At 41.6% G+C, this 72089-nt stretch overlaps 2 protein-coding genes across 20 annotated transcripts in view; both read right to left on the reverse strand.

Annotated features, from left to right (window-relative positions):
- Window positions 1-1305: 1305 nt before the first annotated feature.
- CAPRIN2 (caprin family member 2) lies at window positions 1306-35035 on the reverse strand. Of its 17 annotated transcripts, none has more exons than XM_044434267.1 (22): window positions 34976-35035; window positions 33143-33408; window positions 32187-32249; window positions 31248-31334; window positions 30527-30765; window positions 29747-29829; window positions 27551-27745; window positions 26879-26922; window positions 24397-25116; window positions 22593-22634; window positions 22183-22299; window positions 16168-16299; window positions 15862-15961; window positions 15190-15242; window positions 13411-13506; window positions 11406-11519; window positions 10753-10893; window positions 10013-10196; window positions 8076-8261; window positions 7193-7296; window positions 5830-5893; window positions 1306-2200 (listed from the first exon to the last, which is right to left on the reverse strand). In XM_044434267.1, the coding sequence occupies exons 2-22, from the start codon at window positions 33392-33394 to the stop codon at window positions 1632-1634; spliced, it is 3585 nt and encodes a 1194-aa protein (XP_044290202.1). In that variant the 5' UTR covers window positions 33395-33408; window positions 34976-35035; the 3' UTR covers window positions 1306-1631. The 17 variants fall into 17 exon arrangements, with proteins under 17 accessions (XP_044290202.1, XP_044290201.1, XP_044290200.1 ...); XM_044434266.1 differs by lacking the exon at window positions 34976-35035 and adding an exon at window positions 34739-34845; XM_044434265.1 differs by lacking the exon at window positions 34976-35035 and adding an exon at window positions 34670-34813.
- Window positions 35036-50642: 15607 nt separating this feature from the next.
- Window positions 50643-72089, reverse strand: part of SINHCAF (SIN3-HDAC complex associated factor) — a 30157-nt gene continuing 8710 nt past the window's right edge. For all 3 annotated transcript variants that reach the window (XM_044434198.1, XM_044434199.1, XM_044434200.1), the window contains exons 2-6: window positions 63324-63471; window positions 62416-62515; window positions 59904-60030; window positions 58541-58691; window positions 50643-54404 (exon numbers count right to left, since the gene is read on the reverse strand). In XM_044434198.1, coding sequence (XP_044290133.1) covers window positions 54242-54404; window positions 58541-58691; window positions 59904-60030; window positions 62416-62515; window positions 63324-63451 — 669 coding nt within the window. In that variant the 5' untranslated portion in view covers window positions 63452-63471 and the 3' untranslated portion in view covers window positions 50643-54241. The remainder of the gene's footprint in view (window positions 54405-58540; window positions 58692-59903; window positions 60031-62415; window positions 62516-63323; window positions 63472-72089) is intronic.

The raw sequence follows: 72089 nt of genomic DNA on the forward strand, positions 1-72089 counted from the left end.
AAGTAATAGCTTAAATTTGTGGATCTTACTCACTTACAGATTAATTTGAACTCATGTTGCTAAATCTCAAACATCTGGAACAGTAGCTGTGCAACCAGTATATGTCCCCAAAGACACATTTAAAATGATGGCCACTTTGGTGGATGATTAGAGCATTAAGAAGTTCTCTCATTAGTCTTATCACTCTTCTGTACTGACAAGCTCATTTTCACCTCTAACACCCAAAAGAGCCCACACATGAAAGCATTTTGTTTCAACCACTCTCATTTCTTAACAGCAATGACAACCACCAACATGAAGCCACCCAGATGGTTTTAGCAAATGGATGTGGAAAGACTTAAAGGCACAGGCTTTTCTCTCAAGTCTGCAAAGGTGGATGCTGTCATGGCAAGTGTCATATATGTAAAATGCTTATTTATTTATTTAGGGAACTTAGATGCCGCCCCATTCACCGAAGCCTCGGGGCGGCTCACAACCATAAATAAATAGAATCCTGTAAAACAATATAAATTAAGTTGCCCATAAAAAAAAGATGCCCATGAAGCAGTAAGGAAGTTGCAGCCCCCTAGAAGTTGAACTGCAGCACCCTTATTTTCCAACCACTGGCTGACAGAAAAAGGCCAAAAAAATCTGGAGGGCCACAAGTTCCCCATCTCTGAAGTGCCACTTGTATTGGCTACAAACCGATAAGCACAGCATTAAATCCTGCTCCATGTATCACGGAGCAAGCAGGTACAGGTTTTATTCCATAATCCTCAAAGCAGCATTTCCCCACACACAGTGGGCAGTTGCATGAGCCTAACCAGCATATGCAGTAAACAGCATTTGCTTTGCATGTTGGGACTTGTGTGGAGAGATCAAATGCCAAGAAGAACTAAAACACTTCTAAAACTAATTCCATTAGCTACCAGTCTTCCTTCCAGCACTGGCTTAAGCCCCACATCTTACAATGGGGCTTAAGAAATGAAGGTTTGCAGGCAGGTCTGTAAAAAAATGGGAAACACTTCAGATCTTCACTCTGACTGTTACCAACTGGATTTTTATCAGGGAATATGCAAATGTGTGAGTTGGATCGAAGTGTAGCCTGTGTCACCTTGACTAGCAGCAGCTCTCCAGGACTTCAGGCAGAGATCTCCATCGTCTGCTCTTTCTTCCCTTTACCTGGAGATTCTGGAATGGAGTCTGGGATCTCCTACATTTAAGGCATATGCTCTACCACTGCATTTGCTCCCCTCCCCATTCTCTATGAAGAACATCAGAAGAAATCACATACCCACAGTTATCCCAGTACTATAGACACTGATACTAAGGCATATTAACGTTTTTATTTAGGCACAAGGCATTGTGGATAGCCTAGGCTTGAGGCAAATTTTGAAGAGCATAGAAGCTGATAATTACAGTTCAAGAGTAAGTGCAAACGTAACATTCACAGCTTTCCTATCAAGGCTACATCATAACCGATAAAGTGCCACATCAGTGCTGACCCACCTCCATCTCTTAGCAAGATAGATTTCCATACCCCCATTTCAGACGTGTGTATTTAAATAGTCAGTATGCAGTGCAAAACTAGACCCCAGCTTTCACCTTCTTTCACTACATGGTTTGGAGCAGATTTACTGTAAACATAATAGTCAGTCTTGATACAGGAGGTATCCGGAGAATGTGGAGTATTTCCAACTACTTCCATAAATAGCTCCTCTATGGAGACGTAGCCAAATCTGGTCTCCTTGGAAAAGCTGGAGGACTGCGTGGTTACTGGCAGTCTCATGATCTGGAGCACCATCATTGGCATATGCAGACACTAAAACCTCTTCGTTTTTCATGAGATTCACATACAGGGGAACATTCACAGCGAGCTTCAGCATATGAAAAATGAACACATAGGTGCCATTGACAGGACAGTTAAACCTACCCAGCTGGATATCAAAGGTTTCACCAAGGTTGTTTAACAGGAGGTCAAACACGATGGGTTGATCTAGAGTTCCAGGAGCCAAGTTAGATGTTCGAGCAGCAGAAAAGGCAACTCTCATCTGCTGTGGGAGGGGATAGACGTGCACAGGTAGTATGGTTGCCGCTTGGCTTGTCACTGGCATGTCAACAGGAGTGATGCTGCGGGAGTCACCCTGCCCAGAGTCCCCACTGTTAAAGGTCTCACTGTCACGTTCTGGGCTGCTCACCTGAGAAGAATCACTCCATCCTGCTGTTGAAGATCATGAGCAATGGTTAGTTCTGAAGTAACCTTAAAATCAGAATTCAGGATTCTTCACGATCAATTTTCAGGCAAATGGTTCCAAGTACTTTTAAAATGAATTCTCAGTGTTTATGTACTAGACAGATTCCATTTCCAGACTTGCCCCAAATTCATTATCTATTTTTCTTCAAACTGAGGATGGAGACACTTTTATTCAAAGAATGACACATACAATCAAAGATGGTGGGGGTTTTGAGCTGCAAGACAAACTCTGCTTTACCTCAGCTTGTACTGCCTATTAAATGAGAGTAACCATCACAATTCAAGAAGCCTCTGTTTTGCTCATTTTTCCAGGCCCCCATCAGACTTGTCTACTCCAACATCTGTTCAATATTTTTAAAAATTTCTCTGCTTTTTAAAATGGTGAAGTCAGCAAGGTAACTTGCTGACCAAAAAGAGCCAGCCAATCAGTTCTATTTGCAGTCCAGCTTTAAGAGCAGAGTAGCTAATCACCCAATCAGCACTGTACAACTCCACTTTTGCTTTAAACTAAAACTCCTTCCTTTCTGAAGGCAGAACATGTATAGGATATGCAGTAAGTATGCTTCTACAAAAAGCTTAGCACTGGAATGAGCCGAGTCTGCCTTGATCTAGAAAGAGTGGGAGAGGTTGGATGCAAATAGCTAATTCATTATTTATCAGTAATACTTATATACTGATTATAATAAAATTCCTAAGCTGGATGTCATACAGAGTAGTACACATCCACCATTGAGGGATTTTTGTTCATTGTATGATTTCAGAGCCAAAGTATCTAGTTGAATATCCACTAGTTTGTATTGCTGGATTTCCAGAATATATTCCAGATACTTACATATATATGCCCTTCAAATTAATTCTCACATTTTAAACTATAAATGCAACAGAAACCCAACGTTTATTTGCAAAACAAACTTACGCCCTATTGACTTCAAGTACTTCAAGCATGTTTGCACAGGGTAGCACTGTTGCATGTGCGCATTTGTATTCAAGGGTGAAATGTGCAGTGGCCCAGTGCCCACACTGATAAATAAGATGACCTCTTAAGTGCCTACCCTCAGCACAGAAAATATACCCCATTGTGCACTATTCTTGCTATTAAGAAAGGACAAATCTTAAAAATGTGTGTTTATTTAGTGTAGAAAATCAAGTTACCAATATGAACTGTACTGTTTATAAATGCTAACGGAACTGGTGCATATTGGCAGCTACAAGACTGCTTTTGGACTCTCTGCTTCTTTCCCATTTCTCTCAGTTTTTCTCAGCTCCCTTCTTCTGAAGTATTCTCTACCACGAGTTCTACCTTGAGCTCTACCTGATGAGCAATTCTCTTCCTGTCTGTTTCCTTGCCTGCAACCTAAAACATAGAAACTTTAAGGATTATGTAAAGTCTGCACAGAGCTGCTGCAATGGCTACACTGAATTAGTAATGGCAGTTTTTGGTAGACTGAAATTAGATTATATCCATGTTATCTCCCAAACATATACTAATGGTTTAATGAAAAGGTGACAGTAAAAGATTCCTCATAAATGAAAGTGCTATTCTTAAAATGTATTATGTAAGCTGGTTTTGGTCTCTAAAAGATTTTCTAGTTTATGACACATGCTTCTTCTCAGAGTAGGACATCAAATGATAGACAGGTCCCTCCTGTCCCACCAATGGAGTTGGGAATTTGCAGAATTATCAAACATTCTGATCTAAGAGGGTGACTCCCCCAGTAAAGTGGTAGAACCAAGGGAATCTATCCCAACTAAAAACCTGGGTCTAAAAGCTGACTGAAACTGGGACAGAAATAGGAAACTGTAGTGAACGAAAAAGAGGTCCTGTAGGTTAGAGGAAAAAAATTGAAATTTGTGCGTCCTAAGGACAACCAGAATGGAATTTGATGTTCTGCTCCAATCAAGTAGCAGGTTTCAACATAACCTCAGCAAACTCAAGGCAAAGGTTTATAAAATGCCTAACAAAGGCAGTTGCAATCTATGTAGCAACTTGGCAAAACATCCAATATTGATTGATTGGAATATTGATAGAAAAGAGCATTTCCTGCCTTGACTGTGGTTTCTCTGAGAATAAACCAGAGTACCTGAAGGAATACAAGCTGCTGAGGGCCATTCTAGAAGCAAGAACAGATCTATGATTAGCCATTCCCCACCATTTTTCGGTGATGGCCATCACTACCTGCAAAGGCATGTGGATCCAGATCAGTATCCTTAAAACCACTCCTTAAAACCCTCCTTCTACACTAGTAGACAAAATTTAAAGGGGGGGGGAGGGGACAACCCGCCATGGGATTGTTTTCTTCTAGTCTGACCTTCAGATGGGTGTTGCAAAGTCTACTTTTCCTAGCCACCAACCCTGTGCAATAGAAAACTATGTACTTATGAAAGAGGAGCAGAGAATCCCTAGCCTACTGGCCTCCCTGCTCTAGCCTGCAGAGTCGGCAGTTCCTTCAGGTGGTGGAACTTGGCCCCTCTTGAGAAATCTTTGCTGTGATCTCCAAACTCAGATTTACTGTATTAGTGGGAATTCCCCTGCATGCACTCGCCCTCCCAATGGGGTCATGGACTCCCAAAGGACCCATGCCAGACACACAGCTCATAGGAAGATGCCAGGCAAAGCTCCTTCCACTGCTGGCAAAGTCCCTTTCTCTGTGCTAAGAGAAACCCTGACATGCGCAGGGTCAGGCCATTCTACTGGGGATGGTCACAGTCACTCGTCATTCAGGCTGCAGATGTTCTGGTGGTGGTGAGAATCTCTGTTCTTACCAGAAAAGCTACTGTATTCCTGTCATAAATGAAAGAAGGGTAACAGACTACATAGCATCCTTGAGTCCTGTAATATCAACTCTACAAGCGCTTTGCCATTGTAAAGTATGTCGCATTTTTGTTTGAAATATGATTGGGTCAACAGGGCAGAATTCACTCCTGTTGAATGCTGAAAACAACTAGCTTATGGAATAAAGGCAAGTCTGTTTTAAGAATGATGATCTTCAGTAGAAGCCCCTATCCCAAATTCTGAAATAATCCTGGCAAGGCTTTCTAGCTATCAAAAATTAGATTGAGAAACTTGAAATTTCACTCCCCTCCCTTTTTACCAGTACGGTAGCCTAGTTTAAATCAGGCAAAAGGCACTTTGAACTTGCCCTAAATTAAACTAGGACATGTACTGTGCCTCCATTATATGAAGCCAGCAACTACAAGCCCCATCATCTTCAGCTGCAACAGGATGACATTCTGCAGGTTTTTGTGTCAGTTGCCAGGCCCCACAAACCCCACCTGCCAAGAACAGAAGTCCTGTTCAGGTTGAGTCAAATATTTCCTTGCACACTCACAAGTTGTGAATGTGATCAGGACACCCAAGTCAGTTGTATTGGATTTGGGGGTGGTCAGATTGTGCAGTTTACCCCTACTGAGAGTAAAACCTTTGAACTAAAGAAACTAAAGAGCACAGCGTTTGGTATTCCAAGCAAAAACACATGCGGTGTGAGGCATACTGAAACATCCCGTCACTATAGAAGGCAGTCCAAATGCTGTATCATGGCTCGAAATAAATATAGAAGACGGAAATGCATTTTAAGCAATATTAGATGTAGCCTTACCTCTTGAGTTGGCTCGACCACTATTAATACCTCCTCGCTTATAGTTCTGCTGGTAACTCATATCCTGGAGGAACAAAAACATTGGTTTCAATTTAATTAAGAGCAACCAGGTAATATCTAGAGCCAGCCGGCTGTCAACATTTAAGGTATTAGACAGGTGGCAAGAAGTGAGCTATTCCTGTCCATAAAGCGCACTGCTGCTCTTAGAGGTCTAGACTTGGCTTTGGGACCGACTCAACCTTGGTTGTTCTGCTGGATGATCTTTATCAGGGAAGGAAAAGGGGGAATGGAGACCTGTTGCCCCAAGACTGCAAAGTACCTTCTGATACTATCAACCAAGGTATCCTCCTGCACTGCCTCCCTGGGTTGGTGGTCCTCAGTTATCTGAGGACCAGAACAAAGACTTTACAGTAATCACATCTATTTTTCAGAAAAGCCTCCCCTTGGATGTCATGCACTGAATAATATTATTCCATCATGTGCTGAAAAATTGTTTCAACAGCTGTTTCATGACCATTGATACTGTCACATTTAATATCCATTCTGACAGCAGTGTATTACAGCCTGCTCTGGGGTTTATTTTTCACTGCAGGTTTCTTTGGGGGTGGGGGAATCTTTTTATGCTTTGGATCTTTAAAAAAACAAAGTGCATAGAAATGCTTTAAATAAAATGTCATTCACAGTCCAATATAATTAATGCTCACTGAAATCAGTGGGATGCATTTTAAGTATGTGTCCTTTAAATCACAGTTGATTCTTGTCACAGTATTATTAGTGCAATGGATTTATTCCCTGCATCAAGACCAAGTCAGGAGATCACCTTTGCAGGATTCTTAAAGCCAAAGTGCAAAACTCTGGTTACTTAATGACACGCATGCATGTGGTGTGTGGTACAATTATGAATTCGGGCAACCTCAAATATTGCTTCTCGACTAAGTACCAGGGCTGACTTCTGAGAAATCCTACGTGATGATCTGAGGTGCTACAGAAGGGCTGCTTCTTTTTGTTGTCAAGCTACAGACAGGCTGCTTTGTGACCTTCCCTGTTAGTTGGGTACTTAGACTAACTTTGTTGGACTTGGGAACAAACTGGACTTATGAATGCACTTTTGAAACGGAACTCGTTTGTATGTAGGGGACTTCCTGTATATTGTTTTAGCTTTTTCTAGATGGCATTCAATTAGGATTAGCCCCAAATCAACAGTCCATTACAATAGCATGATGTCAGATTTGTGAAGCATCCCAAATCGGATTATTTACAAGCCAGTGCTTGCTTTTGGCTTCTGAGCTGGGCCCAAGACTCCACCACCAATGTTAAGCCTCCTTTTATAAGGGTGTAGTGCAAAGCTTGCCAAAGTCATTACCCTCTGAGGATACTGCATTGGAGCATAGTCTCTGCCAGGAAGCTGCAATTGACCATAGGTGCCATTAGGGATTGAAGGTGAACCCCTGTAAGCTTCAAAACCTGCTGGGATAGAAGATGAAGCCATTTTATCCTACCAAGACGACATTTCCTTTTAGAACCAATGCTAACAAAAAAAAAAAAAAAACCCAATTTATTCTTTTGGACATCAAGTAGCATACTGGAGAATCCCCACCACCACCACAATGGCAGGAAAATAACCCAATATATTGTTCTGGAAAGAGATGCCCAGGGAGGGACTCTTCGACATGACCAACAGTTTGGTCTGTAGAAAGTAACCAGGAACCATGTTGAGAAGAGTGTTATCCCTAACACTCCTAGTGTGCAAGTCAAGGAGTGTGCTACTCCCTTCAGGATCCCAAACAGAGGGACAATCCTTAGTATAAACATAATACTTCAGATTAAGCACAGGCGGAATTCTTTAGGGCACGTAACCTTTGTACAAATATTTATTCAAGTGCTTGAAATACTAAATGGCATAATATATTAATCAAGGAATTGCCACATTTCCAGTAGACACTGTAAGCTCCAGAAAATGGTTGGGATATCCGAAGTGCATCTTGTCGTACAAACTGAACCTTCACAAATGAACAGTATTCACAGCTGGTTGGGGGACCAGGGGAACTGCAGTTCAATATTTCTGGAGGCACCGGGAGGGGGAGGGCTGCTGTTAACTGTTGCCAAAAAATGAACTAATTGAGCCATAGGTCATTCTTTTGGTTTATTACAACACTCCTGGATTGCTGCAGCTACTTCTGACTGAGTAGAACTATACTTGGATATAGCCTTTCCTAAGCATTTCCACAGAAGCTGCCTGTACATACCTTTATAGCCACCAGGAGAACGGTAAGAATTGCTCACTGATCTTGCACCTCTGAGAGATCCTCTGACTGAGCCACGACCTGTGACAAAAGGCTGAGGTGGTCTAGGGAATGTAGTTGTCTGTGCAGCATAAAAGGTGAGACTACTGTTGCTTACAGGAACAGATGTCTCAGCCTGGTAGTTACCTGCTTAAGATGAGAAGGAAAATATTTAAATAAATAAATGTTTAAACATTCCTAAAACCTCCTGCACAGAAGCAGGATGAGTTTTTAATTTTCCAGGATAATTGTTGTGTAATGCTTTGCTTGCAACACCTAAGGGTATCTTCCCTGTTAATACAACCCACCTTCTAGAACTCCCTAAATATAATGTGGGACTTACCATAGTAAGTTTATTTTCTATATTGAATGAAAAAAATTGTGGAATAGGCTATTCTTCCCAGACTAGTGCATGCCTTCCTGTGTGAGAGAGGCCTGCTCTCCATTTCAGGGCTGAAATAGGATCAAGGCAACCATGATAACTCGAAAGTTATCCAACTTCCACTGCTTTGCAACTTAACAAGTTGAATAGTGAAAGGTGTCTCTAGGACCCAGGACATGAACTGCAAAACCACTGCCCCCCCTTGACAGTGAATTGGAGTCAAGCACTTAGAGCATGAGAGCTGAAATCACACCTGTTTTGACCAATGCAATGCTGACATTATATCCACTCTGACTGAACCTCTTTAGCAGAGGAGAGAAGGCATGATACACAGACAGAACTGGAGTCATTGTGCCTTGTGCATCAATTATTTCTGTTTATTCACATAGAAAGATGCAGAGCATCTACATACCTTGTTGCTGAATTAACAGCTAGAGGGATTTGCTAAGAGAAGGCAAAACCTGGTGATGAGTGACCACCCTGCTTTGCCAGGGCTCAGTGCTATATTGGCATATTGGCTGCATGTCTACAGGTTATGAAGACATAGTCACCCAATATGAATGGCACTTGTCCCTCGAGAATTGGGCTTCTGGGGGACCTAATCCTTCTTGCCATCTGCACCGGATTTTTTTCTGGGGGGGGGGAGATAAATCTGTCCCTTGAAATATCCATCAAAGGACTGAGGGAGAACGCTACAGAAGAACAGGGCAAAGAACCTGCCATGAGCCTGATCATTTGTGTAACAACCAACCCACCATATGCCAGGATGGCGCGGCTTAATGTACCAATGTCTCCCACATGTAAGGAAGGAAGATGACCCTGCTCTTCATCTGAACACGTGGTCTGTAGGGGACTGACATAGAATCAGAGTGCTAGCACTCATAGTATTACAACATCTAGAAAAGGCAGACATCTAAAAGTGATGGAAAGGAAAAGTTCTGGCATTTTCCACAAATTACCATATAAAGGGAGATAAACGTTTTGCTATACCTTTGATTACGTTCATTTCCATGATTCAGTAGTGTCTTGTGAGACCAAGGAAGAGGTAGCTAGTAATTTTCTATTTCAGTTAGATGTAGGTGAAAAAGGTAATGAATGAGAGGTGTAATAAAAAGCAGGGTCTGGGCTAAATGCAAAAATGCAGTTCCCAAGGAGTAAAGTACCCTGTATTACACAGTCAAATGAAAGTAGTTAGGTCTGTGATACAATAAAAGAAAAAGAGAGAGGGAGGGAGGGGAGGAAGAGCAAGCACATGCCAAAAATGACAGCGTTATAGCTCAGCATCAGATAAGCCTAGCTGCTTTCTTACTTTGCCTTGGAGGCGAGCAATTTGGCAATGGTAAGCTGCCATTCTTAACGGTCCTTGATGACGGTTCTTTAGCCATTAACAAGTTCCTTTAAATAATTTGCATTCAATATTCTTTAACACTCATTCCTGGGGTGTAATTTAAGTTGCACTCCAGTCTCCTCATGAGATTCATCTCCTCAGTTACCATCCTCATGCTGAAATTCTCCTTACCATTTGGCAGAGGCTCTTGAGAAAAAGTGGATTGCTCAGAATTTTGAGTAGACTGTAGTTTACATGGGGGTGGAGTCTGTGTACTTGCTGTAGAAAAATTCTGATTATATCCTGCAGAATGCAGAGAATTCTCTTTGATATCCTGTTCCTTGCGAGGTGGCAAAGGTGCATTCACTTTGAACACCTGCAACACAGCAAATAATTATTCAAAATATGCCTATTTACTTCTGAGTTTCTATAGTCCACAAGCAGAAGTTTTCGTGCTTCTGCTAGCATATAGCCCACAAAGCAGAAATTGAAGTATTTCCGCATTTCACTGGGTTGGGGAGAAGAGACCTACACTTTCCCAGGAACTCCAGTGCTTTATCCATTCTCTCAGCAACATGCACTGACTTTCATTCAGAGATAAAAGTTAAGCCCCTAATTTACTGCAGTTCTAGTCTCATCTCCATAACTTCAAGCAGGAACTATAGAGCAGCAATTCAATAGCGTGGTCTAAATATATGTATAAAGAAGTCAAGAGGGATTCTGTACAGATTGCTTCTTTTCCAACTTGTGGTAAATCAATTTATATCTATCATGCAAAGTGAGTTTACCTTGGCACAAATCCTCAATTTGCAGGCACCTGTGCACTATGCAGGGCTGTTCCCCATTTGTGAGGGGAAGTATATTCTGCCTCTTCAGGTACAGGTTTTGCCCTCCCATCTAATTATGTTTGCCTCAACAACCAAGGTACTCACAGTCTGCATAGCCTGAAAGGGAGGTGCTTTCATGCTAACAGCACTGCTACTTGGAGGAGACTGGAAAACTTTTCCTTGGAGTATTGGCGATGCAGTACTGGTTCTTGATGGTGTCTGGGATTCACTTGAAAGAGCAGGAGCCTTGAAGGAAAACAAAAGCAAACCTTTATGTGTTACCCAGTCTTCCTAGTGGGAAGGAATATAAGTTGGTAAACCCTGGCTGTCAAACATCAGCAGTTTCTGCAAGCCAACAATCAGGCATAGCAAAGAATAGAATAGCTTCTGCTTACAATTTGAATCTTGCTGCGCATTCAGTATTTCCATCGGTCTCTGCTGACTATGTCAAACGTGTTTGAACTAGACACGTAAATATTTAAAGAGGCATTTATGTGTGCAGAAGTTAATGTGAACTTCGTTCCTTATGCAACTGGACTTTTGTCATACAAAAGCTGTCATTATTTCTATGTTTAATACGTTTAATACCTGCATCAGAGCAATGTTACCTTTTCCCAAATGACAGTTGAACATTTGCTAGGAGTTTTCCAGAGAATCTATATTATAGCAGTAGCAGCACATAGATTTTTATACAAACTCACCCATAAGAACTTCTATTTAATGCATTTTTCCTAGGTTTGAGGCATTATTATACTTACCGGAGCCATTTCACTCTTTGGGGGGACTAATGGCTCAGAAATCCCTTGGTTTGCCTGATACAAAGACTGAGGTGAACTGAAGTTCTCAGACTCTTGAGAATGTGGAGCAGATGTCTGGAGACACAGACACATGAACTGTTAAACAGGACATATATGAAAATGGCCAGACTAAACTTGTCATTTTGTAAGATACTGATGGAGGCTGGTAGTAGAGAAAGCTCATTGCACAGCATGCCATCTTTGTTACCTGGCTTGAAAGTTTAATATTGAACCTTGGAGGTTCTTTCGAATCCAAGGCTCTATCCTGTTATCAGGCTGCAGGATGATAAGCACAGAATGAGGACATTCTAAATTCAATAACCCATATCTAGCAGTTTTCCTACATCATTGTTCAAAACTGCATGTAATGGTACTCTGAATTTCTATTTCCACGCAGCAGAGTACAACTAGGCCTACATTTTAGTAACACAGGAAGCTGTCTTGTACCAAGTCAGCCCACAGGGCCATCCAGTCTATTATTGTTGATCCTGACTGGCAGGAGCTCCCTGGGGTTGAAATCCTTAGCCCTATGCAGAGATTTAACCTGGCACCTTTTACTGCATGCAAAACCTGTGTTCTGACACTGAGCTACAGCACCAATCAAGTGACAATTGCAAGATCACATGACAATTTCTGCTACTGCAATCATTTAGTTGTCATGTAATATAGCTATATTACTCAAATATGTAACAATTCTTTCAGAATAAAAGCAAAACACCCAAAGGTGAGTGCAAAAAAGCTTAAAACTGGGTTAACTGAATTTTAATTATTGCATTTTGAATTTCAGTTGAATTTTATTTAACCAATCACAATTAAATGTCATCAAAATGCCAGCAAATGCAGTAATAAACTGTAAAGTTAAAAACCTTTCACTCATTTTAGAAGAGCAATTTGTATTGTAAGAGAACACAAGAAATCAGTTCAAGAAAGCTAGTCTTCATGTTAGTCTCTTTTACAATGCATGAAGTATCGTGGCACCTTACAGATTAAAGCCTTTATGGCTTTTTATGGACATAAGTCCATTTTATTAGAAACATAAAAATATAAAGCTGACTATTGCCACACGGAGTCCTCTGAGTCACTTATAAAAGTTACAAATCAAAATGCACAGGCAAAACAGCAACACATATACATAAACATATGCAGTTTAAAGGAACCTACTACTCAGAACTGGAACCCCAGAAACTAGACTGCTAACATAATATGTAGTAGGATAAGATGCCCTGTTGTACCTTAGGTGTAACTTCTGTAAAACAGAGGAGTGCTGTTGTCTGAAAGCCAAACTATTCAAAACTGATAATTAGGCTTTTGCAAACTGTCTTATGATTGTCAGCTAACACCTTATTATCCAACAGGAGTGAATCACATACAGACAAAGTTGGATTAGCAGTCACTCCCTGGGAACGAGTGCAGGTAAACTATCTAGCCCAGCCACAACCTGGATCGGCCTACAGCTGAAAAACAGCAGAGGAATGGCGATATTTGCAACGGAGAAGCAGGCTGGGTTCTGCTTCTTTCCATGGTTTTATCTCTGTTGCTGGCTGCCTTATGAGTTCCTCCTTTAAGGATAAAGGGTAGAGATACAAGATACATTCTTTCTCTGCTTTTGTCCTTCAATTTCCTCTCCATTGAGGCTTTCCTCAGAAGTATAGCCAAAACTACTGACTCCCTCCCACCACTCTAGTTCTGTGATTTTTAAAAGGATAAGCTTCAAGGCATTATCAACAATGCTATATTTCCCCTTCATGTTCAATGACAGTACATTATGGGATGGGAGTCTGAAAGAAATCATAATACACTTGTGCAAAATTGTCTGTATTACTCCACAAGCATTGTTGCACAGTAACCTTGCTCAGCCTTCCCCTTCCTCTATTCCCTTCTTCGATTTGTTTTTCAAGTATTAAGACATTAAATCTGGGTTCAGTTAAGAGAAAAGCAGAGAGAAAAATTAGTATGTTTATTTTACCTGTGGCGAACCAAGTTCAGTTTCAGATCCAGACAACATGTTATCAGAAGCTAAGGAGGTGTTTGAGCCATGCAAGGTCATGGGAGAAGCAGCAGCCTGATAACAGAAGTTTATAGAATTGGTATCTCCTAGAAATAAGGAGGATTTTAAAAACTGTTTTCATAGTTAGAAACTACTGGAAAGGCTTTTATTTCAGTTTGTCAAGTGAGATGAAAAATCCTCCACTCCTTTATTTTCCATAGAAAACTTTCAGACTCATAATGTTGTTGGTAAAAAAAAAAAAAAAGAATGTATACCAAAGGTAAAAATAATGTTAAGACAAGATTGGCAGTTTCAAAGTTGGACTCAATATTTCCAGGTGATTATTCTGAGTGAGAAAATATCCATGTACAACACATCCCAGAGTGAGATGGGAACTAATAGTGACACCAAAACAGAAGGAGGTGCTTTAACAGCCTTAATGGAAGAGAGTTGAACTCTGATCTGAGACAGATGAACTCTCATCTATTCTATACAAATTTCTTTGAGGCTGCTAAAATTAAGCGTGTCAACAGTTTAATATCACTGGATTTTTTCTTAAATGTGAATATGGCTTTACATTGTCATATTTTCACAAGCTCACAATAAGAACATTCTAGATAATGAAACATTTAAATCTCATTAAGCCCCCAAACTGGAAGGTTATGTGCATCCTATAGAGGCAGATTTTTTTTTCCATTCTCCTGCCCTGCAATTTTACTAGGCAGGCCCATTTGCCCATCTGGTAAAGGCATTTCAGAGGGGAAGCATGTCTTGGCTTCTCTGGTCTCTCTGTCCACCAGAAGGCTCCCTTTGAAACTCCAAAATTATCTGTTTCCTGTTCTAAACTATAGTTGCCATGGTGTCCAAATTTGGCACCAAGTACAATCAGAAACCACAGTTTACCTTTTACGGCAAACATTTTGTGAAGTAGGGAGTGGGTCTTAACATATGAAGATCACATCAGCCTGAAGCCAATGATGTCTGAAATCAGATCCTCTCCATATTGGAAGAATCATAACATGTCTATGGGACCAGAGTCTTGCTGGCTGTACACCAATCAAGCACTATCCTAGAAGATGACTGTTAAGTGTCCACAGAAGTTTTCAGCCCCAGTGCTGATACTTGCTTCTGTCACAGTCTGATGTAAAGGGATATGCATGTTGCTACTGATTTTTGGACAGTCTGGGTGTTATTTAAGACAATATACAGTGAGTCCAATTGATGACTGGACACAAAAGGAATTATAAGGAGCTACTTAGGCAAGGTACAATGGCTGTGTCCTCACAAAGACTGACACGGGACAGAGCCCAATGCCTTATCAAAGCTGCTTTGAAGACATCCTTATAATTAAGCAGTTGTTTCTATCCAGGCTGCATGGCAGACAAGTCCAAATCTCCACTGTGCACACACAAAGCCAGTTCTGTGGTTCTTTATCAAGGTCAGGCAACCCACTGCCTTATGGTTGTTTTGATCTACAGCTCCCATCATTTCTGACCATAGGCCATGTTTGATGGTAATGATGCAAAGCTGCAGTTCAAAATACCTTAACTGGCTCCCTGTCTGCTTTAGACCCCAACTACCATGCCTCCCAATTATTTAAACTCAAATTCTAAGTTATTTACATCCCACTTTGTAATATGGCAGATTACTAAAATACTGATGTAAAGCCTACAAAAAACATCAAATTTACAATTACAACTTTACTATTTAATAATGGTATTTAATATTTACTTGACAAATATTATCATTAATTCTTACCTGTGCTGGTTGCTCAACAAAATTGTTCTGGCTTGAAAGTTGTTCATTAGAAGCTACGAAACAGAAGAATACAGTCACCCCTTTTCATACTGTAAACAACTGAAGAAAAGTTTCACAGCTGATCTACTACTATGCAGTATAATGGGGTATGTCATCTTCTGATAATCTATTGTTAGGATGTTTAGCCCTTACATTTGCAAGAATTATTTTGCATCTTAGTAGCTAGCTGTGTGAAGACCACAGTCCAAAGTCTTCAAAGTATCAATTCAAAAGTAGAGATCTTTTCAGACTTTCACTGTAGTACAGTTTATTTATAAATCCATAATTCTTTCTTCAAATTTTCATCAGTGTGGGATTTTAGATGTAATTTAATTTAAAAGAGTAAATCATCTAGTTTTAATGCCTGCCCCAATTTAATAGAAACAGTGGTTTAAAACCAGTCTAGTGCCCTGCAGATGCAGTGGACCACAATCCCCATCATCCCCAGACAGCATGGCCTATTGACTGCTAGCCTTTCATCACCCAATTTAATTTTAGTTGGGTAGAACTAACTAGTTAGGTAGTTTCCAGACAAGCTTTTCTAGTCATTTTACTTACAAAAATGATCAAGAGGTTTACAAGACTTCAAAAACATAGTCTATCTTGTTCACAGTTAACCATCACTGGATTTACCTGTAGAATCAACAGAAGCTGCTTGTGATGAGCAAATGGAACTTTGTGAAGGTTTATCAAAATCCAGGAGGGACTCCTTAGACACAAAAGGATAATACAGCTTTTGAAAAAAGCAAGATTTTACTCAGAAAAAAACTGTAAGAATATATAGCAGTTCAGAATAATTGAGCAATCCATTATCTACTCCTCAAAATCTTGACCCAGCACGAAGTCCTCTATACCTCCCGACCTCAATCATATTCAACGTGAAGCATCAAGTCTGCTCTTGACTGGTCTTGTGTTACCTTGTTAAACAGGGAAATATACCTGTATGAAATTGTATGTTCCTTGTATCTGAGTCATCAAATCCTGTAGTTTTTCCCTTCTTAGTACTGGATCTTTTGGAAGACTAGAAGTAGAGCAAAACTCTGCAGCTGGCTGATGTACAGATTTGGGAACCTAACAGAATGAGAAAATATCAATGAAGGCTCAGAAAAATAACTGGGAATTTTCCATTTTCTTTCTGAAACCCTTTTTCCCCCTGGAAAAAAATGGAACAGTGGATTATACAATATTGTCTTTTGGAACAATGAGTAAAATATTTTAGACAAGGTGTTCATACATTTACTCCCATTTTCCCTCTAAAATCTGTAATAAATGCTTATGTAAGACTATGTACAGTATCATTAAAATTCTTTTCGACTACGGACAAAGAAATCCTACACTGTAAACTGAGACATCCCTCAACCCCAAGTAGTATATTTCTGCCTGTGGAAGGTATTCCCATTGTCACAAAAATGATTTCTATTTCTTCTTTGGTACAGTTGATGGATCTGTTTCTGACTTACTAGACCTCAGTGAACTGGAATATAGTACAGAGTAACAAGAAGGAGCTGCTAGTATACTTGTTTGAATTGTTTAAAGTAACTGAAATTGAACCGTATTTTGACTTCATTACTCTTATAAATTATAATGTATTTCCTATTAATCTTATGCTTGGTTGCAACTCCTCACTCTGCCATAGCCTAGTATTCACCAGCAAACTACTATTTTTTCTCTCCCCCTCTGCTTAGCATAATGGTGGAACCAACATATAGTCTATGGTGGCATTTCCACACTGCTTGACAGTATCCACTGTTTGACAGTATTGGCAAATCACATCTTCTCAATAACACCAGCATATAACAACCAGTTCCTCCATCACAGCATGTTCAACTGAACAAATATTACAGTTATATTCCTCCACCACAAAAAAAAACAAAACAACCCCCCCGCCCAAAACCTCAGTTTCACTTTTAGACAAAATGACATCTGAAAAGCAGGTAAACACAGTTCATGCTTCTTCTGGAATCCCATTGTCAATATCTGAAAATGCATATTGGCAGGAAGCTTTTAACGTATTAAGACTATCTTACAATTTGTCCAGAACACATTCTTTATGCAAGCATCTTTTAAAGTCAGAATATGAATGTATAATGGAATCTGTGCAAGGAAAAAAATCAACCAAGTGCTGCATTTAGAAGTAGTTACAGATGAATGGACAAAATGTGAAGGGAGAAAGATAATGCCACAAACATTGTTATTACAGAAGCATTGAAAAAGGGAGAATGGACATTCTGCAGATTAAAACAACTTTAAAATATGTGAAGTCCTCCAGAGTGGTAAAGTTTGCTCACAGCCTATGCAAGTAACAGGAAAGCAGCATGGGAGATCATACTAGATAGCCAACCACATTACTACAACAGAATGTGTATGCCATGGGATGAAGTTACTTCTTAATTACATAAAACTGGTCAGCCTCCAAAAGATCTAAAGATGATCTCAAAAATGTTGCAGCCTTCTAGCAGAAGTGAGAAAAAATGTAAAGGATAAAATACGAGTAGTGATTACTACATGCTAAATCTCTGCAGTAAATCTTGATGGGCTAGAGAAGCGATCTCTTTTGCAAGTTTATTCAAAAAAAAAAAAAACAGAAAAACAAGCTCTTCCAAGAAACAGTGATAGATCTTCAAGTCCCCATTAGTGTAAGGAACACTGTACTTGCTAGATCTTCTGAGCACTGCTGCAGGACTCTGAAGTTACTATAGCCAACATCTTCAGCCATCACTGCATCTGAACCAGACAGTGAAATTGTTTCAGACATTCCTTAATAGTCAAGATAAAAACACTTGTTTTTGGGAATTAAGGGTATCTCCACTTACAGGTTCAGAAGAAAGCAAATGGAAAAGTTTTTTTTTTTTTTAAACAGGAAGAATTTGGTTGTCATCCAATTCATACTATTGCAAATCTGTTGGCCCAAAGATTCAAAAGCAGATATGATAGTCTTCATATTGCATTTGACTGGGTAGAAAACAAACAGCACTTAAAACTTGATATTGGAAAGGTGCTTCCAAATGTTGGAGAATACAGAGCATCTTCGGGGCTTTGGTCCAGAAATGCAGGTGGGATTCCAAACATATTCCTCCTGCAACATGGGAGCAAGGTCTTTGCAAGACACAGCCACTGCCTTCTTTTGCTTTCTCCCTACTTCAGATTCTTCCATCTTCTCAGCATGTGAAAAAGCTGTGGAAATACTCACACTGAATCAAGAAATAAATTTATGTATGAGAGAAGCTTGTTTCTGTCTCAACAAACTTTGTTTTTAGAAGGCCATGGTAAGTATCAGCAAGATGAAGTAGAAGTAGAAACTGGAACTGGAAGCAACACATCATATTATATCTCGATTCAGCCCCTTCCTTTTCCCCCTTCAGTTCTTTTTATGGGAATGGGTGCTTTGACACACTGGAGGAGAGGGACAGAAGAAATGGTTTTTCCTTCCTTCCTTTGGTATTAACACTTCTGGAAAATTGATGTCTGTACAAATAAAGATGCCTATAACTGTGCTGCATATATACATCACAAATAAGATCAGTCTCTACAATGAAGTCCTTCAAATGCCATTTTCAGAATTATTCTCTATTAGATAAGTTCTTTTACAAGTGATGTTTTAAACAGGATATCATGCATTCACTCACTTTTCTAGTTGAGGTTAATTTTTAGATTATGGTAGTTTCAAATTTGTCAAGATATGGCAACTACTGAGCTCATAAACTTCTCAGTTGCCTAGAAAGTGAGCAGCTCTTTGCTTTAGTCTCATCCATGGAACATAATATACTACAAGGTTTAAAATCAGAGATGTATGGTGACATGAAAGTCAGGGTGGTGTAGTGGTTAAGAGTGCAGGACTGGGACTCAGGCAATCAGATTTCACGTCCCCACTCAGCTGTGCAGCCAATGGGTGACTTTGGGACAGTCACAGACTCTCAGCCCAACCTACCTCACAGGGATGTTGTTGTGGGGATAAGACTGAGAGGAGGGGGAGAATTATGTAAGTTATAAGAAAAAATGGTGAGCTATAAATCAAATAAGGAAACAGAAATAGCAGCTGTTCAATGTTTCTTTGACCTGCTTCCATTTTGATATTGCAGGAATTTAATTTCAAGAAAATCAATGCTGTAACAAACAATACTATTTCTATCAGTATGGGTAAGCACGGCCTGACTGCTCCCAATTGTTCATGGGTTTAGTAGTAAGCAATGAAATTAGCAATACCATATTTAACTTATTTTTCTGCTATAAGATCTAAGCAAGTGTTGGATCCAGTGCTGAATCATTATAGCAAATATAGGACTAGACTATAATACCATGATCAAGCAAAGTATATACTTGGAAAACAATTTGTTTTAAAAGATATTTAGTATGGGCCTAGCTAAATTTGTCAAATATAAACTAGAAACAAGTTCAGCAGAAAATAAGAACCTTCAGTGTTACTGAAACATGTAATGTATAATTTGGAAGGCCACTTTTGGTTTAGGCTTTCCTTTTACAAGCCATATATTCAAGGACATGCTTCATATTTCTTAGAATGTATCTTGCCCTATTATAACCCCTTAACATGTTTATCATGTATCCAAGCCTACACCTGCAAATGAATGAACAGATATAGATGTGCCAAACATGAGGCAGCTTTATTGAACCAAGTGATGTGTGAAGTACTGTTTACTGGTAAAAATTTACTCTGAAAACTTCCCTCTGCCCTAAATCAATTGAGATCTTATTCAACTTATGTTAGTAAAAGGCACTCCAGGCCAGAATACACAATTAGCATTGCACCAGGGGCAACTTAGGCTAGTGGTGCACAGTGGCACTCGCAAAGCATCAGCCCCGGAAGCTCTTTTAGTGGAATACCTGCAAGCATGTTAACATTACACATCAATAGCACTTGGTGTACATTGAGATTACACTGGGCAACTTTTGACCCTCCCCATTTTTCCATGCATCTTCCACCAGCTCATAGCCACTGGTGAAGACCAACAAAAGATGTAGGTCAAAACATATGGAGGGACATCTTGAAAACAACGGCTCTGAGAACCGTTATACTAACTTTGGTATGACTGGAAAGCTGTACATAAATTACAGCTTTGATTTTAGATCTGACTTGGACTGTATCCATTAAAACAAAAAGTATTTGTCCAACTTGATTCATATTATGTTCATTCCTTGTAGCAAGTTTTTTGTAATAAGGCATTTTTAAAAAATGATCTTTGTGCAGAAAAAATGTAGTTGCAGAACATTTTTCACCTAATACCACTGTATTTAAGTAGTTAATCCTTCAGTCCTTGGGTATGATTAACCAAAGTTCAAAGACAAGAATCGAGCAAGTTTATATCAAACAAGATCACTCCCACTAACATTTGTTCTACTATTGATATTAAGGAACTGTAGCATTAGAGAAAGCCAGCAACTTATCACACCATTCACCAAACTGTGTATTATGTCATTCAGTAAGTGTATTTGGTATTATATAGCCGCCTTTTTTTCTTTCAAGGAACTCAAGGCAGCTCACAAAATTCTCCTTCTCCTCTTAATCTTATCCTCACAATACCCTCCCGTGAGGTAGGTTGGGCTGACAGAGTGTGACTGACCCCAAGTCACCTAATGAGCTCCATAGCAGAGTGGAGACCAGAACCCAGATTTCCCAAATCCCAATCTAACAACCTAACCACTATTCCACCTGGGCTATCTGAACCTTTCAGGAAAGATGTAACCAAAACAAGATGTAAAAGGTACTCATTAATTTGATTAGGTAGCCCTAGTAAAAGCAAGGGTCTCAACACAGTACAGGCATATAACTTCATTCACAGGAGGCAGCTTCTACACATCACTAGAGAACATGTTTTTAAAGTACAAGTCACTGGAAGTGAATACTGTGTCCAGTATTTTAAGTTTGATTGAAGACACTTAAAGAGCAAGACTCCACATTTTTACTTAAGCCCAACTTTCAGGCTGTAAAATCATCCAGGAGGAATGTGACAGCCATCCAAACTTCATTTCTGATTGAAATCCCGAGGAATAAAGGGTTAATAAACAAAGCAACAAGGCAGATTTGCTCTTGCAAATTATGAGCCAAAACAACCGAGTGATTAAGTCCACATTCCTAATTCTCACAAGTATTCTTATGAGTGTCAGCCTGAAACAATTGTGTATAACAATTTGACACTTGAAGTTTCATGGTGTTGACTCAGATTCCATTCACTGTGACCTATACATTAAGTTGCACTGAATGATGTGCACAGAAATGAAACTTTATAGCAGGACACCCCCTCCCAATAAGGTATTATGGGCTCATGGCAGATTACATATAAATCACCAAGCCTATAGATGTAAATTAACCTATAAATCCAGACTTGACAATAGGTGCGTTTGAATTAAATGATTTGATTGTAGAATGCCTGCTCTGCCATCAATGGGGTTCTGCTCTCCAAAATATTCTAAGTCCAGAAGAAATTGGAAGCTGCTTTGAGCTGACTAGGATCTATCTAATCTATTTTAACTTGGTCCTTTGCTTAGCCATGGGATTTGGGGCTGTCAGTAGCACAGAAGCAACAAGCAGACAAAGTAATAGCCATACTTTTCCACTGTAACATTTTAGGCTTCAAAATGCAATTGGAGTTAGCATGCAGCTTTGGATCCAAAGGTGCCTTTGTGTGAGCAGAGTGCCTTCCAGTTCCACAAGGAGCAAGAATTTTATGCACTCCATTTTCCCGAAGCATATCCTTATACCATTCCCCAATCTGTTCTAGACTGCCTTGCTCTGGGGACACAGCAGGAAAGGCAAGGCAGAAAAGACCCATTCTGCAAGCAGATGTCCAAGTTAGGATCCAAGCTTTTATGATACAGCTTACTCTCCCTGAAAAGACTGACATAAGATACTTCAGAGAAAGTATTCCAGCTTCGGGACTCTTAATTCAAGTACCCCAAAACATTTTCAGTGCCCACTTCAGTAAGATCTGGCTAGCACACCTGCATGATGTTTTGGAGACTCCTAGGTAGTTTACAGGATTCTCCAAGTGTCTGAAGGCTCTCTTTTTTCGTTACAGCATCAGTGCCTTGTCCACTTACTCCATCTGTCTTTCCACCCTATGTAAAATAATTATGAAATTTGTTAGAACACAACAGCAAACTTTAGAAGCTATTGCTACCCAAGGTATGCCAGTGCTAAAGACAAACATATAAAACATGATAGGATTATTTTGTAAATCAGTAATCATGCCACACAAATATCAATTTAATGTAATTTCTAAACCTACTCCAAAGAACCAGATCAGTAAATGCACAACTTGCATGCAAATGCACTAGAAGAGAGTGTTATGAACACAGTCTATGTTTGCTTTGCTTTAGGAAACTCATAACCCAGTGGTATTTTTACCTACTTGTTTCACATCAGAGTCAAGCTTCAGTCTGCGCTCCCGTCTCTAGATTAAAAAGCATTTAGAAAAATAATTTTGCCAAACTATCTTTTCAGTCCAGGCTGGTCATGCAGGGGGGATCCAATCTCAACTGCCACATATCAGCAGGCATGCGGTTCCATTTGATCAGGGCAGAGTAAGCCTTAAGTAAGACTTTACATCTCCCACTCCATCAATAAGGAAGCATTTAAAGATAGGAAACCAATACAATTTCTGTGAAGCTATTGCTGCAGAATATAACCTTCTTAACAGAAGCTTTGCAAAGTATTACAGAGTGCCCTGTATTACTCCCCATTTTTGAACATCAAAAATTTGTGAAGGTTTCTAGTTAGCAATGCTGCATCTTCTCCATGAAAAGACAGCTTTAATTTAATAAGATTCATACACTTAAGATTTCTTTAATCAAATTTCAAGGTATGCGTTTATCATCACACCTTTTTGTGGTTCCACAATGTCTACAACTACCAAGATCCAGCTTACATCCACCATATATGGAGGCAAAAATACCTCAAAGTTATAGCATTTAGTTATATCCCAAAATCCTGGACCAGTTTGGATGTAAAGGGAAAGCAGAGTTTTATACTATAGGGTTGTTACTATGTGCGAACCACACGAGTTGCTTAATCCATGAGTTAGCAGGATTGCAAGGGTGCAAGCAAGCAAGCTGATCCTGACCACTCCCTGCTTCCACTGTTTCCAGATTGTAACACACTCCATGTACAGCCCATTCCTGGGCTGTGCTCCATGACCTGTGAACCTGGAACTTCGGCTTGAGAAAACAAACCAGAATTTTAATCCAGCAACAAACCAATAACTAAAAATCTGCATTGTTCCTTCCTATATATCCCAGAGGCCCAGGTTTCCACATCAAAGAATACAACCCAGGAACAGGGCATTCTTGAATTGTTTTGTAACCTAGAAACAAAGCGGGAGATGGCTGGGAGACCCTGCTTCCATGTGAACCCAGTAACATAGGCTGTTATGTGCAAATTATATGTGTGAGCTTTGGGCTCAGTTGCTCCCTGCTCCTCCTGTGAATCAGAAATGTTTACTTCTTTTTGAACTAAACATAATTCCTAGTTATGCCTGAATTCTGGCTTCTTAAAGCCAGGATCTGAAGTTAACATTTGATGCTAGCTTGTTCCAAGGAACGTATTAAACAAGCCAGTTTTGAGTTTGGCTGTAAAAGGGGATTTTTGGTTAAGCAGAAGTGAAAGCTTCTGATATCCATTATACAAGATGAAAGTGGAAAGCACACAAACAGGCTTCCCAGTGTGTTACGAGTGCCTTTTAGAGTCTGCCATTATGTTCTGTAAACATATGTTGCCTTCTTTTCAGCAAAGTTTCTGTGCATCAATTGAAAATACATTTTGGATTATGTTCCAAAAAGCACTGGCTCTCAACCAGGTTTAAAACTAAGCTATTTCTTTAGGTTCCAGTAGGCATTGATAAAAAGAGGGACATGCTATAAAGCCAGTGTCCTTCTAGTAAGCAGAAGGATCTAGTCAAACTCATTTCACACCTATTCCTGCAGTTGAAAGAATGGATGTATCCAGGTCACTACCAAACCCAGAAAACCCTTAGTACTACCCTGTCAAGTCAACTAAGGCCTATGATGCAAGAATAATGGTTTCATACACACTGTAGCAATGAAAGCTGTGCATTGACCAAGGTCAAACTTTTAATTGATAGCTACACCAGAACGTTAGCCTGCAGTTTAAGGACCATAAATTTGATATAACCAATAGTATTGCCCTATACAACTCACTTCTTTTGGTTCCAAATCAGGCTTCTTTGACTCAGTTTGCTCCTTTGGCACGAGATTTCCAGCTCCCCAGATCTTTGGCGGATTCTGTAATGGCTGTTGAATTGTTTGGCGTGCCCCCTCAGATGTTGCCCAAGCCTTTGGGGATGGAGTTTTTTGTTCCACCTCTTCCCCAACATGTGCTACCCATGGCTTTGCAGGTTCCTGTTTCTTCTGCTCTGTGTCCTCTCTAATACACGTACCCCAAGGCTTCACAGATTCTGGTTTCTGCACAGTTTCCACCCTGATTTGAGCAACCCAGGTTTTTGCTGCTCCCTGCTTTTGTTCTGCCTCTTCCTTAGCTTTGGTTACCCAAGGCTTTGGAACATCTTGCCTTGGCTCCTGCTCTTCCTTAAGTTTGGTTATCCAGGGTTTGGGAGAGCTCTGCTGTTCCCTAACCTGTGTCACCCAAGGCTTTGGGACTTCTTGGCTGCAATCATCATCTTCTTTAAGGTGAGCTTCCCAAGGCCTCGAAAGTTCCAGCTTCTTTCCCTGCTGTCTTATAGGTTCCAAAGCCTTTACAGATTCCTGTTCCCGCTTTTTCTGCTCTGGCTCCTCCATGTCAGCAAGCATTTCCCAGGACTTTAGTGGTTCACTCTTTTTAGTATGCTCCATTTCCCAAGGTTTGGATTCCTCAGACTTGATAGTATAATCAGCTTCAGGCAAATAGCGCCTATTAAGAAACTATACAGACCAAATAAACTTAATACCTCATCAGCAATAATCTACTGTATTAACTGGTGAGCTGTGTTAACTTGCAGTCATACTAACAAGTTTCAGTGAACAACTGAGGTTAACCGCAATTCAGTAGTCTTAATGTGTGGTCCGAAGGAAATGCCACTCAAAGAATTCAGACTAGAACATTCTTTAGACCCTATGGTTCTCCTGGCAGGAGCCAGGGAGGACAAGAGAGGGAGGGAGATAAGAATGCATCATGTTCCTTATTTTCTTTACATTTACAACTAGGTACACCTCTTAGTACATATAGCTGACTTACCTCTTGTAGGCAACTTGGGTGATGAAGAGGCTTTAAAGATTGTGCAGATTCTGGTCTCTCCTGCTCCATCCTCATATCACGCCCGCCCACCTCTTCTCCCTCTGACTTATCCTACAGAGTTGCAGTTGCAAAGAGCAGCTTTCTGCAGCTGTAGTGGGACAATGGGATCTCCTCCTCCACAGTTGTAGTTTGGTTTATGCCTGTGAAGGAAGAGATCTGCACCATCCTATTGCTCCCTGGAAGCTGTAGGATTGCTGTGTTAGAGCGTCAGATCATGTGCTTATCCAGACTATGCCTACTCAACAGTGTTGAAAGTGAATGCTTGACATATTCTGCTTGCCCTGTTCTAAGCTAGAACAGGTAAAGTTTTTCAGTTTTTAACTCATTACTGTTTCATCCTTACTTCCTATGTTCAAAATTTCACATAGGGAGATTTACTTTACCTTCTTAGCTAGCTTATATGTAAATGTCTTACAAAAGAGAATTCAGCCTGGTTGAGGCTGCGGAGGTCACCAAGTTCAAGAACTATAGCAACATCACAGAAAATGCACATTGTCCTTCATAGGCATTTCCCCATACAGCCTAGCAAAAAGCCATTTGTTACACTCTACCTCACTGCATCCTTCACAAAGTCCAAAGTTTTAGGTCATATTTGGCAGTTGCCTTTCCTAGAGACTAGCTATAAACACTTCAAGTGAAGGCTTCTGAAGAGATCCGTCTTATACCAACTTTGTAACTCTGGCATTATTACAATGACATAACAGTTCCTCTGCAGATGTTTAATATCACACCTGGCATCCCAGGTAGTATAACAATTCAATATAACCAAGTGCCCCTAGTGCTTCATCAGCTGCACTGGCTACTAGTCCATTCCTGGGGTTAACTGAAAGGCCAAGTTTATATAAGCAAGCAGCACATGTTATTAACTATGGATTATTTGTGTGTGTGAATGAACAGGAACCCAAAAATTGAGTTAATTGAAGCAGAAGAGTGAGCAGACAGGAGACAGCACAGTTGCTAGCACCTGTGTCCTCCTTCAGGAATTGGCCAAAAGGTGCCAAATGGGGTCAAGTTAATCACATTAACCTTTAAGCTTCTAAATAACTTGAGGTTGGGGGATGTAAAATAATGCCATCTCCCTTATGGGTAGTAGTTGGACCCCTAAGTCCTTTGGAAGCCATCTGCTGGGGGCTCATGCCAATAATTTTAGGGTGATAAGAAAGCCTTCCCACTAAGGTGCCCTATTTACAGAATTCCCACCCACTGCTGGGCTGACCAAGAAGGCTTACCTGACACATCAACACTCTATTTTTGAGGCCAAGCAAATCTTTTTCTCCCTGGCATGTTTATTTGAATTGCCATGAAAGCTTATACATCTTTATTGCATTATTTGTGTTTTCAACCTGTTTTACATTGTAGGGTAACATATGAACTTGAATAGTAACTTACCTCTTGGGGCTGAATTTCAGACTGAATGCGTTCTACTTGAGGTTCTAGGGGAAAGGAATTAATAACTTGAATTCGTGAAACTGAGTGCTTTTAATTCTTAAGCAGAATGAATGTTAGACAAGTACTGTAGTCTATCAATAGTGCTAAGCATTCAACAGAACACTTTTACAGAGAGCCCTATTATGTTTTACTGTTCAGACTGATCCAGCAACTACTTCTTTGGACATTTGTCAACCAGGTGTCTACACCGTTACCTTCTTTTGACTCTTAACAGAAAGGTTCACAATTCTCCCCAAACAGCTAATTGTTTAGGCAAAAACTGTAAGCTACATTGGTCTAGTTTAGATGATCATCTCTCTGCTTAATAAGCCAAGATCCAATGTTTTGCCTATGCATGCAGCCCTTCTGCATCCTGACAAACTAGGTAGCCTCTAACATCATGGTGGTGTTATCCTGTTTTACTGTTAAGTCACAATTTCTGATTTCATCTGCATCAGGAGACGATAGTATGAACAGTAAATGATAGTTTTACACTTGGTCTGAAATGGATAGCTATGTTTAGAGTCCCTGGTTTGATTGTTTGTGTTGTCAAGGTTTTTTTCAACATGGGAGAGTGTAACAGTCCTGTTCATATTTTGCCTTAGTAACCCAAGATTTTAATGTATACACTACCTAGTTGATCAATGGGTTCTGCTTTTGGTATTTGCTTTGTTTGTTCAGGTCTTCCAGGCAATTCATCTTTGAATTCAGGTCTTATTGACATTTCCTCTTTCAGTTCCTCTTTGTGTGGTATGTTGCAAGAAGCAGGAATATTTTCAAAATAACCAGAATGTAACAGCTTAGATAACAAATCCTTTAGGTGCTTATCTAAAGGGCAAGGAATTGAATGTTAAAGATATCAAATAATTACAAATTTTAAGATTGTTAGACTGGCAAAAACAATTAAATACAATGCATTTCAGAAAGATTATTGAACTGCAAAATTAAGCACTAGTTTGCAAGAGTTCATGTAGTTTAGAACTTTCAGTTAAGCAGAGACAAAGTTAAGTCACAAACCAACCAGTAAGAGTATTATTGGTAGCTCATGAAAGTTTGACAAATCAGGGTAACCTACAGTGGTAGCCAAACAATCCACAAGTATGCATGATTGCAAGAGCTTTTTAGGTAACTAACAAGAGACTTTGATTTTAAAGGTTCAGAACTGTAGGCTATGGAAGGTATCCTGAAACAATGTTCAAGAAATGTAGTCTAGCACAATTGGTTAGAAAGCCAAATTTCCTACAGAGTGGATACCCTGTGGACACCTCCTCAGAGATGTCAGTCTACCTCCATTACTAAAATACAGGTGTTAGAAGTGACTCCTGAATCCTCAACAGGCAGTATTACAAATTGCCTACAGGGAATGATTGACAGCAAAAGGAGAAGGGGATAGCAGAGTATGAGGTGGCTAGATGGAGTCAGTGGAGCAGTGGGTGTGGGCTTGGGGGGACTCCGAGGGATGGTGGAGGGCAGGAGAGCCTGGAAAAATGTTGACTGTGTGACTAAACAGAACAGAACAGGGAACTTAAGATTCTCTGGCCTTATGTTTGATATCCTTGCCCTAAGCAGTCAGCAGGAGTTATTAGACTGATACAGCATAGTTGCTATCCCAGTGCTTTTGCACCTATCTTCAACAATGCTTCAAAAGACAATGCTTGTGGGTTGTTTATAACTCTGGATTCTCCACGATGTACTCCACAGGGGTAAGTTTTATCCCACATAGCATCTAATATCTACATGAAACAGTTGAGTGGGGTCATCTGGGCATTTGAGTTTTAGGTATCAGTGTGCTGACAAGAAATTATTTTATACTTTATCAGGTGAGGCTATAGATGATGCAGCCAGGCACCAGTCTAGCACAACAGATGGGATTAGGACGAAAACAGAAACTTAATCCAGACAAGACTGAGTTCTGTTAAAGCTTTTTGTAACTGGATGGATGCTGCTCAACTTATTTATGGACAGGGTTGCATTACCCCAAAGAAGCAGATTCATAGCTTGGGAAATGTTCTGGACTTGCCATTGTCACTTGAGGCTCAGGTGCTATAAGTGACAGAGTGCCTTTGTCTAAATAGTAATATAGTTGGGCATCAACCAGTTGCCTGACTTCAGTTGCTTATGGCTCTGGTGACCTCCATGTAAAATTACTGCAATGTGTTCTATATGGGATTGTCTTTAATGATGGTACAGAAACTACACCTTTTGCAAAATGCTACAACCAAATTGATAGTTGGGGAACAGAAGATTTGAGCATGATGCAAAGATCTTGGACTACTTGCACTGGCTGTATATTTCTGAGACCTATAAAACATACTGGTTAAACTACAGAGCCTTAGATGGCTCAGAACTACAATACCTGACAAAACACCTTTCCTGGTATTACCTGTACTATTATGACCAATATCTGAGGCCTTCCTACAACTGTCACCTGCAAGGAGCATAGAGGATGGCAGCAAGAAATAGAGAAATGTTGGTGGTGGCCCACTGATGGCAAAATCAGGGAAATCCAACTGGTGTTAACATTGCCATCCTTTGAATGCTAGCGTCTTTTCTCTGGTCCCTAGCAATTCATAGCGTATGATGGACTTAGCTTAGTTTATCATGTCCTGGTATTTCATCTCTAATTGTGCTTAGCCATTTAAAATTGTTTAAATTTCTTTGTTTTAATCCCTGTAGTTAGACACATAGACTCTTTTTCAGGAAAAGAGTCTAAGAAATTTAGTAGTAGCAGCAGGATTAATAGTCATCGATATTTTGCTCTGTAATATTTTACATTAAGAGTGGTGTAAGCTATATAACTAGCAGGACAATTTATTAAAAGCTACTCACAAGTTGTCCCAACCACTGTTTTTTCACTGCCTTCTAGCAGGTCCCAGAAGTAGAGTGATGATTGTTCCATTTGGTCTTCAACACTTAAAGCAAAAGGAAAAAAAAGTCTGTTCCTCCTCAAACTTAGTACTACCTCAATAAAGCAATTAACTTCCTGCATCTGCTGCACATCATACAAGTATGCCAATGTCCTTTCCCCAACTTTAAAATGTTAGTCCCATTTCAATAAGAAATGCAGCTATTTGGCCTACTTCAGGTGTGTGCATGTTTAGGAGGTCATGAAGGTGCGTTACCTCCCCCTAAACTGTCCAGTGAGCACAGCCAAAAGTGGCTGCCGCTTCAGAACTGAGCTTCCTATAGCCTGCTATTATGCAGAGAAGCAGGGAGCACAATCCTTGCAGATCTCCCTTCTCTGCAGAATCAACAAAAGAGCATTTTTGGAGTGCGTGCCTTCTTTCTTCAAAGAACTCCTGCAGCATGTTAGCAAAGGGGGGCACAACCAATTTTGGTGGGTCACACGCAGCCCATATGTTGTTCTCCCATGCCTACATATTTCAACTTATGTAAAACATTTTCCTACCATGCCTATAGCCAGTTGGTTCTCTGGATGGTATAACAAACATTAAAATATTAAAAAATCCAACCATCACAGTTAAGATAAAACTAAGAACAATTTCACCATTTCTGAAACCATTTCCAGAAAACCTAGACATAATAGATTCAGCCTGAAGGTAATACAATTTGAGTTTGTTTTCTTTATGGTAAGAACAAGTTACTTACGTAACCATCTTATTTCTTCCCGAACAGGTCAATTTTGCAAATTTAGTGAGGTAGTCTAGTTCTTTAGAAGGCAAGTATATTGCACCATTCATGCCAGCTTTGAAGTCTTTCTGCACATGCTCTTGAATGAAATTCTGCAGCACATACTGGACCTGCAGTACTGTGCAGAGCTTTTTCTTCTCTGCTTCAAGCTTCATTATGGTTTCCCTCCTCTGTGCTTTCCTCTGTGCTTTCAGCAGCTGTATCAATACAATTAGCATACTATACATGGTCACAACAGATGCAATCAGCAAGTTGACCATAACCCAAAGTCCATTCTAAGTCTTTGATGCATAGTTACAATCATTCTGATAGTACTAGAACACTTTATTGACATTGAATGTGCTTAAGATACTCAATTAGGCCTTTCAAATATGTCCTGTCAGAATCATCTAACATTGCAACAAATTTGAACAGAGCTTAATTATGAACAGAGCCCATATCAGGACATGGAAAAGGAGCATACTCTATCAGCAACATAAGCCTTTATGCACAAAAAACTAACATACCAGAGTTGAGGCCCAAACTCAGCATTTTAGAAACTAGAGGCAGCAGAGGGATTCAGATAGAAATTATAGTGAATATCACAGCAGCCTATCCAAGTACTGCCACCTGTCCACATGTATTTGTTCTTAAGCAAAAATTAGTACAAATCCTTTTCTAGATAATATGGTATACTTACATCTTGACTAAGCCCAGAAAATGTCTTCTGAAGTTCTTTAGCAAATTCCAAGTTATGTATCACTTCATCATATTTTTCAACTGCTTCCTGTAATTAGCCATACATCATGATCATCATCTATATAGCACCTAAAATAAACTGAGTGCTGTTTAGAGGTTAAAAGTAACATGAGAACCTATGAACAGAAACAATATAGGAGATATGGCACAAAAGGGAAAAGGGATAGAAAAGAGGAAAACAAACAGATTCAGGCCCCAATTCTTAAAGTTAAGAACTTTATAAAGCTCTTGTAATGACTAAGTTGAATGGGACCTGTTCAAGAAAAGCAGCAAAATAGCAGTTTGTCTCTTCACCAAGCTGATGGAATGGATATCTGGTCAATATTTGTCTGCTTAACTCTGTTGCTTATAATTACTAGATTTGATTTGTTGCCGAAGCTGTATCTATACAGTCTGCAAAATAGCAACTTCACGGTATCTCTAAGCACACCAATATCAAGGTAGGTATCATTTGGAACAAACAGCAAAAATTGTGCTATCCAATGAAAATATTCAATGAACAAGTAATAGTTCAACAGATACTGGACATTTCTAACAAGTATTAAAAGATAGGAGTGAAAAAGCACACATTGAAATGGTAAGCACTGCATTATAGGTGGAGTATTCAAGTGAAACCATATGATGCAGAATCCTGCTTATCTACTCAAGTCAGCATACCAATTTTTAAAGACTAATTCAACCATTTTCAAATTTTAGACAATTCTTTAAAAGAAACTGACTTTCCAGATCTCAGGTAACTACTTAAAGACAAGAGGTACAACTGTTTCTAGAACTAGCAGTTGGCTGTGAAACCACCTGGGAATCTCACTAAGTACTACTCAGCTCTTCAAGCAAAGGGTGAATGCAAGTAAATGTATGAAAGCAAGAACAGAAAACTTACCAACTGATCCTGATTGAGTGACTCCCCCTTTTTCAGACGATCCTTGTAATCTTCTAGTTTGAGCTGGGAATATATATAAAGCATGTATAAGATTACACAGGCACGAGTGGCTTTTTTTTATCGGAGAGGGAGAGACACTGAGACTGAGACTCCTCTTCTAAATGTATAATTGACCATCTGAGTCCTTTGGATTAGAAGCCAGGCATTTAACTGGAATTAAGATTTGAGGAATGAGTTTAAATGAGAAGCCCAAAGCACATTCTTTACAAGTATGAAACAATGCTGCAGCCCAAGTTGCATAAAGATGATGGCAAAACAGAGCTAATATGACCTGGCATTTCCCTCAGCCAGGCAATAGAGTTTCAGAATTTCCAGTGTGTAAGAATTTTATAAAACTGAAATCACTCTCATGATTTAGAGGTTATTTGTTTACAGTTATCAGACAAGCAAAGTTTTTTATGACATCCTCTTTATGACATTCACACTCAGGTAACTACTGCAGCCAAACTGCAAAGCCACCTTTCTGCAGAAGGCTGACTTAATCAAGCCTGAAGCTACTTCTAGTCATGCAGGTTTCTTTATACCAACAGCACTGAAAGATTACATAGAAATGTAAATTACTGTAAAGCCTAAGCAGCATAATACAGTAGTCTCAATAATACATGGGAACTATGTGCCACATCTTATTTTTCTCATGACACAAACTTATTACATTATATGAACCACATTTTAAAGGCTGGCAGGTAGCTAGAGCAAAACACAAAATTATATATACTTTGATGGTTTTAGAAATATATAACATTTTATGGTTTTGCAAGCAATACGTACACCTCTCTGCCCTCAAGAAACTTGCAAACTAAATATGCAGCAGAAGGACAGAAGAGTAAATGGCACATAGCAGCCAGGCTGCTTCAGTACCATTTTTCTTATTTTGTTAGTCTAAGCAATGTACATACCTTTTTTTTCTCAATGTTCCTGATCTTGTGTTTTAAGCAGATAAGCCCATTGTCGATGTATGTCTCATACGCCTGGGATGCTGTGGTGGCAGAATTCAAGGCTGCCTGCAGGGGGCTCAAAGGAGGCTGGTTATCCCCTCGAGGACCCTGAGTCACCTGCTGCTTAGCTGGTTTCATATTCTTCTCCTTCCCTTCCTCAGAGTGACATGAAGGTGAAGGGCGACGAAGCGGGGACTGTGAAAGCTGAACCATTGAAACGGCTAGGGCTGCAAAGGAATTACTAGCCTTTAGTGTTTCCCTTAGAACAACTTCAGCATTCATGGCTATAGCATATAGGTAATTAAAAGACTGAAATCAGACACTAAATATCTGTTATGCATTTGAAGTAGATGATGTACATCATGCTTCCACAAACCAGAACTTTTAAGAACTAAGCTGCACCCCTACATAGGTTCTTGCACTTCCCTACTGCACTTTACGCATGCTCGAAGAATACTCACCATAGAGATAGAAAACCTGTTATAAACTACATTAACTCCAACCACAGACCTGGCAACGCCTACATCAACAGTACACCTAAACTGCACAATTAGGAGTCTGAGGAAACAACATTCACACAACTCCACGTGCTGAAACAACTCCTTTCTCTCTCCATGAGGAGCCACCTGATATTAATCACCAACTTGCAACTCAATTTGCATATCAGGAAATATCCAATACCACTTATATACGCCAACCTCAACATTCATGTCTGTTTTAAAAACAAAATAACTGAAATTGCATTAAATTCCTCTCACTACTCCTCAAATGTACTAGAAACAAAGTCATATCAGCAACCCCCACGGTAGAGCATCAGAAAGCAACTCCAGCTATTTCTATCCTAACTGGCCTGGGACATAGTTGAATGAATTAGTAAAGTGATCTCCTTCCAAGTCTTTAAGAAGGATGCAGGACCACACAGCCCCCAAAATCGAAAGATCAAGTAGACAGAGGTAACTTCCAGAAGGGCAGTCCTGCTAGCTTGTTTCAGCAAAATCAGCAAAGCTTTGCAGCATCTTCAAGACGAATACATGCTTTATAGCATAAGCTTTCGTGGGCTGCAGCCCAATTCATTAGATGCTACAGAGAAAAGATGCTCTGGTACTAGCACGGCGGGGCGGGGGAGGGAGAGCGATGAGCAAGGCATTTTCTTCTAGCCATTTCTTCTAGCCATTTTCTTCTAGTTTCCTCCAAAGAAAGCGCCAAGTAGGCTCAGAAAGGGGCTTCCCGATAAGCGTGCCTAAGATTGCAACCCAACAGCCCAACCTTGGGAGTGCTTCCTCGGAAGCAAGCCTTCAGTCAATGCGCTCAGGAGGACCGCCCGGAGCTGCCCCTTCCTCCCGAGGAGGCGATTCAGAGGAGGAGCGTCGCTGCCAGGAGGCGGCCAAGGCGACGCGGTTGCAGCCCCGAAGGGCGACTTTGGCTACATGGTTGGTTCATGGAGAACCCTGGAAAATTCTATCCACGGAAAAGGGGCGGGGAAGAAACCTAAACGTTGGCCGTCGCCTCCTTCTCCAGCGCAGCAGGGACAAGTGACGAGACAGCGATTCTCCCAACCTCCAGATCTCCCGAGCCGGGCGAAGAATCACTCGCGAAGCATCCTTGACGCAGCCCGAACAAGGACGGGAACCATCTCTCCTGCCTGCCTCATCCCCGGCCCTCAACAGGCTCCATCCCAGCGGCCCTCAGCCGCCCCCTTGGCACAGGGCGCCGAAAACTAGGAGGCGGCTGCTGCCGTGGTGATAATGATGCCGCCCACCGGCCAGGCCGGCCCGCCCCCACCCGCCGACTCACCTCAGCAGCCTAACAAGCTCAAGCCCACCCGCCGGCCTGCCTCCCCCTTTATAAACCCTCCCTGCCCCGTAACGGGGGGAAGGGGCGGAGCCCAGGCGGAAGGTCACTCGCTGACTCGCCAATCGCGGGGCCCGCCTCGACTGCCCAGTCCCGCCCCGCCCTTCTTTCTCTCGCGTTCGGCCCGTCCCACGTGACTTGCTGGACCGTTAACTGGGGAAGGGAGAGGGATGCGGGCCGTGTTCGGTGATTCCGCGGCAGTCAGGCGGTGGGTTCTAATCCTGCCTGGGATGGCTGGCTGCGTCTGGATGGTAAACTACATGTAGACAGGGCGGGGGGAAAGTGCTGCCGCTGCGTGCAATAAAGATCGTTCCGGTGTGCACATTGCAAGGAGAAGCTTACGAGGCTAAGTTCTAAAGATGATGTCCTCTGAGAATTAAGGCTTACCGATGGGTCAGTCTGTGCCGGACCAGCTTTTGGAGGGCCCTTGGGTAGGGATTCCCACTGGGCCCTTCCCGCAGAGAGTCGGAGCCTTCAAACCGCCATGGCATTCATCTACATGAGAAGTAGTGATAGCCACCACTAACAACAACAAAAAGGGTTGGGGCAAATGCATAGAGGGGACTATCAGTGGTCACTGATCTTCTGCAATACCTCCAGTAGCAGAATGCTTATGTTGCTGGGGTACATGGGTAGGAGGATGCTGGTGCCCTCTTATCCTACTTAGGGTTTTCCTGTGGGCAGCTGGTTAGCTTCTGCATGAACAGACTGCTGCACTGGCTGGACCATTCGTCTGATCCAGCATTCCTCCTATGTTCTTAGGTCAACGGCTGCTCTTGCTTTTCCTTCTCTTCCTCATCACTTACTTGGAAGATTAAGAGCCAGTGGCATCTACTGGTCCTTTTCCGAATTCCCATGACAGCACCACTGACCAAGTCAGAGCAAGAGACCAGTGAACAAGCAGGTGGGCATGCAGCAATTCTAAGGGACTCTTGCTAGTGGGTCTCTGAACAGGTACCCAGCCATGTCTCCCCTTGACGTCATGGGTCCTGAGTTTAGTGGTAGGTGCAATTAAATTTAGTGGAAGCTGTTCCCAGGTCAGTGTTCAACAGAAGTTGCTTCTTTTTATCAGTAATGATTTTAGGAAGTATGTTATATGACAAACAGAACATAGTGTAAATTTCTTTAAGAATGAGTTCCTGTGGTAATGGTGAGGTTCGGTCATGGATGTAAACAGAACAATCAGATCTTCATTTAGCATGATCCAAAAAGTCATTTCAGGCATACAATGTATACCAGCCTCTTTTCTCCCAAGAACTCTTTCCATAAGGTCCTGTGTACAGGAGGTGAATAAATTTCATTTTTATTTGTTTGCATGGTCAATAAATGCATTCCATATCTCATGTTCCTGTTTTATTCCTATCTTACATGTCTAACATGCTTTGCTAATTTTTTCCAGTATGCTATATACTGAAGTCTGTTTCTCCAATAGCAGCTGTGTTCTGAGAAGTCATAAGTCGGCTTGTTCTATAAATTAGATTCAGCCTAGTGCACGCCATATGTTTCGGTCTGCAGCTATCAGCCCCAGCTAGTATGGCCAAGACTTATGAATGTTGGAAGTTGTGATCCAAATCATTAGGAGAGTACCCAGTTGGCAAGAACTGGTGCCCATCTACATTGAGCCCATTTTAATTACCTAAATGTAGCTTTTTTAAAAAAAAACTTAGCATCCTTCTGCCATTTTTGTGGAGGATTTGTGCGTTATCTTTTTTGTAGATTACCATCATTAATGTGCAATCCTGTAATTTTGTTTGAACTGTCCAGAGAGCTTTAGCTATATGGAGGTATAAAAATATATGTCAACCTCCCTTTTAGGTCGGGCATATTCCTATGTGAGAATATGTAGGATTGCAAAAGACAAAAGAGTTACATACTTGCATGTTTTAGCTTAAAGCTTTTGTAGCCACTAAGCCTTAGGAGAGACATTTCAACCTATTTAGAACAGGGTGGGGTGAATTCCACAAAAGCTGGAAAATCAGCAGATGTTAAGAGTAGGGCATAGTCAGCTGGGGAATCCCAGGGGCTGGATTGGGCCCTGGAGGTGAGGTTTTGCACTCTTGCTCTAAACAGATTGGAACACATCCCTGCCAGAGAATATATTGACAACTATATGCATCATTTGCAATAGTTTTTTACAAATTAAGAAACTACTCTTCCAGCAGAACAAGTGGACCCTTTGTGTGTTTTTTGTTTGCTTGTTTGTTTAGTTGCAAAGTTGTGCCCAACCCATCACAACCCCATGGCAATATATGTGTGTATCTGTGATAACATAAATGGACCATCTGTTTAAGCAGCATATAGTATTTGGATCATATCTGATAAGAATACTGGTCCTACCAATACTTAGAGTCATAAGCCACCAGGAATTGAAATTAATTGTAGGTAAGTTTCTTTCTTTCTAAACTAATAGGTGTCTTGCTTTCCAGGCTCAGAATGCATTTGGCATTCTAGCCATGCTATCCAACTTATTTCTGTAGCCATAACTAGACATTCAGGATTCATTCCAGAGCTAGACCATTGACCCCCTCAGTCATCACATGGTGTCATGAATAAATGAGTAGGGATGCTCAAAACATTGAGTGTTTCTCAATTGCTGTGAGAAGAACTGAGACAGGAAGCACAACTTAGATGCCTACCTCAACTGCTCTTGTGTGCTCCAGCCCATCCCTGAAGGGACAAAAGCAACAACAGTGACTCCAGCAGATGGTGGCTCTTCAGAAGGGAAATGCCCACTTTTGAACAAAGCATGAGGGAAACAAAGTAGGCCTCTTCCATCCAAGGAGCACCTGCCTGTCCAGTCCCTAAAGTAAGTTTTCATGCTTCAGAGATGTGTGATGGGTTGTCAGGGCAAAATGATGAAGGAATTGGCCTGGGGGAAAACTGAAGGAAGAGAGGCTATTTGGTGCTCAACAAGGCCCAATCAATTTTGCTCAGCCTTTCTGAGTTCTCAAACTGTGTTCCAGAGGAATACATGGTTCCTCAGAAGCACAACAAAGATTTCTCAGTGAGCTATACATTTTGTAAATAAAATTTGATCAATAGTGGTGCACAGTCTTCCTTAAAAGCCAGGTAAATCTTTCCCTTATAATAAGCAGTTTCAAGGGAGCGTAAGGTATGTTTTTTGCTATGGGCGAGAGACCTCTTCCAGCACAAGGGCCAATTTCTACTTGGTAGAAACTCAGGCTGCATTCCAGTGGCAAGTAGGGTTGAAGGCAAAAGGAGCAAGGCTGGAAAAACAGGAGCAGCAGTACTTAAGTGTTGGACCTCTAACTCTGAGAGGCCATTGCCAGTAGTTAGAAATGCTGGAAGCTGATGTCCAAAACATCTGGAGATTATTTTCTATCCATCCCTGTGTTAGATGAATAACCTGAAGTTCTGGATATCATTGGGATCATTTCCCCATAGGACACAGCAAAAACACAGTCCTATTGTGATGATTGTAAGCCACTGAACTCAGGTTTATGCTCATCCTATGCAGAGTAAGAGGAGTGGCAAAGGTGATCTTTGCCTCCCTGATGTCATACTCCATATTTTTAGAGGTATACTGCTTCTGAATCTGGAGGCTTTGCATAACTGTGATGCCTAGTAGCCATTGGAATTCATTTACTCATTATTTACATACAGTATCAGGCAGCTTACAATAAAATAGTATACCATGAAGTAACTGGTCCTACTTTAGGGTAGTCATAATTACATCTTGTGACAGTGAATTCCATAAATCAAGTATGTGTTGTCTGAAGCAGTAGTTTTGTGGTTTTTGAATCTACCACCAATCAACTTTATTGACAGAAGAATTAAAAGGGACCCAAACTCTTCACACCATGCATAATTTCATAAACCTCTTGTATCTGTTTAGTTTTTCAGGGAGGCGGCTAAACTGCATAAAGCCAAGGTCCACTGACTCTGAAAGTACCTGGTGAAGCTTAAAAGGCCAGAATTAACACCTGAAAATTATGTCTGAAAATTAAGCAGCAGCCACCTCAGTTCCATCAAAGCAGGTGGTATGTATTTGTAGTACTCTGTGCCCATCAAGAATGGGTGGCTGTATTGTTATACCCCAGCTGCAATTTCTGACACTTCTGAGAGGAATTCCTAGCTTTTAAAGAGCAACAGAACCTGTTATAATAGTCAGTAGGGATTTCCACTTTACAAACTAGTCCCTGCTGCCGGTGGTTTGAGCTCTAGAAATTTGCAAGTAACAATGTCTATTTCCATGTTGCACACCGAATCAACTGCTGATCACACTTCTTTTACAGACATAAGAACAGACCAGTCATTGTTTTTTTGACAACCCTAAATCAGTCAATATATGTGAAGGATATAGCATCCAAATCCATTACTTATGTGGGGAAAGGTGGTGGTACCTTCATGAAATCCAAACCATATACTGCCCAGCATCCTGCAGTTTGCCAAATCTTCCCTCACATCACATAAAAGTATTTTTTTAAATAATGGCTAAGTGGAAAGGTATCACATAAGGCAAATATATCCTGATTCCTCTGCAATGTGAGCACTGGTTTGGCATTCGTATACTTAGAATTGCTGGAGAAGACTCCTGAGAGTCCCTTGTGAGATCAACCCTGACTGCTCTTTAGAAGGCCATATACTGAAGATGAAACTCAAATACTTTGGCCACCTAATGAGAAGGAAGGACTCACAGGAGAAGAGCCTAATGCTGGGAACAATAGATGGCAAAAGAAGAAGGGGATGGCAGAGGGATGAGGTGGCTAGATGGAGTCACTGAAACAGTCAGCATGAGCTTAAGTGGACTTCAGGGGATGGTGGAGGACAGGAAGGCCTGGAGGAATGTTGTCCATGGGATCGTGATGGGTCGGACACGACTTCACAACTAGCAACAACAACATACTTAGAATGTGATCCTATGGTCTTACATGATTGTTCATTGTCCCAGCTCCAAGATCTCCCCAACCCACATAGTAGAACTAGTATTGAAAGTAATGTGTTGGCTGCCCACCCCTTTGCAACTGGGCCTCTGAGAAGGCAAAAGGGGAGTAGGGTGGAGCTGAAGGCTGTCAGTTCCTATCAGCACCCCAGCTTCCTTCCCTCTACAGTGGATTATCTAGAGGGCCACAAACAGCTGCCTAAATAAAATGCAGGCCATACGTTGCAGCACAGATGTTGCTACCGTGTGCTCCTTCTGCCATTGGTCTCTTATAAGCCTCATTCAGAGGCTTACGTACATGGGCTATACCCTTAAAGAGACACAACAATTAACTACTTTATGCAGATCGGCAAAACAAATTAAATGTTCCTCAGAAGAAGAGCGGCTAACTATCTTCCATTTGGATAAAAGATACTTGGGCTTGGATAGGGTATAGATGTCATTGACTGGACTAAAATTAGTGAACATTTGTTTTCTGCATCAGACACTAGTAAAGTTATAACCATGATCTTTGGACTCTTAATAGAGGAATCAGTGCTAGTTTGCATGTACACTGTCTCTATTAGACAAATTGCTAATCTATGTGAGCCATCACTTTCAACTGGTGATATGACTAATTGCTTTTAGGGACAGTTTGACCTCTGAATATTTATTATCATTATTTGAATATTCAGGATTGTATGATTTCAGAGTTCAAGGTTGTATTTAATTTAAAGCCTATTTGTGTCAGTCAGTTTACATTAAGTAGCCTAACTTTGGAGACTATCCTCTGTCTAAGTATGGATACAGCCGTGCAAAGCAGGATTGGTGCCAAGAGCAGGCATGTTTGAGTCCCTGTCCAGGGCCCAATCCCAGCAGGGGCCCACCAACAGGAGCTCCCTGGAGTTGCTTCTCTTCTTCAGCCTTGCAGTCTGTTCACCTGCCTCTTGCTCTGGCCCAGAAAATGGTAGTGAGTGGGAGATACAGCACATCTTGTTCTCTACATCTCAAGCAAACAAGTGGTAGGTAGCAGCAATGAAGAAGAGGAGCAAGAGCAAGGGAGGATAGCAGTCAGGCAGCCAGCTACCTAATTGGACTAACTGAGGATGCTTTGCTCAAAGACACTAAAAAGCTGGAAAGGGCACCTATGGAAAGCTTCTAAGTGAATGACAAATTGTCAACACTTCAAAACAGGGAGGGTGGGGTTTCATTGCATTGACTCTATTCTTTCATACCAGGAACTGGAGATGTTTGGTGGGAAATTATTGCAGTCCTTAGCAACCTCTGTCTTTTCTCCTGCCATTTATCCTAATCAGCAGCACTTGAGATACTGGGAACCAAAGGCCGAGAAATTTAGGTCCAATGAAGTCCCAAAATAAACTGATGTTTTAGAATGTATGTAAAAACCCATTGACTTCAATGCCACATGAAGCTTGGTTGAGCTTAACTGATGGGCTGTTTAATTTTCAGAAATTGTCTGGTGAAACTGTTTGACAAGTGATCAATGTGGCCATCTTCTTATGCTAACACACCAAGCTGCTTGTAAGGTTCAGCAACCAAACTGGAGTGAAAAACAGCCAATTCTAGAACCTCTGTATGTTTATTCAGAAGTAAGCCCACTGGATTAAATGGAACTTGCTTCTCTTAAGTATGTATAGGAGTGCAGTTTTAGGATTACTTTTCTCTGAATTTGTCTTTTGGTTCTCTTCTCTAGTTGCCAAAATCAAGTTTTATGTCATACGGTGTTCAAGGTAGTATTATATGAAACTCATATACTTTTGACCTGTGTTAGCATTACTTTTAACCCAGAGTAAATAATGAAGATGTAGCAAAATAGATTAAAATATGTTGGTTCGTGAGAAGTTTCAAAAAATGTTGGGCAGTGCTTTTATTAGAATCAACCAAAAATACCCAACTGCTTTGCCAGGCTAGAGCAGGGATAGGCAACTCTAGATGTTTTGACCTCCAGCTTACATTAGCATAAACCAGCAAGGTGAAGGATAATGGGAGCTATCTAAAGGGTTGTAAATTGCTGAAGCCTGGGCTGGACACAGGACAGAAAGGATGAAGGTTGACAACACAGACATCAAAAACTTTTAAAATGTATGTACAAAGGATTTACAAACGTATTTAAATGTATGTATTTAAAAGGATTAGGCTCCACTACACTGAGCATTATAGGTTATGCCTTGAGGCCGCTGCAAATGCATTTTTTAAAGGCAACAGTCAGTAAGTATACCAAAGAAGCCCAATTAAAGGCAGCTTTCTGAACAAAAGTATGCTCTTGGCTTATTACTGGCTCAGTGTAATTTCTGAGAAAAAGGCTATGAGTTTGTGCAAACCAAATTTCTTTCCCATCCTTAACTTCATGACAGCTTTATGAAATTGACAATAGAGATTTGGGGGTTTATATGGCATTTGATTCACAGCAGCAGTTGTTAAGACTTTGTATGGAATTTGGTGTCCAATTAAGATTATTTGAAAGGGCCAGAATGACCTATCAGCTGTAAACTTCTTATAGAGCTATGAATTGATCTCTGGGCTTCAAACAGTCATAACCTATTTCACATTTCAGCAACCTCACGGAATGAGTCAGCTATGTATGTGTTACAGAGCCATGAAATGATTTCTATTAAATTTTATATTATAGCCTTATAGTTCAGTGCTCTAGAACTATTCCTTGTGTAAATGTGATTCCAGAATGTCCTTACCATGGATCTCTATTATGTTTAACATCTTAGATGTGTGCACAATATCTGTGTTATTACCACCTCTTCTGTTATTCTTTTAGACAATTTATTTATCTATGGTGTACTGGGCTAATGGAAGACACTCTAATGGATTTCTTTGAACTTCACTTGAAAATCAAATGTCACGTTTGAACATTTGATAGCAAAAATAAATGTAGAAGTGACATTTAGTTCAGCCTTGCTTTGGTCTATGTCTTTTCATCAGTCTGATCAAAGAATTATATTTCCAGCTTTAACCTGTGAAGTCCAAACACAGCTAGAAATGAATACTATGTGTTGGTTTATCAATGAAATGTCAGTGAACAGAGTTGGCAGTGGCAATGAGTGTCTGACACACATATGCCAAACAGTAAGAAAGTTGTCCTGCAGGCAGTATGTTTGTAGGTGCTTTGGTGACCATTTCCTCTGTTGCTGTATAATGGAGGCCTGCCAAAATGGAATGCTGCTGTATTTGCAAAACTGTCCAGCAGCCGCTTACTCAGAACAAAAGTGACAGGGGCCTGTATTGTCTAGAGCACAAAGAACAACTCTAACATCATTTACAGAGCTCTCCAAGAGGAATTAGAAAATGCAACTGTGAGTATCCCTGTGCTAATCTTCTTTGCCTTATAAAAGTTCCTGCCACCATTCATAACCATGTCAGCATCTCCAAATAGGCCAAACCCTCACTTATGAGTTGGCATGTCTTTATATGTGAAGATCAGCCAGATGAGAAAATTTGCACAGTACTATGATAACAAAAATTACTCCTTCTAACATAATGCACCTATACTTTATGGATCCTCTGGGACCTGTCTGCAGAAGCTTGGTGGAATCAGACCTGAGGCCCCATAGACTTAATAAAGAACAAGGAGAGGACCGATGGCTATTTCTCTCTGCCCTGTTGCTGTAAAACACTTAGCAATTAGCACTTTGTGCAACAAGTTAACTGTCAATGCTTTCTAAGTATATAAATTCTCTCTCTGCTTTTAGGAATGAAGAGAATCCCTTCCTGTTCACCCATCTGCTTCTGCTTTTAGAAATTAGGTTGCCACTGAGTGTCACCACAGCTCAGGAGCGCTTTCTCATGACATGTTTATTTATTTACTGCATTTGCATGTCACCCGATAGCCAGAGGCTACCGTTTGCCTGGTACCTTTGCCTGCTACCTGAAAGATAGAGGTATTTAGGATCTTTTAAACATTACAGATGTTCTCTATCTTGCTGCTCCTTTTCTGTTTCATCCCTGTAGTTTTTAATCAAATATATTATACTTACTATATGGATCTTTTTGTGTATCAAATAAGGTACCTTGAGGTATTTTTTTAAGTGGTGGCCTATAACTGTGTCAAAAAATTCAGTAAAGTAAAAATGAACAGCCCTGCAAGTTGCTCTATTGCAAGAAAGAACAAACAAAAGAAAATAAATTCAAACCTGTACTGATCAATGAGATTTCTGAAGCTATTTAATTTCTGAGCCGAACTGTCAAAGAGCTTTTGCATTTGGTTCTGTGAAAGCTGAACCACATTCTAATATAAAGTCAGTGTGATCTGGTTCATGCAATGTGACAGTCTGCTGTGATTTAATTTACCCCCTTCTATTAGGATAATTTACAGTTTCTTCAACCCTCAGACAACCACTGCTGCCAGTATTTGCATGCAATAGCAAGCCAGGTGCCTAGCACAACCTGACAGACACGTTGGGTAAATTAAGCTGTCATGATATGCAGACAGAATCATTCGCTTTCCTGATAGGTCTTTTGTTTGAGAGAGAATCTTTTGAGGAGGGCTGTGAACTTCAGCTTCTCTATTTTTTATGGAATTGTCTTTGTGCGGACTCAGCATTTTTTAATTATCAGGTTACTAATGGACACCAACTGATCTAGTTTTTATATTTTAAAATCCCCCTGAGACAATGTACTTAAATAGATAGGTAATGCAGTTGTGATCTCTTTAACACAATGGAGATTCAATTCATTGGCACTTGTTGAGTGAAAGAAAGGAGAGGCATGTTTTTTTTTTCTTGTTTTCTAAAATGTGGAAAGGAGAATTCCCCACACCAGCTATTTTGTGCCTGTGGGAAACTGGGGAATTCTGCTGAAGCCTTAAGAGCAAATGAGCAAGTATCTAGAAAGGATAACATCATGATGGCAATAATTTCATTCCCTAAATAACCCATTTGTGCTTCAGATGGAAGTGTGAGAGTGTTCCTGGACTGTCTACTTTCCTCCCTTACTTGTTCCAGTAAAAAAAAAAAATGACTAAGAAGAGGTATTCATTCTATGAACTTCAGTGGAGTGGTAACACTGTGTTCTGAACAAATGTTGGAAGTAAAGTACAGCTGGTAATACCTAGGGAAGACCATGAGTTGCCAAAACTAGCAGGGCTCAAAGCTGGGTGTTAAAAATGGGCTGCCCTATAATACTCATATACTTCTGCCATGGTAAGGCATTTTGGGGGAGGAGGAAGCTATCGCTTGGTGATTTCCTAGCAACCGCAGACAGATTTCTCAAACACTTCATGGACTGGGAAAGACTCTCCCCCACCCCCCCCAGCTTAGACTTTTCAAAGTGGCTTGCTGAACAAATGCAATCCGCAGTGTGTGTGTGCGCCAGAGAGAGGCAACAGGGCCTTCCCTGATACTCTTATGCAGGCAAAGGGAAGCTAATCTAGATCTTTAAAGCCCCACTCCCTATGCTAGGATCCCAGTTGAGATCAGGGGTCCCATACCTACCACTGTACCTGGTCTACAGTAGAAATGCAGGGAAAGAGAAGCATAGCTGCTAGACCCGGGGTGGTTCAGATGTTCGGGTGGTTCAGATGGTAGAATTTCAGTGACCAGGAGGAAGCTAAAACAGGGCAAGTGCAACCCTGTTGATTCTGGTGGACCTCTCAGCAGCTTTCAATACCATCAACCATAGTATTCTTCTTGAGAGGATGGCCAGGCTGGAAATTGGTGGCACCACTTTGATGGCTCCAGCCTTACGTGGATGACCATCTCCAGTTGGTGGAGCTGAGGGATTGTTGCAAGCCATGTAGTCCCGCAGGGCTCCATTTTGTCCCCCATGCTCTTTAACATCTACACGAAACTGCTGGGAGAGGTCATCTGGAGGTTTGGGCTGGGGTGTCACCAATATGCTGATGATACTCAACTCTGATTCTTGCTTTCATCTAATCCAGCTGAGGCAGTGACTGTTCTAAACTGGTGTCTTGGCTTGGTAATGGACTGGATGAGGGTAAGTTTAAACGCAATCCAGACAAGATGGAGGTGCTGCTGGTGGGCAGTCCATCTGTCCAAAAGGGGAATTTTCAGCCTGTCCTGGATGGGGTTGCACTTCCCCTAAAGGACAAGGTTTATAGCTTGGGGTGCTCCCTGAGCCCGAGTTGTCATTTGTCTCACAGATGATCTCAGTGGCCAGGAGCACTTTCTATCAGCTTAGGTTGATTTTTCAGCTACATTCCTATTTGAATGAATGGAGCCTAGCCACAGTTATCCATGCACTGGTAACCTTTTGCCTGGATTAGCACAATGCACTCTATGTGGGGCTGCCTTTGAAAATGGGCCAAGTGCTCCAGCTAATTCAAAACAGAGCAGTGTGGCTGTTAACAAGGACCAGTCCTAGAGAGCACATCATGCCGGTTCTGTGCCAACAGGATTGGCTGCCTGTTGTTGCCCAGTCACAATTCAAAGTGCTTATGCTAACATACAAAGCCCTAAAGGGCTTGTGGCCAGGATATCGAAAGGAACATCTGTCTTTGTATATCCCTACCAGACTTTTAGAATTTTGAATTATCTATTATCTTGGATTTTTTATTGAAAACCCTCCAATATCTAAACTGCAGACCAACATTCATGGAATAGATACATGCAATTTATACAAAACGGTATGCAGAGTTTTTAATAAATGGAGTATTAACCAATGGTTTAAAATGGATAAAGGAACATGCCAATGAGATCCATTATCACCACTTTTATTCATTCTTAAATTGGAAAGTCTTAGCTACAAAAATAAGGCAAGGCCCAAAATTAAAGGCTTGAAAGACAGGAAGATAAAATGAAAAGTTATGCCAACAATATAATATTGATGATTTTAAATCCACATCTATCCTTGCAGTATATAATTACTTCCAAATCATGAGTAGTAGTAGTTCTTCTATACTCCTCACTAGTCAGACCTCATCTGGAATACTGTGCCCAGTTTAATAGTTTTCAACTATTAAAATACAACAAAGTGGAATAATGATAACAGTGACCACAACAGTCTTGTATTTTGGTTTGGAAAATTTCTAAGGAAGCATTGCTGTTGACTCTGAATAAACTTTTGATAAGAATGCAGGCTGCAGTACTATACACTTACCTTGGATTGAATTTGGTGGAAGTTACTTCTGAATGCAGAACACTGTGCTGTGGCAATTCAATAATTACAGTAAACCTGAGACTTTGGGGATGTCCTATACAAGTAACTTCTTCTTGTGGCCCCTAGCAATTCTGCTCAGGTACAAAGAGACACTATTAAAGGTTCTATACAAAGAAGTTGACAAGGCAAGACTGCACATATGAGACAGCTCTAAGTAGGCACTTGGAAAGACAAAATACTCTGGCAGAATGGCTTATTGGAGGGGTAAACAATGCTCCTTCAACAGCCTGATGGTGGCTAGTTTTGATTGTGCAAAACACTACCCAGGTCTCCTTGGAAGGCCAGGGCTGAGCTGTAATTCCTCCAGCCAGGGCTTATGACAAGGGCTCTATCAAAGCAGCTAAAGAGCCATTCAATTATCTGTCTGCATTTATTTTGAAATAAATCTTTTTACCTGTTTTGATGTCTGTGCACGTTTTTCCAGACTTGAGAAACACACCTGGGTAAATTAAATAATACCACAGTTTGAAAAGGAATACTCTGGAATGTTTTAAATTAAGTGCAAAATAACGAAGAAACAGAGTCATGAGCACAACAGCTTGTGCAAAGGCAATCCAGATTTTGGGGGCAGCACAAAAATTTCTGGAAGGAGGCGAGTTTGTTGGAGTACCCTATCACTCAGGTACACACAATGAGGAAAAACCCAACATTCACTACCATTCTACCAGGACAGTTAACAGCAGTGACTAGAAAGGGCATTTAAAAACTATTTTAAAAAGCTGTTATGGGGCATAACATTAATACTTCTAAATGTTATTCTTGAAAAATGGTGGGAACGAGCCCTTTCTCTGGTCACCACCATTAACCACCTTGCTAAAATGGCAATGCCTGAAAGGGGTTTCTCCACCATCATTAAAGAAGTAGATCCTTCATTAGAGAGATACAGCTCTTTCATTTAAGTGACACTTCACTATTTTTAAAAATGGAGAAGCATGCTACTTGTCTTTTTTAAATAAGTGATTAAGCATTGCACTGGTTGCAACAGTTATGCAGAATGTGTGCTGCACTATAATTCATGTCCCTGTTAGGTTAGTGATCATGTCAAAACTGCATCTCTTAAAAAGGGGGAAGGAGTAGCAGTAGAGTTTGTCTGTTTGCATGACAAAACAATCCACATTGTGAAACTGTGGTGTGTACAGCTGCCCATTCAGAATATTCAGCCTCCACTCAGGTTGGTTTTTTTGTGCAAACCCAGTAAGCACAGATTATGCAGGAGCTAAACAACCCTTGTCCAACCCATGGTGGATTTTATAGTTATGTTTAATACTTTCATAACCCATGCTTGCTAAGTTTGCACAAAATGACAATGCCCAACGGTTGTATATACAACCTGGCACTGCAACTTGTCATGTGTTATTTAAACCCATGAGAAGCTGTAGCATGTTGGGCCAACCCCAAACTTTATTATTACCCTTCCATACTTAGGGGAAAAAAGGGGAAACATTCTCTAGTAAGAAAAATTTTCTAGTAAATATCACTGTAAACATTGGATTACATGGTGTGGCTCCCCCATAAAATGTGAGTGAATGAGCCAAAGCAACTCCACAATAAATTCATGAATGCCTTACATGTACTTCAATACATATAATGTCCTATTCATATTGTTGTATTTATATTGTATTTTAATTTTACTGTTTTATGGTTTGTTATTGTTATTTATTTTTATCTGTAATTTTTACACACACATGAGGGGGAGGGAGGGAGGCGCACTGTGAACCACCCAGAGCCTTTGCCTGTGGGGTGCATACAAATGTGATAAAATAGATAAGTAAGTAATACCAAATCATTTTAAACTATTTGCATAAAATATTTTGAAGGGATAAGTCATGTTTTCAAACTGGATAGTAAATATGTCAAAATACATTTGCAGAATTCAACCTAAGCAGCTACGTATATACTAAATTATTTTACATGCAGTGAAGTGGGTGTGACCTTCCAACTCATGTTTCTCCCATATATGTGTATGACTTTTGCTCATTCCCGATACGACTGAACAGTCAAGCACCTAAAAGTACCAAGAAAAGTACCTAGTTTAGGACACAGTTCCTAAGGGTAGGGATGGCTCTAAAACAGCCTCAAGGCAATGGTGGGTGTTGAGAGGACACTGAATGCAGAGTGCCTGTTGGGGTCATGAGAATCTGGGGGGGGGGGTTTAGGGTTAGAGGAAATGCATTGGAGCTTCTTAAAGTGGCACCCCAGCTCACTAAACTGGTGTATTCTACACTGCAGAATTTTGCTCCAGGTCCAACTGGCCTCTTTGAATGCAAGTTGCTGAGGGCAAACAGCACCCCAGTAGCATAAAGAGAAGCTACACTTGGGAACAGAACATTGCGACCAGATGGATTTTAGATCTGGTCATTTTCATACGATCTTATGCATCAACCAATATAAATCTGTGGCAAAACTGTTAAGCCAGGTTGTAATTAATCCCAATAGATCATGGGTAAGCAATATTTACCACTGATCTATTGGGGTAAGCCTCAGATGTTTTGGTCTACAACTCCCATCAGCCCTAACCAACATAAAAAAGCAAGGGCACTGGATTGCTTATCCATTTACTAAAGTATTCCTTCCACAATTCTCCTTTGCTATTCTACCCTTTTCTCCTAGTCCAGTTCTCTTGGTTTGCAACAGAGACTCATTTCCCCCACAAAAAATCTGCATCATTGATTCTTTCTGTTATTAGTTAATTCCCAGGTAACAGTGTGAAGGAGACACTTCACTGGTGAAACTGTGGACTAGGATGTAGCATATCAAGTACTTTAGAACTGAGCTGAAATGAAGGAATGGTTCACAGAACATGAAATGTCTCCCCCATTCTGCAACAAGCTGAAAATGTAGGTCTACAGAAATAGGCAGAAACTGTTTTCCCATTCAGAAAGTATCCCTGCCCCCCGGCATTCAGCTTCATGTCGTCATCTCACAGCTAAATACGACTGGTTGACACTATGATGCCATTGCACTGACTGGAATGTGATTGCAAAAGCAGTGAAAAATAATGCTGGAAGATATGCTTAAGCAGCTGCCAAAAGTGCTAGTGAACAGGAGTGACGTTGTGCATGAATAAAGGCAAAGAGATGCTGGAGATGCATCTTATGGAGAACATTTTGTGGTTTCCAAATCTACCTTCTTCAAAGTTTGCCAGTGAGCCCTACGCTATTAGGTAACGGTGCAGGCCCAGTGAGTTGAATAGGTCAGTCTTTCAGGTAAGTGGGCTTATGAACGTCTACTTGGAAATAGGTCCCATACTGTTGAATGGGACTTCCTGCCAGGTAAGTATGTTTTGGACTGCATTTAATTATATTAGCAGTTACATTCTCACCCTATTTTTCTCCATAAGAAAATATGTAGACTCATTTCACAAGATTGCTGTGTGGTTAACCTTGTGCTATTGTTACTTGAAGGTTGTTGCTCCCCCACCAAACAAGCCTGATTACTTGGTTCAGACAGCCACTAGGCCCAGGAGGAGAAAGAAACAGTCCCACTTTGGCTTTCTTGCAATTGCCACTCCTCTGTAGCTGACGCCCACACAGAGGTCAGCTCAAGAAAGCCAAAAGATGTTTAGAAACAAAAGAAAGAGTGCTTATTTTTCTAAATAAGTCTAAACTTTTATTCATTACCCTAGTAAAAAATGCTTGGATTACAAGTGTATGAACAATATAAAAAGTATAAAAACAGGTTTCATAGATTTCTACTACATTAATACAAAGTGCATAACTACATACAATTCGTCTTGCGTTACTAGTCAGGAAGGAGGAGGAGAAGGCAGGCAAAGGAAAAAACCAGTCTGCTGTTGTAGTAGTAGTAATAAATAAATAAATACAGAAATAGAAGAGATGATCCATATTAAAGAACATTGTTTCATACTGTAGCTGTAAAAGCATAGAACCATTGACCCCTTAAAAAGGAGGGTACAATCTTAAGGTCTCCTGGCATTATCTGAAAGAGCAACGGATTATTTGGAGTCTCCTGCTCAAAGGTCTTGCTACTTGGGAGCTGGGGCTCCAAATGCAGAGCCTCAGCCCAACCCAGCACTTCCGGCTGCCTCTCCAAGGTGCAAAACCTGCTTTGGAGAGGGTAAAGGAATGTGCTGAGAGGCAGGGAGGGGAGGAGGCCGGATCTTACAGTCACAGCCAAAGAGCACCTCTGCCTCTTTCCCTCTCCCTTGGTGGTGTTTTGGTCTGGGTGAAATGGACGCTTAAATGCTTTGAGTATGATGGACATTGGATTGTTCCCTAAAGCAAGAGTAAGCTGTAAGGACACAGAAAAGTTGCCAGGACTGCTGGATGCAACCTTTGGAGATTACCAAACGAGCAAAATTCCACGTGGCTAGTCAGTATCAAATAAAGACCTATCTTATCCTCCCTTTAGAATATTTCTCCTATTTACAAATGGGGGTGGGGTTGAAGGTAGGAGAACAATTAAAGGAAATCCTAAAAAGTAACGTAGGAAGACAGTGTTTCAGATTTATTTTGTCCTGTCACATCTCCTATCATTGGACAAAATGTGTAAAAAAGGAAAAGAAAGAAACCAGTCATGTTTGTAGTAATGCACTGCAGAACACAGGTCGAAATTCTCATGCAATTTGAATGAAGTGATAAAAGTCATACAAACTAAAGCAGCAACATACTCACTGACTTCCTTAGGCCTCTGAAAGCAGGCACACACTTGCTTCATCCAACAGAAATTTTTCCTTGGGCAATGACAGACTCAATTTGAAAACAAATATTTTAGGTTTATGTTTGGCAAGATTCTGCAAAGCCTTGACTTCAGCAAAAAGCCTTACCAAAACTGACAGTGGCAATGCCCCAGAAAGCACATCCTCTCTTGCAGCCTAGACTGAAAAACATGGTAAGAAACTTGGAACAGTAGGAGAGGCCCAATTTGTCATGGGTGCTAGGGAGAAAGTAGCAGACCCCTTCTTCAAGAAAGCTTGTCAAGTTTAGGGTGCCCAGGGCTGCATCCATCCGTGTCATTCCATTAGCACAAAGGATATAATGGTTGTACAGGTGGATGTGCAACGGGCTACAAATGATGCTCCCACACCAGCTGCTCCCCCGGCTCTTCTGTGGCACAAGTGGCCGGCCCTGCTGCATTGGTTGCACCAGTGGCATCCGTCCCTTGTAGAATGAAGATTCAGCACGACAGGGGCAAGCCCCAAAATAAGCAAAAATGTTCATCTGCAGACCAGGGCTGGCCGACGGAGCTGCTTTATGCAGTGGGCACCTCTTGTGAATGGAAATGGGTAGAACTGGCCATTTGCGGCGGTTTTTTGGATACTGGCCCTAACACCTAACTACAACAAAAACCATCTGTGGAGCTTGGCTTTCTCTGAATTTGTGGAATGATACTGTTGAGTACATCTAATTAAGTACAAAAAGGGACACTGATTAGGAGGAAGGGAAGACGTCATTTTATCAGAGAATGGGAGAGAGAACTGGGCAGCTCTGTGCTGAAAGCTGGGTATATGAGAAGTAAGTACAGGGAGATTCAAGGCACTTCTGGGAGACACAAAAAGAGCTACTGGAGGGGCTTTGTGAACTGCAGCTGCTCGGATCAAGGACCAGCAAAAGTGATTCAGTAACTACTTGGTAAACATGGGCCACCGTATGCATCTAGCTAATTTAGCAAACCATCTTGTTTACAAGGCAACCATAAAAGTTGGTGCTATAACTATTGTTATTAATTATATTTCTATTTTAAAATTTGGAAGGAGGTAAAGAGAAAAAGAGAATGCTGCCACTCTGTATGCATACATTTACAGAAATAAAAACGATAGCTTTTGCCAACAGAGGCAACGCTAACCTAGAGCACTTTCTCTTGAGATTACAACTTAAAAATGAAGGTGGGAAGGGGGCAGCTGCTATTGTGATCGTCCTTCCTTAGATGCATAACCATATTATCAGAACAGTGTGAAGATGCAGAATCCAATGGAAAGAGGAGGAACCATAACCCTGAGCTTTGTTAGTATGGCTTCCATCATGGCTTTCTGTCAACATGTTAATCTCGTGCAACAGCTGGATTGGGAGTGCAAGCTGGGCTACTCTGAACCTAAAATCTAACCAACATTGGACAGACTGCCATTCCCACTCTGTGCTGCAGTTTTTCAGTTTCAATACTTAATTTTTATTCCATTTTTATCTGAGAGACTGTACAACTGGATGAGATTAGTGAAAAATCACACACACAGGCTATCTTTGACATAATTACCCAGGAGTAAGGCCCATTAAATTCAATGGGTCTTACTTCTTGACTAGTATGAACAGGAAGGCAATGTTAAACTGCCCTCCTATACATACCTATTTAGACATAACCTTCAGTGGGGCTTACAGGTGAAGTGGTATGGGATTGCAGCCGATGGCACAAGGATTTCTCCTAGTATTGTGTGTTCACCACAACCCAATATAACTCAACACAAGCAGCCAACAATACATTTGAAAAGGTTGTTTTACAATACCATGAAGTCCACCAAATTCGTAACTCAAGCATGGGCTGCACAGTGGAAAAATAAAGATCACTTGGTCCATTGGGAAGTCTTCCCTCTTAGTATGGCCAGCCTCAGAACTTAACTTTGCCCGAGGCTGGTTGTGTTCTCTGTCCCTTCACCCATGTAATTCTGTGAGGCCAGTCCCTCAGTCCTTGACCTCATGGTCCAAAACAGGCAAAAGCAAAACAACTTATTGTGGTTGAACCATCAGTAGTAAGAACTAAGAGCCCCCACACTTTACAACATATACATAGCAGGGACCCCGTGTACAAAACGTAACTACCCAAGTCCATGCCTTAGATAATAACTGCTATTTTCCTCAGGAGGAGGAGAAAACTAACTGGCTTTTGGGTGGTGGGGGGGTTGTTGTCCTAATGCCAAACATAGCACTTTACCAACCTCCTTGGTCTGCTTGAGGAAAAGTGGCATGGGCAGAAGGGGCTGAACAGCAGCTTTCAGCTCAGCTACATAGTTTAGAGCCTCTTAAATATTATTTACAGTAATTTTCTGAAGAGATACAAACAGGTTTCTGAATTAGTGGAACTGAAGCAGTAAAAAAATCCTTTAAAAGTTCAAGGGAAAAAAAGTCTTTTGGCAGCATAATAGGCTTCCAAAGTGAGGAAAAGTTACTTTCAAGCCATTTGAGAGAGACAGAAAAGGTTCCATTTACACTTTCTGCAGCTGACTCTGGAAATCACCACTCCTCCTGGTTGGAGATGGTTGGGGACTGGAGGCCTTGTGCTTCAGGCTTCTCGTTTGCAGACTTCTTGTTACTACAGCACGGTTTGAAGAGATGAGTGTCTATAAGGACTTCTCCAAAGCGACCCTTGTAAATAATTCCACAGCAAACTTTTTGCCTTCAAGAGAAAACAAACACAAGTTATTTCAACCAGACTGCTTTCTATATGAGATTCCCTTGATAGAGCATACAAAATGTATTCATGAAAAAGAATAAATCTGCAGCGAATTAGCAGTGTAAGAACAGTAAAGATAGCAAACACATTATACCTCAGCCGGCCATGCAAATACAAGTTTTCACGGGCAATCTGCAAACAAGGAGGATGGTTATCATCAAAGATGCCGTGCCACTAGTGTTCACCTGCTACTTTTTCTACAGTTATAGGGCAGAACACAAGTCTCCTGGAGCTGATGTAACAGCAGGGACAGTCTGATATTGGCAGAGGCACTCCTTAAACTACCCAGATCCTGAACTGAGTCAATACCAGAACTTAAGCTAAGTTTGGAAAGAAAACATGTACAATTGTGTGGTTAGAAGACCAGGATAATGTGCTCAGATTGTCAAGCTCCATCCAGCATTCTGATGGCCACATTTCGTACCAGCTGCATTTCCTGAACCATCCTTAGAGGCAGAGCACTGCAGAAGTCCTGTCTGGCTGTACATGGCTGAAGTTGCATAACTATAGAAATAACTAGTCACATCACAACACAGTTCCATTTCATGTGTCGAACTTGGCATCTGTGGAATATCTGGCAATGTTGCAGTGCCACCACCCATTTTGGAAAAAGGGGGCTCTTCAGGGGCAGAAGCAAGGGATCTCTGTTTCATAGGCTGGAGTGGGTCAGATTGCTAATTCAGGGCTTCTAGGATAAACTTGCTCACTGCCTCGGAACAGTGAGGGGGCTCTGGTCCCATACTGTCCCTCCCTGGCTACATATTGCCTATATGTTGTTAATTTGACAGGAGCCAGGCTGGACAGGTCAAAATTTCTCTCCAGCACTTGGCAGGAGAAAATAAAAGGCCTGTTCAACTTCCTACTAATGAGTTTATGCTTTGGTTGGGATCAAACCAAAATGACGTTTCCACAGGTCTCTGTTCATTTAATGAAAAGATTTATATTCTGACTACTGATCAAAGTGATCTCAAAGCTGCTCACAAGGTCTTTTAACACAGCCCACAGAAGAATTTCAGGAATACTCATCATAAATCCTCCCTGCTGGAATGCTGCCTGACACCCCAATACTGTGCTGCTTTTGACACCAAAAGGAAGGTTCTATTCCTGCTTGGGAAAGCCTAAGGGGTCACTTGTTCTGCACGCCAGACTCACCCAGTTCAAAGCCATCACCTCATCTCTGGCATGACCATTATTTTATGACTTAATTTAACCTCTTACCCTCCTTCCTTGAACTTATTTTCAAAAGACACCTGATATGGGTGCTCCCAACAAGCCATTAAATATCCTTGGATGTCTGTCTTTAAAAGCCTTGACCTACAAGGCTCCCCGAACCAGCACTGAAGGAAGCACTAAGGAGTTTGTGCCAGGCAGGCCTTGTTGGGAAGGTCATTCCATAGGCCAGAGCTGCCACTTAGATGGCCCTCCCGCTTGCTGCTGCCCTCAGAGGAAGAGCTCAGCTGTTGATCAGTGTCTGGGTAGCCTGCAGCTGGGAGAGGCATTTCAACACCAAACCAACACCTTGAATCGGGCTCAGAAACATGGAGGCAGCCAATGCAAGCAGGCTACAACTGGTGTTGCATGGTCAGACCTTCTGTCCCCTTCTGTCAAGCTGCCCTGTTACATGCTGCAGCTTTGAACAGTCTTCCTGGACAGCCCCATGTAAGGGACGATGCAGGAATCTAGTTTAGAGACTACAAGAGAAGAGATTACTTAAACCAGATAGTCCCTTGCTAGAGGGCACAGCTGAGCCACTAGCAAAAGCTGGTACAAGGCACCAGCAGCTCTGGCTACTGACATCATCTAGGCCTCATCTGGCAGCTGAAGATCAAGCTGTTGGTGCTCTTGCCACGGTGAAGAGAGAACTGCTTGTTACAAGGCTGCAGCTCGACACTGCCCATCACAACACTCACAGCGACAGTCTTGAATCCTGCACAGAAAACAGGTGGTGCGGCCCAGGAATGTCTAGGATTTGCTGAAGGCTACGTTTGCAAGTGTGTCTGAACAGGTCCCCAATTCCTTGCCAAAGAACAGTACAGACGGACCAGACAAAATGCATTTAGTCCAGTGTCTCCCCCCCCCGCCCACATGCTTTCAGGGGGCCCACAGGCGCAGTACGAGGCTGGGACAAAGCCCCACTTTTGATATAAGGTCACAGTGCCACATCTGGTCAGCTAGCATCTTGCTAGGTGATCTGTGATCCTCCAAAAATGCAAAAGTGAATGACACCATAACCTTTTTCTTGAAGGGAATGACTGGTTCCAACCATCATGAGCTTTTTGAGTTGCAAATTGGAATCTGGAATTTGCCTTTGAAATTTGCTCTCCAGAATGGTGCAACTGGTGCCAACACTTTATTCTTTTCAGCAGCAGGTCTAAACTTTTTAATTTTCCCAGTACTTTAAGGGTTGATGGTTTTTAAATTGGAATTTTATGTTTATATTGCACTTTAATGCACTATTATTGATTAGTGAACAGTCTTGAGACCTGACTCAGGTAAAGACAGGGTGATGTTTTAAATATATACATAAAAAAACAACCATCATTAAACAGATGGGTCTGGCCACAAGGCAATGACCTGATTTGCTCAGCAGACTGCTGAAACCAGAAATGGAGGCTTTCATGATATTGGACTGAGCAGTCCTCAGTCTCTGCAAAGGACCAGGCTTTACTGAGCAGAGATTCCCATAAAAATAACTCCTCCATCCTTTTGGAGCTGTCCTGTGTTTTCTAACTCAAAGCCAGATGCTCTCTCATTCTTAGATCATTCTCTCTACAATAACTCCAGAGGTAAGTCAGACGTTTTGAATTTTATTAGAATTCTGCACCTGTGCATAATTGCTCCCTTCCCTGTTGCCCTCTTGTCCCCTCTCCACAAATGAACTCTTTTTTGTATTTGGATATTTAGCTTTTTCAAAGTTTTTAAGTTCCCTTAGTGAATTCTTCTTGTGAAAGACTTTGTAGCTACAAAGCTGCTGCTTGTGTTTTAAGGTTCTTTTTTAAGGGCTTTGGGGGAGAAAAGTCTAAAGAAGCTTTCATGTTTCTTTTGTCCAAAGCCTGGGCTGAAGTAAGAAATTGTTGGCAACAGGGCTCAGAAACTCTCCAACCAGCTAGACAAACTACACAGGAGGTGTGTTGGGAGTTCCATCCTGACGGGTGGCTGCCCATCAGGGATTCTCTTCTGGGGGATCCACGTAACAAAGAAGTTCACCCTAGGAGGAAATCTTATCCCCCTTCCTCGTCCTACAGAAGCCTCTTCTGATGTTGCTTCCCCACAGCCACCATTTGGGGGCGCACTGCCTCTGAGCATGAAGGTGCAACTTCACCTCCAGGTCTAGCAGCCAGCTACAGAGTGCCCATCCTCTCTTCCTCGCCTTTGCCTAATCCCCCTTCCAAGCCATCAAAGCTACTCACACCACATCTTGTGTCTGCAAACTCCATAAATTAATTATGCATTCCCAGACTTCCTGATCCCAGCTCAAATTATAGAGCAGCCGTCTCTTCTAGGCACTGTCACTGCTTCAGCTGACACCAAGTATGCAACAACTCAGCTAGATTTAAAGCAAGAGGGGTACTTATAGATCAATAAAGTGCTGGCTATTGTCACAGCATCCATCATTTCTCTGGGAGAGATTAATGTGGAGAGGGGGGAGAACCAGCCCGAGGCTGTGGCTTTGCTCTCAAGACAACAACAGGCCTTGTGACCCATTTCATGCCCTGCATGCTATCAAGTTACTTTATCTCCATCCTTAAACACCATGTTGAGTCATCAGCTGTCTGCAAGTGCTGCCTAATTGCTAAGGAAACGGAAGCAAAAGAGCCTAGTAATTAAAGATTACATTTAATTGCAATTATGTGCATTCTTAACATTGTCTCTTGTGCTTCCCATCTCCTGTCTACTGTCTCCTTTGTGTAAATGGAAGACCTCCAGCCTCTTTTGCAACGTTTAAATGCTGTTTCTAAAAGACTTTGAAAATGCATCTTTGCTCAGCACTAGGCTTCCTACTTGGGCTTCCAAAGTAACATTGACTGATATGATGAATTAGGGGGTGCACGGATTGGAGCTAGGACTTTTCCCTTCACCTTTTCCAGTAAGTAAGATCTAGGAAGGAGAAGACAGGTGTGCGGCTGGAGCCAGGAGTCATCTCGGTGTCTGAGCCATCATCAGACTGGTTGCTGTAGCAGGGTGAGTGGGCTGGAGAGGCACTTGAAGTGGTACTGTGGGCATCCGAATCTACAAAAGGAGAATGTAATAGCATTAAACCGGATTTTTGCATGCACACACATACATGCATACACACCTGCTTTTATCCCAGAAGTCCCAGGACTTTGAAATGCACCTGGCTTTGAAAAGCAGGTTCTCTGCTTTCATTAAAAAGCAATCAAAACTATCAAAAGTCTCCATATGATTGCAGCGTAAAATACATAAGGAATCTTACTGAATGCTGAGACCACAAAGGGAGTCATTGCATAAGTATTGGTGCTCTTACACATCTCCTAATTTGTTACTCCAAATCTTGCTGTTGTATGTTTTATGCAACCTTCAAGTAATAATGCTACTGCAATTTTCCTATTTTAATCCTATTTTACTATGTCTTTCCTCCAGACTAAGAGTAGCAGCAAATGTAGGGTTATCTGATTTTTACTTGCACAAAACACTATGAATTCCTTGGAAACAAGATTATGTATATGCAATTATATAGGGACCAGCAAACTGGAACTACTTATTTTGGACCTGTGTATAATACATAGAATATAATATACAGAGTGGCTTGAGAAAATATATGTCTGCCTACCCAACCTTTAGGTGACCAGTTTAAGCCAGATTTTGTTGTCTGGATGAATGTTCAATTTTATGCTGGAATAGCACAAGCTATTAGAATAGTGCAGGCAACACTGATGTTTACATGTCCTCCAGCAACTTTCCTTCACTCAAGTGCAAAACCAAGCTAGAAAAAAAACATACTATATGGATCTGAAAACTAGCTGTCAGTGGTAAGGCTTAAAGCCAGCTTCTCAGAGGTAGGGGACAATATTTTCAGTATTTCATACTATTCTTATATACCAAAGGTTCTCCTTCAAAATGCATAGTGCAACCATTCAGATTCAAGAGTTACAACACCAGATAAAGCTAAATACTCATGAAAGGACAAACAGAGTCCTATTCAGGTGTTAGAAAAATGGTGACAGTGAACAGGTGAGGAGCAGGGGCACACACTAACTTTGCACTCTCAATTGTCACTTTTGTAGATTGAGGGTGACCTGGGAAAGGGAGGGCCTCCTATACACATTGGAACTTTCCACATGGGCCAGAAGACTTAGGAAATCATGTTGCAGATCCCTTGCACACAGGAGCAAATGGATGGACTGGGGTGCTCCCCTCCTCCTGTCTTTATTGTCCTCATTTTCCTAACACCTGAGTAGAGCTTAAGCAGCGTCAACATACTATGTCGCTTCAACTCCTTCTGCAATTTGCTTATTTGATTGCTCTTCATCCTGCTGCCAGGTAGAGTTTTCATCTTCTTTGGCTTCAAGGTAGTTTTCAGACTTGGTCCAGCCCTCGCATCCACAACCTGGGGAAAAATAATACAAAAATAAAGACCATCACCACATGGGAGAGCTTATCCCACTAATCCCATCCTCCAGATGCAGCCATGGTATTTGGCCAGTTGAAAGTCACCTTTTTTCAAACTGGCAAAAGGTTTTTTGGTTTCTTTTTAATGAGAAAATTACTATATAATCAATTGCACTTAAATATCTGCATATCCAAAAGTTTCCCAGAAGTCTTTTATACACAGAAAGAGATAAATTCTGCACAATGACAATCCAAATTCTGCATCCAAAACAAGAAAAACTGAGTTCTGTACTCTGTAAGCTTTCTGCAAAATGAACAAAAAATTATAGGGGGAGGAAGGCCTAGATCTCACAGAATAGCAAATGAAGTGGTACGGCCACTTCTGTCATCTGTATCTGGATGGCCCAACATGACTTGCATGACTGAATGATGGGCTGCAACGCTTGGCCTATGCCATCTAAGTGCTTTGCTCTCCAACTGCCATCCATCACAGGGCAAGCGGACTTGGGATTACAGGAGCTGCAACCCCACCCTTTTGCAGGTCACCAGGGTCAAGAGGACGTGCCAGTCTCTCCAGGATGGAGTGCGCAATTGCATAAGCCTCTACCTGCAGCCAGAAGCGCTCCAGTCCAGCCACAAGTGGACCGCCTCCTCTCTTGCCTGAGAGAGTATAAACGCGGCACAAGCAAACCAGGCTTGCTGTGACTTATACGAGACACGTTCCCCACACAGCATGCATCGAGCCTATGCCAGTGCTTTATGAATCACAACGGTGGAGACAGCTAATGGAAGAATCATCGTGCCCAGCAGTTCCGGGCATGTTGTACGCCCAGTGACTGCTAACAAGGGAACGCCCAGGAGATCTAACCTACAACATCGCTGTTTAGGGCAATGCAAGACATGCAGCCTGAAAAGGCTGAGGGAGAGTGGACACGTCTAAGAAGGCTTGCCTGAAAATTAAGGTAAGTGCAGCGAGGTTTCCACAGGACCTTCCCAAAGCTTTGCGTTCCTGGAGCAAGACCCAGCGACCCAGAAAATCACTCAAGCATTGGCAGGTTTGCCCTCCCGCATGTGGGAGGTGGAGCCCAGGACATGACCTGATGGCACATGATGTGGAAAACTTAGCAGGCTTGCACTAGTCAGCACCTGGATGCGAGGCTGACCAGGAATGCTGCACCAACTGCCTTGAGTCCAGCATCAGGAAAAAGTTGGAATAAACAGTCTCCTTTGCCAAAAAATCTAAGAAAAGGTAAGAAAGCGAAGGACCATATTGGAAGGTCCTTGTGTACTTTGCAAAGAGCAATGCACTTTGATTCTCATTTCTTTTTTTCATATCTCCATGGCAATGTGTGTGAGAAAGAAATGTTATGTGGTTGGTGCACCAAAGACCAAAGAGACCTAAGTTCAAAGCTCCACTTCATCATAAAACCCACTGGATGACCTAGGTCTGGTCATCCTCTCACCCTAGGTCTCCTTTATAGGGCTGCTGTGAGGATAAGCAGGGAGGGAGTGAATCATTTATATTCTTCCACATCTTGGAGAAAGGGCAGGGCAAAAAGTAAATAAGCAAACAGGTTCCCATAAAAGAAGATGCATGTGCTCCTGCCAAGGGGACAGGATATGTATCGACGTATTACAGCTGAAAGCGCAAAACACATGCGCACGTCCTGTAATGACGGAAGTGGCTCTGTTTGGGTGAAGGACCACAGCAGGCTCAATGGTCTCAGAGAAACAAGTACCACCAGCCCCTGGAAAAGGGCCGTGGGCACTGCAAAGGCGCATGTTCCTTGGCCCTGCCTGACACTGCTGTAGCAGCACAGGAGCCCTGGAACAGGGTTGGAGCTGCTTGCAGAGGCAGTCCGAGCACATGCCTTCCACATGGCATGAAAGAGCCTTGGCATGTTGCGGCCGACACAGAGCCAGCGCCGGGTGTGGTGAATGCGCCTGTGTTCATTTTAGCCACTTGGTGGAAAGGTGCTGCCAGCCCGAGTTTCACCACTTTATAAACGGGAATATATAAATAATTTTACAACATGTGTGTTTGATGGACATGACAGCATACTTGCCATTTCCTGCACAGAAACATCATGGTGATCATGCAGAAATTTGCCCCCTGGGTAAGAAATAAGCATTCTAATGGCAATGGGCACAGGATTCAAAGCAACTGGAACATGCGTGGATCATGTATTTTTTTTGCTGCCCAGTTAACTGCAACGACTTCTCCAGAGGATCCTGGGAACGGCAGTCTGATTAGCATGCTGAGAATACTCAGTGAGCGATTCTTCTGACACCCACTACTGCCACCAAGCTACTGTTTCCGGGAATCCCTGGGAATACCTATCAAACCTCTTTAGGCTTACAGTGCAAGTATGCTTGAACTCACGTGATTCCAATTTTTTTTTGATCCTGCTGGCAGCTTCTTCCATCTTTTCACCAAAAGCACACATGCGTTGCAAATATCTCCTGAGCGGGCCTCATGCAGGCTGTGAAGAGAAGCCCACAGCGTCAATGCTTAGCTATGCCAGAAATAAGCCGTGTCAAAAAAAAAAAAAAAAAAGCACACACATGTCTACAAAGGAAGACACTTGTCACTTCTGGAAGGGGCGAAGTGTCCTACCTCGAGGGATCTCAAGCCACTGAGTGCAACAAAAATAATTGTGGAAGAATGGTGAGCTGCATGCTGAAAAAGCTTGTTAGGCAACTGCTCGGCCTTGCCCTTCCCTGTTAAGATACAGACTCTATCCACCCTCCCTCAGAAACCCTTTCCAGGATCCAGTGGCTCCAGCAAGATGTGCCAAGCAGGATCACCTGAAAGACTGCTCTAGTTTTCCTCTTCCTCTTCCCCTCCCCATCAACCCTCTGCTTGCGCATCATGCCTTTTTAGACTGCAAACCTGCAGGCAGGGAGCGCACAGATTATATATAAGCTGTTTTGAGAGCCCTTTTTGGCAGAGGAGCCGAATATAAATACTGCAAACAGAATATAAATACTGCAAACAAACATGCAGGCGCATACATGGAAAGGAGCTATGTCTCTTGTCCTCGCCGTCCCAACCTCCTGCGTTCAGTGGAAAGTCTGAAGGAGAGCTGGTGCTTGTGCAACAGAATGTACACCAGCTCCTTTCTATGACTTTGTCAAATGCGCAGGGATCGGTGTATTAAGATTGATGGGGGCATTGCAACTGGGGACAGGTCAGCATGCAGGACTCATCTCCCCACATACACAAACCCACTGAGGTTTGTATAACCCTCTCTAAATAGGGCTATATAGAGGAATGGCAGAAACTCTTACCCAAAGCAGTTCTGGAAATCCTTTTCATAACGCTTGCTATCTGTGAAACGGGAACTGGAAGACTTGGCTCTGCAAATACAGCAACCCTCTAAACTCCGGTACATCTTGGGTTTGTGGAAGCCAAACATGTTTTCTTCCCTCTTTTAACCTATGGGGAGAAGTGTGGGAGGAGAGAGAAAGAGAGAGATGAAGCTTCAAAACCAAACAAGGACAAACTTGAAAGGCAACACAGAAGTTCCCCCCACCCCTGTCCTCAGCCCCATGTGGATCTGCAAATCGACACAGCATCGCAGTCAAAAGCGCTCCCTGGGAAATGATAAATTATGCACTGCCGCAGCCCCACCCCCTCTTCCGTAGGTGCTTCTGCTACATTTCCATCTCTTTTGATCGCCAGCAGTGTTATTTCCCTTACCTCTTCCAAGGCATAGAACATCACAAGGGATTCAGTCAGACACGTAACAAGGTGACCTCAAGCACAAAAGTTAATCCAAAAAAGGAAAAAAAGCTGCTATGGAGAAAAGAAAATCTGAGCCACTGTGTTTATCTCAGATCAAATTTAATAGCCTTATATTTGGGGAGCAGATGGAGAGGAAACCTATCCAATACAGAGAATAAATTCCATCAGCATAGGAAGCTACATTCACCACCAATACCTTTGCTGGTTTTAAAGGCACATTTTCATGTCATTACAAAACAGGGCTCATGGGATCAAAGCACCAGCAGAATCTGCCTAGCAGGGATACTGAAGTTCATCTGCCACAAACCTCAGAATTCCATGTTCCCTTGGAACTTAACTGCAGTCTTCACTGCAAACAATACATTGTTGAGAGCTATCCTTGTTGTAATGCAAAATATGGGGGGGGGTAGTTTTGAATGGGCAATTAAGACCCATTAGCTTCACAAAAGACCTGTTCCTGGTGAAGATGAAAGCTAGCTGGAATAGAACTGCTTTGCTGATATGTTTCAAGGCAGATGCCTGCATTTCTGGACTCTCACAGGAGATGGCTATGGAGGACTGTCCAAGTACCTACAAGTCAAAATCCACCACTACCTTACCATGCATGGTGTGACAAAAACATGCATGGGAAAAAGCACTGTTGTGCCAGAGTGAAATATGCCACTTTCACCATAAAAGTCCCCCAATGGCTGTTTCCCCCATCACACAAGCCTTTTCAGCATGCTTAGTTTCTATCGGCTGCTGTTATCGTTAGCATTTTTGAAGCACCTAAATGTTATGTTTGCTGTACCAGAATTAACAGATAAAACACTTGACCACAGGCTCCCAGTCTAATTAACAAGAAACCGAGAGGGAGAGGGAGGGAGGGAGAGGGAGGGAGAGAGAGAGAGGGAGAGGAGGAAGGAAGAGAAAAGTACACACTGTTGTAACTGCACCTTCACCAGCAGATGGATGAGAGACAGGAAGGACTGGAAGAATCTAAAAAAGGTGAACACATTTTTCCCCCCAGGGAATTTTTATCTTCTCTTTGGGCAAAACATGGGAAAGAGATTCCTCCCAACATTTCATTCCTGCACTGCATCCGTAATCTTAGCTGGCAGAAGATCTGCATCTCAGCTTTTGCAGGTAGAGAAAAAATGCCCGCCACTTGTTCTGAAGACCCAATTCATATATGAGTATTTATTGTGTAAGAACCTCCAACTATCAGATAACAGTGGGAGTACTTGCATGTGATGCTAACCCACTGTGTGTCCATCACCCCATGGGGCTTCATGGCACATGCTGGCTGCCATTTTGAACATTCAAGCTATGATAGGCAGATGGATTGTTGAGTCTTGTGAATCCAGATGGTGTCTATTATGGGAGTGTTAATCAACTGTATAGTAATCCATGGGTTATTCTAGAGTTGGTTAACCCTTGTGTAACCCACAATGCCCAGGTTCATATGACATGACAAACCACAGCACCGGCACACCTGCCACAGCTTCCATATTTAAAATGGAAGCCAGCGTGCACCACCATTTATTTAAGCCACAGTGGGCTGCAGTAATAATACAAACCTGGTCAATTAGTGGATGCACAGCTATCCACTGCACAGCTATGGTTCAAATCTGCCCATTATAGGTATAGTATTTCTTCCTCACACTGTAAGTATAATGTTGACTGAGTACTTAAGTGCATCACACCTTGCAAAAAATCCTGATGAAAGTGGAAAAAGAAAATTAAGAAAGCAGGACTACAGCTGAATATGAGGGAAACAAAAATCATGCCCACAGAAGAATTCCAGAACTTTACTGTTAATAATGAAATAATCAAAATTGTGAAAGATTCTTCATAACTTGCCTCAATCATCCATTCAAAGGGAGACTGCAGCCAAAAAATGGAAGAAACTGGGATGTGGAGAGGCAACAATGAAGGAACCGGAAAAGATTGTCATGTGTAGGGACATTTCACTGGCAATCAAGGCCAAGATCATACTTTCCTATTCCCAATCAGAAGGTATCGCAAACTGGACAGTGAAACATGGTTCACAAAGACCTTTGTGAACAGGCCGGACTGACAAAGTTAACAACCAGGTCCTAGATCAAATCAAGCCAGGAAGCAAAACATGATGAAAGTGATGCTGTTGTACTTCAGACACAACAAGAGAAGGGAAGACTCCTTGAAGAAGGCAATAATTCTAGGAAGAAGAGAAAGGCCAACTATGAGATGGATCAGCGCCATAAAGGATGCTACAGTCTTCAATTTACAACAGCTGAGCAGGGGTGTCATTCATTCTGGAGACACCGTAAGCCAGGGGTGACTTGATGGCATATAACGGCAGCAGCTAAGAAAGCCTGCTTGCATTAATGTGCAAAGTGATAGCTCCTGGGATCCAAGTCAGGTTTACTTGCTGATGTGATCAACTCAAGAGACCCACTCTTGCTAATTCAACTGCCCTTAACCTATTAGAAGCTGGGTCAGGCACTGTATAATGGAGTGCAAGAGAGGGATAAACAGCTTCTTTAATTTCAAATGTTAAAAATGAACCCACTTTCCACAAAAATTCAGTAAGGAGTGTGCTTTTCTAAGAAATATCTATCCTATCATGCAGAAAGGGATCTTCTAGGATCAGAGTTGGAGAAAACCTTCAAGACCAGCCCCCTGCTCAGTGCAAGCTCCACACTTCATGCTGTAGCTATAACATCCATGACAGATGGCAACCCAGCCTCTGCTTAAATACCTTCAATGAAAGAGAACTCACCACCTCTTGAGGCAATGGTTCCACTGCTAACATGGTTCGGATGGCCTTCATTCCCAGGTGTAGCCAGGATAATATGGGCCCATTTGTGGTGAAGTCCAATAAGCTTCTCAGTCCCAGGCAGGTGGTGAGGGCTTGGGCCATTCTATTGGCCAATGAGTGGAACCCTGGGATGGTGCTGGGGAGTAGGTTCCTGTATGGCAGTCAGAGAACTGGATAAGTTGGAGTCAAGGGTTGCTGTCAGTCCCAACACAAGGAGCTGGTTAGGAAGAGGCAGAGGTGGTGGGCTGATTGGAGTATAGGAAGGTGTGTCCCATATCTCCCCTCAGAGTCAGTTCTGCTTGTCCCATCAAGCCTGATGAAGGAGCAGGCATCAGGACTGGTGCTGGGATCAGCAGTGGGACCAATTGTGGGACCAGCATAGAGATGGTAGTGTGGGCCACTGATGGAACAGGCCTGTGGGTGTGCACCAACTTTGTTGTTGGTGAGTGGAATTGGGTCTGTTTTGAGGGCTTCTCTTTGCCCTTCTTTGTCACCTTCTTAGGATCATCCACTGTCTTGTAGATCCCTTTCTCCTTCTTTTAAGGCCTCTTATCATTGGGTACACATCTGGATTTTTTCAGCACTGAGAAGATGACTGGTGGAGCACCAGCAGCTGCCAATGGGGCGTGAGATGAGGCAGATGCCCACAGTCTTGTAGGTCCACAACTTGGTTTTCAGGTGCCCGGCTTGATTTTTGTAGGCTTGCTGGGTGAAAGCCCAGTAGTGGGGGCAAGACCCCACCTGATGATTTTCACCAAGATAGGAAAGGCACAGAGAACAGCCATCCATAGAGGGCATTTGTGTGCTGCAACAAATGTGTTTCTATAAAGCCATCTTGAGGGCCATTGGGGAGAAAATAGAGGAAAGATGAAGTGAGTGACAAAGAGAGATGATACAGGGGGTTTTATTTTTATTTTTGTGGGGGTAAAGGTTATTTTAAAGAGTGTGTAAAACTGAAGAAGACAGCAAGATAAAAGGAATTTTAGAATTAAGAAGGTTCTAGAAGTAAAGGAAAGATGCTAGAAAAAAACAGAGAGCTAGAAACCTGATGTACCCAAATTGGCAACCAGCAAAGGGCTCGGAAAAATGGCAGAAGCCCCTCCTATTTACAGAGAGGGGAGAGGGATCAGGGCTCCCTTAGCTAGGAAAATCTTCCTGACAACAGGGTCTGGGCAGGCACACAGCTTATGTGTGAGGCACAGAGACCACGAAGAACAAGGCTTCTCCATCTTCCACACAACAGATATTTGAAGATCACTATCACAGCTCCTCTTAACCTTCTCTTCTCCAGGCTAAACATACCCAGTTCTATCAACAGTTTCTCATAGGTTTCCAGACACCTCGCCATCTTGGTTGCCCTTTTCCTGGACATGCCAATATCACCATTCTTAACATGCAGTACCCAAAGCAGGACAAAGTTTCCAAATACTTTCTTACTAATGCAAAATAGTGCAGAATTCTTTCCCTTCTCTTAATGCAGCCCAAGAATCTTTTTAGTGACTACATTGCATTACTGGTTCCTATCAACTTGTGATTCATTAAGCCACCCATGTCCTTTTCACATGTGGTACAGCCAAGCCAGATCTCCTACATGTGATTCTGAACTACATTTTGCACTTAAAATGCAAGACTTTACATTTATCTGGAAACTCAACACAGAGTTTGAGTTGTTCATTTTGGCCCAGTGTTCCAGCCTGTCAAGATGCTTCTGAATCTGTTTCTAGAGTGCGGGCAATCCTTCCTAGCTATGCTTCATCTTCAAATTTGATAAGCAACTCCTCTAGACCCTCTTTTAGGTCATTTATAACAGCATAGCACCTAACAGCACTTCAGCACATACCTATAGACCTTCCTCCCGTTGGATGCCAAGCCAGTAAGGAGCACTTGCTAATGGCTCCTCAGCCAGTTGCAGATTCTCCTAATCAAAATAGTGTCCTGCCCATGTTTTACCATCTTGTCAACATGAATATGATAGGAAATCTTGCAAAGAGTTAAGCTGAAACCAAGATTTATTAGGTCCAGAACATTCCCACAATCAACTAATCTAATAAATCTCCCCAAAGGAGGTAAGGTTGGTCTAGCATGAGTTCTTCTTGATAAACCCCATTTGATTTCCAATAATGAGTATATTTTTAATATGCTCACAGACTAACCACTTAATCTGCTTTAGAATTACGTCTGGTCTTTCTGGATTGACGTTTTCCCCTCTGCAGCTTTCTGGATTGACGTTTCCCCTCTGCATCCCTTCTAGGAGTTGGAAACTCCAAGACACTAGATTTACTGTCCTCTGCTGCCTAAGGCAAGAGAAAACTGCAATTAAAGCAGTAATTATAGTCCTGATATTATGCAGCTGTACCCAAACAACCACCATCAAAACAGAGGAGAAACGCAATCAGAGTATTAACAGACATTAAAATTGCAAAGAAGAATCTAGCACACCTACCACTGGTTCATCCAAAGCATTATGTGTTATGAAAGAAAGAAGATGCTCTACTTATATCTACCCAGAGTGATCTACACTCATCCACTCATTTTTTGACATTTTTTGTCGAATTCCTGAAGCCTTCCCACCCAATTCCACCAAGTGGTACAGGAAAGCCCTGCAGTACTACAGGTAGAAAAGGTTCCTGATTCAATTCCTGGTAACTCCAAGAGGAGCTGGGAAAGACCCCGTCTAAAACCTTGCAGAACTGCTATTAATCAAATTACGGAGCTATATAGGCCAATGGTTTGGTTCAATAGCCTCTTTCCTATGCAACGGTCCATGGTTTTGTCAACCCACATGCATACCTCCTGAATTTTATACTCAACAACCTATAATCAGCCCATTTGCAGGCATGTGAAACTGAAGCACTGGGTTATTTAGGGGCTAAAGAACACAGTGATTAATCCATGGTTTGTTGCAGGGTTAACTCCAGGTTAACTTGTCCTACTCAACAATTTAAGAATGGGCCAATGGTAGAGCCAAAAGTAGAAGTAGCTGGTATGCTGCAGGTGACCTTCCCCTACTCATGCATGACAGCCCATGGGTTGTTTAAGGCTTCCTATGTGCTAAACACCAGGAAACCATCCCAGGGTTGTGACCTGGCATGTGAGCAGGAGTTAACACAGGACAGGAAGTGACACACTTAGGCAGGGCTCTAGAAATTCCATTTTAGTCAGTTGAGACTAGCTCACATGCAAACACATCATTTCCTTCTTTGAATGATGCAATAAATGCAATTTGGCAGCTTAGCACAGAATATGCTAAATAGCAAGTCATGCCAGGTCTTCAGAATGGGCTTAACTTTTACTGAGTTTCCTGTCTCAGAAGTGGACTCAGGGCAGTTGCTCAGGCTTTCAGCCTAGTCTCTTTCACAGTAGTCCATGACACAAAGGAAGAGAAAGCAGTGGCCATGATAATACACAGCAAGTATTGTTCTCTTTTAGAAATGGGAGGATTGTCTCCTAAAAGCCAAACAGAACAGCAATAAATATGCATTTGATGGTCTTAGGATGTTTATCACACACATTTTAATATCCCTGAGTACTTTATAGCTCTTCTCTCATATGTAACACCACAAAGTGATAGGTTATCCACATTTTACCAGAGCAAGTGTGCTTAGCACAAAGTTCATCAGCCCTGAAGCTTATTTCTGAACCAGGTGCAGTAATTTTAAGGGACTTCCAAAACCTCTCATGCTTTCAAGCCAACCAGTGTCATACTCATGTCTTCCCATGATTCCTGCTGTAGTTAAGCCATTTCATCTGCCCAAACTCCACAATGCAGCCTCATGAGGCTGAGCCTTGCTCCAGTGAGCTTGTGAAGGAAATATTTAGGTATGCAAACTTCTGGGGTACTGACTAAAAGTGAGGGCAATAGGTAATAACTGACAAATTATTAGCTGGCATTCACCAGTATGCAGCTTCAGAGTGGGAATGAGAGTGCATCTCCATTTTGCAGAAAACAATTTGGTTACCGTCAAACCTGCACTATACATGTCCCACAGTGCTTTTACCATGCCTCAAAGTCTACCAGGCAAGATGAAGAATGTTCTGCTACTATGTTGGAGGCTGCAGATCTCTGTTCCTGTTTTGAGCCATAAAGCACCAAGCAGAGCCCTAAAATACTGGACACAAAAATGTGCAAAAGGACAAGCAAGTGGGACAGTTTCCACTAATCTCACCGACAGCCTTGGGCTCAGGAATTTACACACCCTTACTTGTTGCAACCTTGGCTGTTTCTCAGGCTACGCTAGAAGCCTCCCATTTGACAGAATTCCTTATGGATGGGAGGACTGAAAGAGAGGGGAAAAAAGTACTAGCTCTTTTAAACAGGAACGTGGACCAATTTTTTCCCCAAATCTTAAGTTCATTCGTAACAATGGATGAATGCCAAATAGATGAGGGGTTGTCAGCATGTTGTGCCCAGTTCTTTGGTTTACTAAAGTTTATTAGCGCGTCAACAGCTTTCAGTACCTTTTTTCTTAAATGTAAACAAGGCAAGTAAATGCTATTGTCTTTACATTTTTCCAAGCATTAAAATAAAAATGTCCACCCTATATGATATTTGAACCACATTATGTATGATTTGATTTCATCTTTAAATATTTCAGGTAAAATATATGTGGCATATTGAAGAAAAATTTAATATGGGACACTTTTGAGTGTTGTTTATTAAATTAAAAGAAGCATGTTAAATTCAACAATTCTCTAGGGCAGAGCTGAGCATCCCTCTAGTCACTAGAGTCTAGTGGTTTTTATCTCTCTCTCTCATGATCCTTCAACATTGGCTTTGGCTGATGGGAGTTGTCACATTTGAAAGGCCACAAGTTCTCCACCACTGCTCTAGGGCATCATTCCCTAACCTTGTGCCTTCCAGACATGTCTAGACTGCAACACTCAGAATTCCCAAGTTAATGGTCCTGCTGGATGAGAATTTTAGGAGTTGTGGTCCAAATGTCTCTGAAGGCCACCAGGTTGGGGAATGCTGCTCTAGGGCATCAAGAAACTAATAAAACTGAACATTTTCCAATTCAAAAATTTCCAGAAAACCAATATTGCTGGGTCTCTAGGTAACTCTTAGTGCAGTCCAATCCTGGATGCATGTAGTCAGTCCTAGATATAAATTTCAGTGCAGTCCAAATTTGATAGGAGCCAGTTTTGCTATGTTCATTTGGTAGACAGAATCCTTTTCAAGTATTAGCCAACATAAAACAACCTTTTAATGACCTGAATGAACAAATATGTTGATAATTTCCACTTGCCTTGTTTCCAAAACAACCCAGCATGCCAGGTTCACATATCCTGGCAACCACTGAAAAACAGGGTATTCCTAGGTTGTTTAGAAAGCAGAAGCAGGTTTATTAATCACGGATTGGTTCAATCATCTGAACTGGATCAAGCTACATTGTCATTGAGAACGAAGAATGTAGCTTAAGAACTATGTTGTTGTTGTTAGTCGTGGAGTCGTGTCCAACCCATTGCGACCCCATGGACAACATTCCTCCAGGCCTTCCTGTCCTCCACCATCCCCCAGAGTCCACTT

The sequence above is a fragment of the Varanus komodoensis genome, unplaced genomic scaffold (assembly GCF_004798865.1).
Source record: "Varanus komodoensis strain SLA01 unplaced genomic scaffold, ASM479886v1 scaffold27, whole genome shotgun sequence".
Lineage (NCBI taxonomy): Eukaryota > Metazoa > Chordata > Lepidosauria > Squamata > Varanidae > Varanus > Varanus komodoensis.

Excerpts from the sequence above, each read along its gene's own strand:
- CAPRIN2 (XM_044434257.1), bottom strand. The coding sequence starts at position 33,463 with ATGAATGCTGAAGTTGTTCTAAGGGAAACACTAAAGGCTAGTAATTCC. Across the intron at positions 30,766-31,247 it reads TTTCTGGGCTTAGTCAAGAT|CTGCTGAAAGCACAGAGGAA; the intron begins GTAAGTATACCA and ends GTATTGATACAG. Across the intron at positions 10,197-10,752 it reads CCTTTCAGGCTATGCAGACT|GTGTTCAAAGTGAATGCACC; the intron begins GTGAGTACCTTG and ends GCTGTGTTGCAG.